The sequence below is a fragment of the Pezoporus flaviventris genome, unplaced genomic scaffold (assembly GCF_033815535.1).
Source record: "Pezoporus flaviventris isolate CSIRO_AGI_PZ_B2104156 unplaced genomic scaffold, CSIRO_AGI_Pfla_v1 ptg000008l, whole genome shotgun sequence".
Taxonomy (NCBI): domain Eukaryota; kingdom Metazoa; phylum Chordata; class Aves; order Psittaciformes; family Psittacidae; genus Pezoporus; species Pezoporus flaviventris.
The window spans coordinates 1970036-2026142 of record NW_026892556.1 but is presented as its reverse complement, the minus strand read 5'-3'; the positions used below and the strand labels follow the sequence as shown (position 1 = coordinate 2026142).

Here is a 56107-nt window from a genome sequence, read left to right as displayed (position 1 = left end):
CTTTGTACGGAGTTTTGTAGGCCTTTTATTGCCATCTGTAAGTATTGCAAGTGAATTATTGATGACGAAAGGCAAAGATTTACAAAGGGAATGGATGCTGGGGGAGATGCTCACAGCACGGCTGGAAAACTGTTGGAGTCAGATCCTCTAATTAGCCTGCTCTGAGAGGATGAGGAGCTAAATGATGGTTGAGAGAAAGGCTTTAAGTGTTGGCACAGGCGTCTTGGTTCCCTCCTGGTCAGGCAGAGCAGCGTGACCATAGGCACTGGTGACAGCCGTGCACGAGCTCTCTCCTTCCTTCCCCCTCTGCACTTTAAGCAACGCTCCCCAGTGTCACTTGGTTGGTTTTACAGCAGAAATAACTCCTCTTTAGGTTTGCCCCTTGCCCTGTCTGGTTGGTCGCTCTCCATCCCACTGTTCCATACCCAGAAGAGTAACAATGGAGAGCCGAAACCTTCATTTGGTAGAGATGCCAGATCCCAAGGATCAAGTGCAATTTGTATGCCCTTTATGTTTACATTTTATCGATAGAGGAAGTCTATTCTAGTTCTCTAGGCAGGGAGCTGAACCAACTTGATTCTGGATCCTCACCCCCATTTCCCTGCTCTGGTCCTGTCCATTGGGATCTCTACCCTGGGCTGGGATGCAGGGAGCCGTGCTGGGAGGTCACTGCTGGATAGGCTTGCGCCATGAAAGCTCCATGCAGCTGCCTTCAGGAAGGTGCCCGGCACCCCATGGCTTTGTGACAAGGTGATGGAGTGCTCAGGGTCTGGGAAATGAACATATCCAGACTCATGGCTCTGAGTCCCTTGGGAAGCTGCTGTGGCCATGCAGGCGGGGGTCCCTGCTCTCCCAGGGGAGATGGGCTCTGCATGGGGCTGGCAGCCCCACAGTTTCCCTTGTGTGGAATCATGGAATAGTTTGGGTTGGAAAGGACCTCGAGATCATCCCATTCCAACCCCCCCTGTGTGGTTGGACAGTGCTAGAATAGCACAAGTAAAACTGAGACCATCTTTCAATCATTTCTATAGCGTTTCCCCCACTGAATCAGCCTCCCTCCTTTCCCCAGCATAATCAGACCTGAAGGTGTTAATTTCTTTGTCTGTGTCTCTCTGGCTCTTCTCAAAAGGCATTCAGTGTTTAATTACTTCTCTGACTTATTCTGCTGGGAGCCTTGGATGTGGTCTGTGGATGGAGGTGTGCTCTAAATCAGCAGAAACCAGAGGTGTTTGCTTCGCTGACCTCTCCTTCAAGAAAGAAAAGGAAAAGCACCTGATGGAAGCCTGCTTTCTAGCCTAGCTTGTAGCAATAAACACTTCTAATTGAGCTCCTCATCGACACTGGAGGTAATAAAATGAGCAGATTAAGCTGGAGATTGTTGTTATGATTTTAGAATTAACTTGCAGCCTCCCAGCACCTCTCTTTGGGGAAGCATTCAATGCCTTATAATTAAATTAATTAGCAGCACTGTTTTGAAGCTGCTTGACCGAGGGAAATGCCTCACAATGAGTTTGGTCTCTTTGGCCATCCAGCCTCTGAGATGGCACAAGGCTCCTTCCTCCTCCCCTTGGTGTGGGGAAGCCCTCATCACATCGGTGCTAGTAAGGGCTCAGGGCAGGCTGACCGCACTCTACCAGTGCAGCAGCATTAGTGTTAATGGGCTTGTTCAGAGAAGAGAGCAACGAGTGTTCTGTAGTCTGTGGGCTTTGCTGGAGCTGATAAATGCAGTTACATGAGGATATGGTTTTAGATGCTCAGGCAGAGCGGAGGCCAGGTGTGAATCAGAGGAGCAGAGCAAACATTGTGTCTCGGCTCGTGTGTAGCCAGGACCATTGGCTGTCCTTGCACAGTGGGTATGCACTGGAAAGCAATCCTGATCCCAACAATGTCCAACAAAGGCTGTTGGTGCCTTGGGTTGCAAAGCAGGATGCAGTTCCCATCATTGGAAGAGCAGCGCAGCAGCATTGCTGTCAGCAGCCAAAAAGCTGGGGGCTTTTGGAGGGGCAGTGACATGGGCAAGGGGAATGGCTTTAACCTGCCCAAGGGGAGACTGAGCTGAGCTCTTAGGCAGAAGCTCTTCCCTGTGAGGGTGCTGAGGCGCTGGCACAGGGTGCCCAGAGAAGCTGTGGCTGCCCCATCCCTGGCAGTGTTCAAGGCCAGTTTGGACATAGGGGCTTGGAGCATCACCGGAACCCTGCAACACCCCCCTTGCATGAAAGCAAAACTGGAATCAAGTTGGTTCATCTCCAGATGCTTTTTGATATTCATTAAGCACGTGTTATATACTGTAAATACATACTTGAGAAGGCAATATCTATTTTTCTAAGCTTGAAACAAATGTAATATAATATCATAAGGGACACTGTGTGCATTTCATGTTTGAGCTATAGTCAGACATCTCCAGGGAATCACAGTTGGTTTTGAGTAATAATAATAGTAATAATAATAAATGGTGATAAAGATCTATAGACAATTTTTGTTAATTTTGTATTTATTGAACTATGGTTGAAGTTTGCAATAACGAAATATCCAAATACCTAAGTAAAGCCAACCACTCATTCTGCCCCGGCTTGTCTGTGTGGGTCCTTTCAGGTGTTCTGATGCAAAGTTCCACTGTAACAAGGGGGTAAGGGTCAGGTAAGGAACAGTTTTAGGAGCAGCAAGGTGTGAAAGGATGCACTGTTTCATTGTCTAGCCCATGTGCTAAGATGGGAACTGACTGCTCCTGCTGTGGAGGTGGAGCTCAGGATGGTGGCTTCTTGCTGTTAACACTTTGTTGGGGGGGGAAACCATTGTTTAACTAGTACAGCATGTGTGTTTTGTGGACATAAAGGTCCATTGGTTGGCCTGATGCTTTTGGCACAGGCAGGAATCCCTGCCATCACCCGGAGGACCAGATAACCTTGGAAGTGCTCCCAGCATGGAGCTGTCAATACCAGCGCAGTTGTCACTCTAACAGACGTGTTGCAGTGTTTAGCGCAGGGATGCTGCTGAGCAGAGGGAAAACACCGCAGAGGTCCTGTGCTCGAGGCATGCCACTGATTGCCTGAGTAAATGGAAGCAGGGTATGGCCAGCATGTGAAATGCAAACAGTGCACAAGCAATACTGAGCAACAGTTCAATGCAACGCCCAGGACTTCACAGTTCTTCTCTTTTCCTCCGGGTGCTTGACGCCAAAGTACAGGTACAAAGGTCTCGGTTTGGGAGGCTGACAACAGTGACAGCTGCTGGGGAAAGGGAACTGAATGGGTGCTTAAAATGGGTGCAGCCTATTTGCCTTCTGTCGATCAATTAATTCAGCCAGCTTGCACTAGGAGCCTGGCCAGGGCTCTATTGGCACTAGGAAGAAATAATGAGAGCTCTGAAGCAGGGTTATGAATAGTGGATTGCGACTCGCAGCCAAGCAGATGGATTCTGTGCCCTGATTTATCTGTGCTCGTGGGTGATGGTTTCACCTCCCTTCTCTGACCTTCCTGGGGGCGGTGGGACACCTCCTTTCGTGGCTGTAATGGGGGGTGCTGGGGACGCCCAGCATAGGTTGTAGTGGAGGACATGGGGGTCTCCAGCTGCAGACATCGCCTGTCTTGAGGGCTGGTGGGCAGGCAGGAGTGATGGCATCACCACCGCCCTGTTGTGGTGATGCATTGCACAGGCTGACCTTGAAGCTGCTGGTGCCGTGGAACAGGATATGTCCTGCAGGATGGACCAGGGAGAACTTCTCTGCATGGAATTCTACTTCCCTGATCTGAAGTGGCCAAGGCCAGGTTGGACACAGGGGCTTGGAGCAAGCTGCTCCAGTGGAAGGTGGCCCTGCCCGTGGCAGGGGTTGGAGCTGGAGGAGCTTTAAGGACCCTTCAATACAAACCAGGCTGGGATTTGATGAACATTACAGCTTGGTCTGGAACTGTGCACGTGTCTTCTGTACCCAGCAATGGACTTCCCAGCTTCTGACACATGCGGTGCCTTTGAAGAACAAATCTAGCTCTGGAAAATGTCTGGGAAATCATAGCAAACAGCGTGGTTATCACCCTGTGCATGGCCAGCCCACGGCTCAGAGGTGCTGGTGCCAGCTCCTGCCCCTGGAGAGCTTCCCACCACCAGCCCTGCATCCCTGGGCTGATGGAGAGCACACTGTAGGGCAGGGTGTTGCTCTCTGGTACCAAAGGAGGAACCAAGAAGCAGTAAAACACAGGATGCAGCAGGCATCAGTCATGGAAGGGCTCAGGTGCTGCCTCATATGGAGGGTGTTTTACGTAGACCATTTATTGCATGGTGCTCATGCAGGCAGCTGGGACCACATCTGGCCAATCCCTATGGCAGGTCCATGTCTCAGGGAGAGCAAAGGAAGAACCAGGTCTCCTCCTCTCGCCCCTCGCTCCCACTTAGCGGCCTCGGATATGAGATCCATCACCTTCCCCCTTCCTCTTTTGGGCATTTACTGCAGAGGTGCTGCTTGGTCTCATCCGCTGTGATGGCTGATGAGGACAGGGCAAGCCACTGCTCCTGTGACAGCGATGTGGTGGGGTCAGAGCAGCCCGGCCTCGCTGGCACTTGTCCCCCATCATCCCCGGGCAGGATGGAGCCAGGCAGGAGGAGAGGATGCTCGGGGAATGCTAAAAAGAGCCTGGCTCTGGAGGAAGAGCAGCGTTTAAATATGAACAATTGCTAATTATCAGGAAGAGCTGGAGCCATCTATCATCATCACCTGCGATCAGCTCAAGTGTCACCGGGACGGATGCATCTTTCCTCCTTGTGTTAATCTCCCAGCATCTTGGTGCATGAGAAGAGCACTGCACAGGCTGGGGCATGGCCAGAACCACGCAGCTCCTCCTGCCCCTGCCCAGCACCAGCCTCCCAGCAGGACTTTGCTGGGAAGGATGGGTCCCCTCCCAGTCTCCCCGTTGGGCTGGTCAGTGCCATGCGCTACCCAGCTTGGTGCATGAATGTGCTGCCATCCTGCAGACACAGCCGTGCAGCAGCAGAGCTGCCCTGCAGAGACCCAGCATGCTGCAGAGCAAGGGACAAGGCATCCAAACGCATCCACTGGGAAATACAGAGGCTGCACCATGGCTGGAAGCAGATCCCACAGCTGCCCGTGTCACCCCAGCAGAGCCGGGTGTCCCTGTGCCTGCCTGCATCCTGCCAGCTCTTGTGATGTCTCTTAGGGACTGATCCTGATCTGCTGCCTCAATCCTGTTCCTCTGCTTTTGTTTGTGCCCTTTCGGATGTGGCCGCTGCCCAGGCAGGCAGCCGCTGTGCAGGGAGATAACAGCTTCCCTTTGTCTGATGCTGAAGGCGCTCGTCAGACTTGGCAAGATAAAAAGGCCAAAGACATACATAATTGTGTAATCAAATGGCTCCTTCCAGGCATCCCTTGCTGCAGGGCAGATGGGTCTGTTGTCAGCAGGCAATGGAGCAAAGGCAGTGCAAAGGCAGCTAAGGTTACCCAGGGTAGGGGGTGCTGTATGGGGGCAAGTGCTGGGATTTGTGGCACATCCTGGTTTATGTGGCCTTGGCACCTCTCAGGAGGTGTGCTCAGTGCTCTGTGTTGGAGCTGAGTGATGAGCACTCCAGTGCCAGCCCCCTGAGGGTCCTGTGGATACCCTGAGCTGCGAAAGGGCAATGATGCAGAGGTGCCTGTTGCACCTAATGGAACTTCCATTAGAGGAGGGAAAAGCCCATGATGTGCTCGTGATTGGCATCAGCTGAGCAAACGCATCCCTTAGAGATGCAGCCGCACCAGGCCTGGATGTTCTTTAAATCTCACTTTACCAATGGGTAATGAAATATTCACCCTCAAACATCACTGAGCACCGACTAAAACCATCAGTGTGTTATCAGTGTTGTTCCCAGACTAAAGTCAAACCCACAGCACTGCACCAGCTACTAAGAAGGAATAAAAATGACTGCTATAGCTGAACCCAGGACAGTTCATTACAGTGGTTCCTGTGTGGAACAGCAACAGCATCATTCCCCCTCCACCGGTTCATCACCGGGAATCCCAAGGGAGCTATTTTATCCTCATGCTGCCTGCGTACATGTGTGTGTGTATGAGGTTGTCTCAGAGATGTGCCCAAGTCCTTTCCATCTAAAGCACTGGCAACCAAAGTGCTTGTGTTAGTGGGGCATCTGGTTGTGTTGCTGCTGTTTGCAGTCAGCTCTGCAACACCTTTGATTCCCTAATCGTGATTAAGTGCATAGTAGGGTCTACGGTACCTGCAGCTGGGGCAGGTTCTGCTTTCCACTTTCATAAGGAAGCTCTGTTATGACTGTAACACTTGCCACAAAAGGAGAAGAGTTTCCCCGAGTTAAAATTGTTGTTAACAGGATATTGTCTTGCCTGGTAAGAGCAGGGTGGCTCTGAGGAGCCGTCTCACAGCACAGAGCAAAGCAATGTATAAATCACTGCTTCCACTGGTGGGGAAAGGCAGCGTGTCAGGTATCGCATCGCACTGCATCCAAATGTGATGTGGCAATAATGAATCCAGCTTCCACAAATACAGCTTTCTTCCAGGAATAAACTTGTCACTGTCAACTTCAATTCTTGCCAAAGAATCATGATTTGAGGTGAGTTGCTTTTGGCAGCAATTTACAAAAGCGAGTGGGTTTCAGCGCTATTTATAACACCAGTAAGAGTCTAAAGACTAAATATGTGTGCGTGGTACAACAGAAAACCCACATCCTAAAGGGAGCTCCAATATAGAAGAGCTTCAGAGAGCGAAAGTGAAGCACAAACCACTTCTATGCTTGTGGACAGGGGGTGCAGCTCACCTGGGTGGATAATAGAGGCTGATGGAGACCGGGTTGAGAGCAGCCCTGAGAAGGAGGACTTGGGGATGTCGGTGGATGAGAAGCTCCCCATGACCTGGCTTCAGTGTGCGCTTCCCCCCCTATAGAATTCACTTCCATGAAGTGAAGCAGGATTTATAGGAAGTACATTGGGGTGAAGCTTTGAGCCGTTCCCTGCGTGCACCCTGCACTGGGAAGGGGCATTTCCCCACCTTACAGCTCTGGTTTCCACAGCCTTGACTGCGGATGAGCACAGGGAGGCTCAGCCATTCCCACCTGGTGCTCCATGGGAAAACCATCGGGCAGGAGAGGGAATGGGCCTGGCACCCGCTGCTTGTGCAGGGAGGAGGGTGCCCTGATGCAGGGCTGGAGTCTCTGCGCTCCCGTTGGAACCAGCATCAAGAGAGGGGAAAAGATACCGAGATGCATGGGCTGCGATCAGAACTTCGTCAGACTTCCCGTGTCAGCAAGGAGCTGGGAATAAAAGGAGATGTGTGAAGGAGAGAGTCTGAGGACCTGAAACACAAGACACAGCGAGGAGCCATGGTTATTGATGGTGAAACCTCTGAAACTCGGCTGCCATGCATCAACGTCTCACTTGCCCCGTGTGCTCCTCTGATTTAGTCTTTAAAGCAGGGGAGAGCTGATTAAAATTCAGCAGCCTGAGGTGCTTTAAGTGCTTCTTTAGAGACAGGAACCTCCAGACCTCGGCGAGGAGGGAAGGGGACCTGCTCTAGCAACAGGCTGAGGGCAGTGGCTGTTTCCCAACCTCGGGATAGGGGTTTGTCCTCCCACCACCCTCCTGGGAGCACGGACACGGTGCAGGGGAGGTGGAGGTCTGTGGGGGGGAGCAGCGGTGTCTCAGGCTCCCTTATTGATCTGAGGGATGTTTCAAGCACATCATTTATTTCCATTAGAGCTCTGCCGATGTCTTCATCTCGGTGTCCCCGGTGCAGGTCGACATCTGTCCTCAGGAATGCTTTAATTGCGTTTCCTCCGCTCTCCGCTAATGCATTCTGGCTTCATTAGATTAGACACCTATTGTCCTGAGGATGTTGTCATGTTTTCAAATGGCTTCCATCAGCACCTCCCAGGCACCAGCTATTTCGGGATGTAATAAAACTGAAACCTCATTCAGGCTGGATGAGTAATGGAGGTGCAGTTCCCACCCCGCTCCCGCCTGCCTTCAAATCCGACCTGCCCCTGGATGCTGGCAGAACACAATTAAGGCTCTTGTCTCGCAGGCATCACGCGCGTGGTTGCGCACTGCTCGGGAGGAAGGGCTCTGCAACAGGAGCTGGGTTTCTAATGATCTTGTCATCGCCAGCAGCACAGAGAGATTAAATGGAAGACGCGGGGAGCAGTCAAGATCAAACCGCAGATTTCCAGCTGTCCGGAGCACGGGCAGGATCCGGCTCGTGGGGCTCGGGGTAGGTGCACGTGTGCGCTTGGCCTCTGAGGGCAAGAGAGTGAAACACGGAGGGATGCAGAACGAAAGGGCCAGGACACAGCACCAGAGCCCATCCATCACCGCCAGCTCCGGGGGTTTCTTTCCTTGGCAGCTCCAAGCAAAGCCCATTCTTAGACCTTGGGAGTCCTGGGATCCTTTCCCAGCACTTGCAGAAGCTCCTGGCCCCACTGCACAGCGGCAAAACAGCCACAGCCTTAAGGAATGAACTGAGGAAGGAAGGGACTGAAGGGACCCTGGGGCAGGAGGCCTGTTCCGTGCTCAGCCCTGTTCCATGCTCAGCCCTGTTCCGTGCTCAGCCCTGTTCCGTGCTCAGCCCTGTTCCACGCTCAGCCCTGTTCCGTGCTCAGCCCTGTTCCACGCTCAGCCCTGTTCCGTGCTCAGCCCTGTTCCCTGCTCAGCCCTGTTCCGTGCTCAGCCCTGTTCCACGCTCAGCCCTGTTCCTGCTCAGCCCTGTTCCACACTCAGCCCTGTTCAGTGCTCAGCCCTGTTCCGTGCTCAGCCCTGTTCCGTGCTCAGCCCTGTTCCCTGCTCAGCCCTGTTCCGTGCTCAGCCCTGTTCCCTGCTCAGCCCTGTTCCACGCTCAGCCCTGTTCCACGCTCAGCCCTGTTCCCTGCTCAGCCCTGTTCCGTGCTCAGCCCTGTTCCCTGCTCATCCCTGTTCCGTGCTCAGCCCTGTTCCGTGCTCAGCCCTGTTCCACGCTCAGCCCTGTTCCCTGCTCATCCCTGTTCCGTGCTCAGCCCTGTTCCGTGCTCAGCCCTGTTCCATGCTCAGCCCTGTTCCCTGCTCAGCCCTGTTCCTGCTCAGCCCTGTTCCGTGCTCAGCCCTGTTCCACGCTCAGCCCTGTTCCGTGCTCAGCCCTGTTCCGTGCTCAGCCCTGTTCCGTGCTCAGCCCTGTTCTCTGATCCCCCATCAAGGGTGACAGCTCCAGGATCAGTTTAACACCCAGGTACCCAGCCAAGGGCTCTCCTTCCTCCAGCAGAAGGATTGTCTCAGCCCTGTCTTCTTATCACGAGCTGCCGCAATCCCTGCATCCATCCTTCTCGCCCCACGGGCGGTATTTTGACTCCTGGAATTCATCTTACCTAGCAAGGGGACTCTAAATATATCCCAGCCAATTTCCCCTCCTCATTTTTAATCATCTCTTTCAGCGTTAAGTAGGTTCTGGAAAATATGTATTGGGCTGATGGGCTTTTCATCACGGCCGATAGGCAGCGTTCATCACACCCGTGCCCTAATCCCCACAGCACATGCACATTCACTGCAGTGTCCATGCTTTGATTCTAACAGCACTGAATTCATTGCAGCTCCATTACTGCCTGCGCGTGCACCCCACAACAACAGTGATGTGTCAGCTGGGTCCCTGTGAACGGCTCCGGTCCCATTCCCATGGGATGGGATGGAACACTCGGAGTGCTATGGGTACCTGTCCCCCACACATGGAGAGGGCTTGGTCTGGAAACCTCATGGAAGTGACAGGAGGAAAAGCAGAGGTAAAAGTGTCCTTTTCCTGGGCAGGATCCTTTTCTCTGCTCACTGTGGGATGTGAGCCCTCATGAGGCTGGACCCGAGTGGTGGAGACAGCCCCACACAGGACTGGTGCTGCCTCTCTGTGCCCTCAGCTTGGCTGGGGACCCCAAATCCCACTGGAATATTGCAGCAGTGGCTCCTCTAGAACAGCTGCTGTGGCTCTTCACAAGGGAATCTGGAGACAGGCCAAGGGGAACGGCTTTAACCTGCCCCAGGGGAGGCTGAGATGAGCTCTTAGGCAGAAGCTCTTCCCTGTGAGGGTGCTGAGGCGCTGGCACAGGGTGCCCAGAGAAGCTGTGGCTGCCCCATCCCTGGCAGTGTTCAAGGCCAGGTTGGACACAGGGGCTTGGAGCAAGCTGCTCCAGTGGAAGGTGTCCCTGCCCGTGGCAGGGGTTGGAGCTGGAGGAGCTTTAAGGTCCCTTCAACCCAAACCATTCCTTGATTCCATGTGAATCCCAGTTTTGCAAGAAACCTCCCTGTGAAGCAGGCCCTCGGTCGCAGGGCAGGTGAGGAGCCACGATGCCTGCTTAGGGCCAGAGCCGAGGGCAAGAAGAGGAAGCGACACGACCTGGAGACGGGGCACAAAGAGGAAAACTCACTGAAGCCTGAGATGCTCAGCAAGCGCATCCCGAAGAGCGCTGCAGAGGTGGTGACGCTGCAGCATCTGCCGTGTCCTGGGAGCGTGCAATTGCCTACGCTGCAAAACCTCCATCTCTTTGGGCTGGCTCTGCAAGAGCAAGGACACGGTGCCCCGGTGCCATGCCGGCTGCCTCATTGCGCGCTGCCATCAGCCAGTGAGCAGAGAGGAGCGAGGGCAAGATTTACGCTGCTCAGCCCGCGTGCCGGGGGGTTTATGGGCGCTGTGAGATGGCTCAGCTCTGAACAAACACATGGAGCAGCTCTGCACGGCCTCCAAAGCTGCTTTACGACTCCCTTTTAATGTGACTGATTCCCTTTCACTGCATTTAAAGTATCGCAGGGATGGGGCCAAGTCCCTGTTGCTTGGGGCACGGTGGTGCCAGGGTTCCATCCCTGAGTGGGAGAGGTGGGATGAGGAGCAGGGCCCCCATCTTCTCCATTTACACCGTGGGCAGCCAGTCTTGCAGGCAGGAATGAGCCTGGAATCAATTAGACCCGCTCCATCAGGAAAGGAAATACCCTGCGATGCTGCTGGTCCCACACATGTGGCCAGAAAGGCAGTGCCGTGGAATACCCACAGAGAAAGGCTCATCAGTAATCTTGGGAGCCAAAAGGCAATTACGGCTGTAGCAAATAATGTCAGCCTCCAAAGAGGTTGGGGATATTGTGAGCTCGAGGAGAGCTTGGGAAGCAGGAAAAGCAGCGAGGTGGCTCTGTATTGAAAGCAGCATTTGTGCTTCTCATCGAAAGCAAAGTGTTCTTAGGGACATTAATGGCTGCAAAGAGCAGAGGTGGTCTGAATGCAGTTAGGGTTAGACAAGAAAAGGAATGTAGTGGCAGGTCTTTAGCAGATGGAGATAGAGGGGAAAAGCTGAACAGGGACCTTCCTTACAGCCTGCAAGCCCCTGCCTGGGTCAGTCAATGATGATCCCCACCTCATTCTGGCAATGGCCCTGGTGTACAGGGCAGAGGTGCTGGGGGTATGAGGGACCACTGGGAGTGCCCAGCCTCCAAACCCACTTGTGTTGTGCTGCCTGCAAGTGGGGCTCCAGCTCTCTGCACGGAGAAGCTTCCTACAGCAAAGCTTAGCTAAGGCTGGGAGTGCTGTGGGGAGCAGATGGCAAGTGCCAGATGGAGACGGTGTCTGAGGAGGGAGATGTTATTATGTGGAGTGAGCCATAGGCTCCCACGATCCCGCTCCCAACAATCGGCAATTAACTCAGGCTGTTAGCATCAAACTCGGTCTCCGAAGCTCCCTCCTCCTCCCTTTGCCATTGGGCCTCCTTGTTTCGAGGTGAGCTGGGTGTTGGACGAGAGAATGAACCTGTAATTCATTGGCAGCGAGGATAAAAGCCCATCAGAGGGGTTATTTGCCAGGGGTTATCCCTGGCCCAGAGGGAAAGGGGAGCTGGTTCTCTCTCACATGGCCTCTTGGTTATAGGGAGCAAGTGATGCTGACTTGTCTTGTGCTGCATCCTTCCAAGGGCTACCTGCAGACAGCACCTTGGATGCTCCCCAGGGGACTCAGGCATCCAGTGATGAAGCATTCAAGTGGGAGCTATTTGGGTGCTTCTGTCTGAACTATCCTGGCATTCATGGATGAACGAACCCACAGCATCTCTGTGCTTTACCTGCAAGAGCTGCTTCGAGCTGGCAGCCCTTGGCAAGCGGTTCCCCTGTCCAGCAGGGTCCTGTGGAGCTGCATCTCCGGTGTCTCCTCTTTGTGTGCAGTAATTGAGCAACAGAAAGGGAAAGCAGGAGCCTTTGTGAGCAGGCACGCTCCAGACTGGATTTGCACTTCCCATCCGGCGCTGGTTACTGGCCAGTTCCTTGTGCCCTCATTTGCAGTCAGCAGAGGCAGGCTGACTGACACTGAAGAACAACAACTCCTGACATCCCATCAATCAAATGCCATCAGGATGCAGCTTCCCAGGCTCCCGGGTCACCCTCGGTGGTAGATCAGAGCCCTCCTCATACTCCTCTCCCACTGCAGCACACAGCAGGCAGGGAGACAGATCCTCAAGCTGCCATTTCTCACTGTCCCCTCCATCCTGGCACCAGGTGAGGAACCTGGATTGATCTGGATCCAGCCTTTGCTGTTTGTGTGGATGAGCCCAAGTGGGGAGAAGCACAAACAGGGTGGCCCAGGGCAGCTCTTTCCTCCTCACTTGCACCGCCTGAGCTGAGCGAGATCCACCTCCATCACTAATGCATGCTGCAGCAATGGGAGAAAATCCACTTGCTGCTCACAGAAGGTATCATTTGCAGATGCTCATCACTCCACATTACTCTGTAATTAGTGCTCTTCATGAAGGTGAACTGAGGCCCTTTGCAGAAGGGAAGGTTTGGGAAGAGAGAAGAGCAGATGTGCTTCTTAAAGGAGACCAAGGGGTTGGGTTTTATTGCTGTAACGGTGAATGCACAGAGGAGCAGACAGGCTCTGCTGTCACTGCTCGCTGGGAGCCAGCCCTGAGCACCAGGGTATCAACAGGACGGTGGGTGCAAGTGATGTGCTGGGCTCCGGTGGTGCAAGCAGGGACAAGCAGAAGGACAGAACCCAGCTCATGGTGCCTGCTCACCTGCAGGACCCACAGGTCTCTGCTCTGTGGAGTGCTCCTGCTCCCTGGATGAGCAGTGCTGAGGGATGGGCTTGCCCTTAGATCCAGCGCCTCTTCCCAGTGATAAGGGTCCTACAGTGCCAGGTTCTGCAAGCTCAAAGCTGGCCAGGAGAGGCTGCAATTAATGCTCAACCCCCCCAGTGCTAGTTTTGAGTTTGATGCATGACAAGGATAAATTGTCCTTTCCCACTGCCTTTGTGCTCCAGCACTAAGGATCAAGTCACTTCCCCAAGCCCCTTGATTTGGGGGCTTGAGCCAGGTCCCAGCATCACTCAGGGAGGGTGCTCGACAAGATCTCATTAAATGTCTGGTTGCAAATGGATTCATTTCAACTGCTGTATGGAAACACGATGGCTTCCCTGCTGTGTGTAGCCCTGAACTGTGCAAACTCAGCAGGGTTTGTGCTTGATGAGGAAGATTGACCCATAACCAGTAACTATTGATTTTTTTCCCTTGAAAGCTGCTCTCAGGCAGTTGCTGCAGGGCTGCACAGCACCAGCAGAGCAGACAGACCCCAGTAGGGCATGGGATTACACTCCAGCACCACGAGCTGCTGCTCCAGAGGTGCTGGGAGCAGAGCCTGCATCCTTTCATGCCTCCTGTTCCACCCTCTTCTGCAGCATCGCAGTGAGCATCTCCAGGGCTATGTCCTTCACTGGTGCTCCCAGGCAGAAGCCTGAGCTCAAGGGCATCCATCCATGGGAGGGAAGAGGGATTCTCCAGTGTGATTTCTGGCTCCAGGGGGATATTTCCTGGTTCCTTTGGAGGCACAGACAGCACCTGGCCCCAGTGTGAGGGGCTGTGCTGGGCACATGGGCACGGTCCTGTCCATGCTCTGGTGGCACAGCTAGGCTTAGAGACAGCAACAGGAGCTGAAGCCATGACTTTCCTGTTAACTGTCTCACCCTTATTAAGGGAAATTAGATTAATTACATTGTAGCAGGCAATAAATCTCTCCCTGGAGAGACAGGGAGGGGGGCCTGGTCTTGGTGTGCAATGTTAGAATGAGCGGCTCTGTCTAATCCCATTTCTCAGTGTGCGAAGGCTTTGGGCAGGAGCAGGGTAAAGCTCTGTGGTTTATGGGCACTAATTTCTGAGGGAAATAGAGGATTTCTTCCCCACTCTCATCAGAGCCAAGGATGAAATTGCTCTGAAGCCTGCACCCTGTAAGCTCTGCTTCCCATTGCTGTATTTTAAGAGGACGTTTATGCTTTCCCCAGCTCTGATGTGACAGCGGAGCAGCAGCGCCTGCAATTCCACAGTGAGGTCCAGTCACATCACCTTTCATATTATCATGCTGTAAATGACATTCACTGGACAACATCAAACTGATTTGCAGCACAGCTGTGAAAGAAAGCCTGCTACCATCTATGAATAAATTGGATATACTTATTTTGGCCTCCTGAAAGGCTTAAAGTTTCAGGTGTGAGGCTGTGAAAGCCTCACAAGACCCAGCCTGCCTCATGGGCACCTCTTATGGAGGGTGACAGAAGCCTTGGATTGAAGGGACCTTAAAGCTCATCCAGTCCCAGCCCTCTGCCATGGGCAGGGTCACCTTCCACTACAGCAGGCCCTCAGTGATAAGGTTTAGTGGTGGCCTTGGTAGCCCTGCGGTAACGGTTGGACTTGATGATCTTAAAGATCTTTTCCAACCTGGTTCATTCTATGATTCTATGACCTGCAGTCCTTCAGTGCAGAGACAACTTACCTGTGCACAACACTGTGTGGCTCCAATGGACTCATCTCCCTGATGGAGGTTATCTTTTTGCCTCATTAAAAACTGCACATTGCTCAGCTGAGAGCTGCTGGAAGGGAGATGGAAGTTAGAGCAGAGCCACTGTGATGCCCCAGATGCCATCAGGTGACATGGAAACACAGGCTGGGATAGGAGTGGAGAGAGCATCCTGTCCCCACTGAGGAAGGCCCCCCAAAGCTGAGCCCTTACAAAGGGAATAGCATCATGCATCACAGACACTAGGAGCTTGACGCTCTCACTGGTCCCCAGAGAGCCCTCACCGACTCACTTGGAGAGGACACTCATGTAGAAGAGTCAGTTTTTCAGCACAATTCATCCTATTGATTAAGCAAATAACGTCTGGTTTTGAAAATACCTTTTTCTTGTCATTTCCCTCACCCCTGAGGGTTATCCTTGTTTTCAAATGGACTCACAAGTCCCCATGGGTGAGTTCTGGGTGTGCAGAGTACCTTTACAGCTACCTGCAGTCACTGCAATGGAACATTTGGAGATGCAGCCTGTTCAACTAAACTCACCCAAACACCAGATACACATTTCACCTTTGAATTTGCAGTTCTCCCACTCACTTACCTGGAGAGAAGTGAGAACTGATCTGCTCAATGCCTCTTCAAGCGATGCTAAGGAATATTCCCCCTTCTTACGCCTTCAGCTGACCCAGGAGACATGGATTTCTGGTGGAATTCTACAGGTCCGCTGGAGGAGTTGCATGTGCTGTCCTGCACCTTCAAATCCAAAACTGCGTGCAAGAATTGCCTAGAGACAGCTGTAATTTGCTCTAAACTATCATCCCTTCTATCGGCAAGCAGGGAATTGGTATCTGGTCCTTCCTTCCAATGTCACCGAATCAGTGACCACCTGCAAGGTGTCCACGATGATAAACGCTTGCTTTGTATACGGAGCTATTTCTGACAATGCTTGATAGTGCACATCTATCAAATTGCCTGCAAGAGCCACCTATTAGGATCATTATCTAACACAGTCCCTTTGTGGGAGTTCAATGTCAGCACATCCTGGGGACGGTACCTCGCTGGGTACCTTTTGTGCTCATTCTTTCTCTCGATTAAGAGCTGCACATTCCCATTCTCAATTTGGGCTGAACTTTGGGGGCTTCTCACACCCCAGAGCAAAGCTGTGGCACAGACACCCCTGAGCATAGATCAGTGCACAATGTATGGCTGTATCTGCTTGCAACAGGAGCAGATTCAGGGCTGGCTCTATGCAGGAATGCATTTTTCCCTGCAAGACTGTAGTTATCCAGCACAATAAAAGCCCTGTCCTGCTACTACCACCCACTTCCTGCTGGGTCTTATGTTGCTGGAAGTACCACCAGCTCTTCCTTCCGCAGTTTGCTCTTTCCCAAGGGAAACTTACATTGGAAGAGCTCTGGTTCAGACGAGGAGTTCTGATCTTAAGTCAGTGCTCAGCAATGTTTTAACAAACAATGGCCATTACTCCCCAGACCACCCTTCTTACAAGAAAGCCACAGTTGTCAGCCCTGAGCAGAACGCATCGTGGGTGAAATGGCAACCAGGAAAACCACTTTTTCTCTTGGAATCAACCACAAAACACAGGGGCCTTAATTCCTCCTGCAGAGCCTCAATCTACGAACACAAAACACAGACCCTTGAAGGTCAGGTAGTTCAATTCTTGGGAAGAACATAGGCAGAAATGGTATTTCAGGAAGGCACCTCAGTGCCCTCTAGCCCACCCCAAGACCGGCTCTGCTTAGGTCAGTCCCCAAAGCCATGCCCACAGCATCTCAGGTGGCACAAGCCAACATCAGTCTCTTTCTGTAGGCAGAACTGCTCCAGCCAGCAATGGGCACAGCCTCTTCCAACCTGACAGAGCAGTTATTTCTCTCCATTGCTCTTTATTTCCCATCACTCAGTTTAAAGAGCAGTTCAGACTACAGCCAGGCTAGCATACAGGTAACACTAAACCTCCCCCAAATCCACAAAACCAGACAGCTTCCCTGCATTGCCCCCATAATCCTTGAACTGGAGAAGTAGGTTCCACGTTAAACAAAGTGCAACTGCCAAGGCCCAGAAGTGATGGCAACAATTTACACGAGCAATAAAACTGCATAAACCTAAAATACAGCTTACCCCCGTTGCAGAGGAGCACATGCTGCAGACAGCATGCAAAATGGATTTAGGTGATGAATCTGTTTAGCTATTAGCTGCCAGACAGCTTTAATTCATGTCAGATACAATTAACTCAGTCTGACAATGGGAAAAGGAAGCTTGAATATTAACAGCCCTGTTGTTTGCATTGTGCTGGGAATGCCATGTGCTGGCAGTACTGCCTCTGGGAATCACAGAATCATTATAGAATGGTTTGGAAGGGACCTTAAAGCTCATCAAGTTCCAACCCCCTGCCACAGGCAGGGACACCTTCCACCAGAGCAGCTTGCTCCAAGCCCCTGTGTCCAACCTGGCCTTGAACACTGCCACGGATGGGGTAAAAAGGAACCTTGACCTATGCCACCTCCATGCTCTACAGAGCAAAGTCAGCTTGCCAACAACCCCAACAAGTACCAACTGAGATGCAGCCATAACCCTCCAAGTTCTGCAGATTCATCTTCTCCCAAACTTCCAGGTGTTAAACACTTATTTTTCAAGGATTTTTTTTTTTTGCTGTATGTATAAGTAATATCTTAATTCCGTAAGAACATTGGTTAACAGAATTCGTAGTTTACAATATTGCCACCTGCAGTTAGGACTTAGAATTGATGCATCCAATTCCAATGACAAGTTCCCAAGGGGCTACATTTAAAAGTGAATTTTCATGACTCTGAAGCAGGGCAAGATTTCTCTTTCCTGTAAGCAATGGGGAAAAGCCCCACATTAATGACTGAGGAAGTTAAAACAGCATTTACTCAATATGTCTGTTTGTCAAAGAGATGCACTGAACGAACTCGATTTAGATGAGAAGAAAGGGCAAAACAATGTTTTGACTAGGTCAAGCTTTCCTCTTCCCTGTCTATACTTGGTTCCAGGAGCATTGCTTCTCCTAAAGGTTTCAAAGGGGGTGTAGGAAGAGCAAAGTTCTCTCACATTAGTGATATTCCAGTAGCTCGAAGGTTACCCTCAGTAATCTGGTTGAGCCACAGCACAGCTGATTCTATTGAGTTTCAGCAACTCCAATTCTTTATTTCTTTTAAAACAATAAAATGCACAAGTTCTTTATACAAACCTCAAAGCCAGTTAAAATGCAACGGCTACTATAAGAATAAAAGCATTGAGATTCATGGCAGCATCATGAACTACAAGAATCTTTCCATTTAGCCCCAGGCACCAGCAATTTGCCTTTTGCCTCAGTTTGTAAGCTCATCTGCAGAGAAAGGACATGCCTGGAAGGAAGCGCTTCAAATCTGAACCATTGCTTTCTTTCCCCAGTCACTTGTGTCCACTGCTTAAGTCTTCTGTGAGATACCAGAATAGCTTTTCTGCCTAGGCTGTTGGTCTGCAAGCCCATGATAACTGTATCTTGGTCTCAAACCTTAAAGGAAATAGGGAACAGAGTACCTGCCCCCCCTGGCCCTGAAAAACAAGAATGAAATCTATTCTAATCCCATTACATACTACAGGTAGAAAAATTAGTTAACCTCCCTTTTCTAAGTTAATGGAAGACACAATTAGGACAAGAACTAAAGGTAGCAGTCCTAAAGGTTACATTCTGTATTTACAGAGGGATGTCAATATCCACTGAGTTTCATCTGTGGGTTTTTGTAGCACTGCAGGCTTGTGCGAGACGACCCTAGAAAGAAAGGGAAATGAGTCAGTGCTCTAAGACACCAATATCCCACAGCCATTTACAACTTCTACTTGAAGGAGAAGACACCTTCAGTTTTGATTCAGCTTTCCAAGAGCATTGACAATAGTTCTTTTTCAAGAAGCACATGGTTTATTTACAGTTTGTATTAAGCTAGATGTGATGTAAAGCTACTCTGTCTCCTCCCCTTCTCAGTTCATGCTTCTTGACCACTGATATGAGCCAAAATACAAGGCAGGGCAGGGAAAAATAAGGAGCTCCTATTATAGTTCAGGAGTTCAGTGACTAATACCAGAATGACAACACTGCCTTGTGACTTCAGGCTACGACTGACAAAAATACATAGACTTACTGATAGCTTCTGCATAAATCCTTGGGCCTCTGCATTCAGATGAAGAAGATTATTCTTGGTCACATCACTTGCTGCTAAACGAATGCACTGTGGAAAACAACAGCCAGATCTTAGCTTTTCTGTCCTTAGAAAGCTGCAGTAGTCAGAAGCAGCAAATAAATTCAATTAGAAAATAAAAGCAAATAAACCCCAAGCATACCAGGAGACTGTGTACAGGCAGAGACTATGTTAAGCTTGACCAGAAGCTCATCTCATACCTTCCTTGCAGTGCATTAACACATGACTGCCAGCAGAAGCTACTTTAAATGCAACTTAAACACAGAGCAGCCATCATTCTACATTCTGTTTTGACCAGCTTGAAGAGCTCACACTTCTTAAAAGTCTTTGAAGGTTCTTTTTATGTTAAATCTATCCATCCCTTGATAAACTGCAGTGGCACAACTAAACAAACAAGAGTGGATGAACTGAAACTAGTAAGGCCCCTTCCCACCCCTCTAAAAAGAAGTTGCAAGCTATCTCTTCAGCACTGATTCAAGTGCAGATTCAAGTTTGTGATTTACCTCCCCTCCTCCCACAGGGACTGTGATGAAGATATCATTGATGTCAGCAAGGGGGCTGCCATTGGCAGAGACGGTGTAAACACGTTCGTGTGCTGCAGGTGCGCGCAACCCCGGTGTCTTGAAGATGCTGAAACAAAAGAGTTAGAGGTAAGAAAGGGCACTGCAGTTGCTCAAAGCACTTTGACTCAAAGTCTTTCATTTCAGGTTCAAGGAGCCACTAAGGATTACATTGCCAGAAGATGACAGCATAAGAGATTAACAGAAATTCATCAGAAGGCAAACCTGGGATCAAATCTGGGTGTGATCATGGAGGAACCTCCCGGAGCACAGAGATCAACGATTCTGCCAGTAGCTGGAGTGATAAAATTGGTTTTGCTTGATCTGTTAAAGGGGGAAAAAAACCAAACATTTGCTTGTAAGAATCCTTTTAACAACTGTGCAAGCGTTATCTTACCAAAGACTTGAATGAGGTTGTCACCACAGAAAACCAGAGGTTCTCGCTAATCAGAGTTAAACCCCAAAGCTAGGGGTAGCTGCTCACCACAGAATGGAAAGTTGCCCATCTTTCATTCACTGTTAAATCCCATTTTTTCCTATAGGATGGCACAACTACACCCACCAGCCTACTAAGCCAGTCCTTTTCAGGGTTGTGTTAGCTCTTTACACTTACTCTCCATTTCTGAAACCCAGCACAGAAGATATCCCCTATTACCTTTTGTTTGTGCGCTCCTCTCTTGCAGGAGCTCTTCTGCTCCTGGATGCTGGCACTTTTTTAGTGGATGCCTTCGCCTGAAACACACATTACGCAGCAAATCAGTCACCTCACTCTCGTGTGACAGCTGAGTCCACATCAGCAGAGGCTTCCATACAAACTGCTTGGCTCCACAGGCTCCTTTTCAGGCACAAGAGTCCACAAACAAACACCGAAGAAGCTTCCGTAACCTTCCCCTATTGCTACAACTTTCAAGGAAGTGATAGATGTTTTAAAGACCCCCAGAAGTGGGGATTCACCAACACTGGACACTGTTGAGTTCTGGCTGGACAGGGTGCTGGGACATCTAAGTCTAAGCCATGCTTTGCCTAGAAAGGTTGGACCACATTATCCTTGAGGTCCCTTCCAACCTGGGATTCTAGGATTCTACAGTTCAAGGTATCCCACCCAACTCTAGTGTCGTAAGCGTTGTCTCCATAAGTAATTCACACTTTGGGAATAAAGGCATCACAAAAACTAGCTATTTACCTTTCCAGTTGTTAGATTAATGCTTTTAGCTTCTGACTCTGGAAGACACTGGCTCTCATGTTTTGCCTTCTTTGTTGGAGGAAGCAAAGGAGACTCAGCTTCTTCTTGAATAGCTTCAATATGCTGTGGCAATTTTCCCCCTAGAAAGTGTTGCCCAAGTTGAAAATAAATAGTAACTTGCAATTATTAGTTAGCAGAGGAGGTAAATAGCAAACAACAAGCTTTTTGAGCAACAATTTGCTTGCAAAATCTAAATCCCAGTGTCATCCAGATGGTTGACAGAGCACTATTTGGAATGTTTTAATAGAATTAAGCAGAGCTCCTGCAGATAGCAGGGAGAAAACTAAGATTGTTTGCATGGTTTTAAATATATTGACGAACATAAGTAAGAACGGGGCTGTTACTCACAGTCTGTAAACCCTGCCATGCCTCCATCTCATGGCACTCACCACAATGTTTAGAACAAACTCACCTTGTTTGGTGACCTTGAAAGGAGTACGGCGAACTTCTGCTGCCAACTTGTTTATTTCTGGTATTTCCAAGTCTGCCTACAATTAAAACCAGTCACAAGACCATTAGGGCTCTCAGTAGGATATAGTTCTGACAGGCAGCAAGAATATCTTTGTGCTTTCTGTTGTGCTTTAAACTGGGATGTTCCCCAGTTATTCTGGAGGTGATAGTGACACTCATCTGCATGCCATGCAGGACTAATACACTTATGCTACAAGTGTGCTTCACCTGCGTGAAGGTGTGAACATAAGTGTGCTACAAGGGTGCACCCTGCTGCCCAACCAGCTTAGGAATGCTTTCATTGATTGAAAGGTGTGCGTGCTGTCAGGGATGGGAGAGAAATCAAGCAGATAAGGGAAGACGCACATGGAGCAGCAGGAGCATAAAAAACCCATACTCCATATAGCAGAGTGTTAGGTTTCACAGCAACACTGAGGGAAGTATTTGTGTATCCTCTGCTATAGCAACACCCCAACAGACTCAAGAAACCCTTCCCTGTCCACAGTGGTATGCCACAGTATCAGAAAAGCTAAAGATTTATGCTAGAAACCTACCACTGCTGTCAGTTCCAACAGCTTCTTGCATCCTGCTTTAGCTAAAAAGAAAAGATTTATTAGAAAAGCAAGACATATAAAAGCCATAGCCCCAAACAGCATACACAGATATACTTAGTAAGTTACCACTAGGGTGCAGAAAACCAGCAAAAACCAGTTTGGGGGCACCGAGGGAGCTGGGCAGTGCTGGAATCACAAAGCACATAGATTGGATATAAGGAAGATCAGATATAAAGAAGACATATTGGTATATATGGATATAATTTTAGACTGGATATAAGGCAGAAGTTCTTTCCTGTAAGGGTGCTGAGGCACTGGAATGGGTTGCCCAGGGAAGCTGTGAATGCTCCATCCCTGGCGGTGTTCAAGGCCAGGTTGGACAGAGCTTTGGCTGACATGGTTTAGTGTGGGGTGTCCCTGCCCATAGCAGGGGGGTTGGAACTGGATGATCTTAAGGTCCTTTCCAACCCTATTCTATGATTCTATAGATGAGACCTGTGGGGAAGTGGTGGGGAAGTGGTGGGCAGCGCTGGGGAGGGGTTGGACTGGGTGAGCTTAAAGCTCTTTTCCAACCCAACTGACCCCATGAGCGCAGTGCTCCCGCGGGCCTCTTGCTGGGTAGGGGTGAAGGGGCCGGAATGGATCCCGGCGGCTCCGTTATTGCCGTTGGTTTCAAGTACCGAAGGCAAACCGCGCCCCGCCAGCCCGGATCCCCGTACCGAAGAACTCCAGCCAGTTCATCTCGCGGAAGGCCACGGGCAGCCGCAGGATGTGCATGTCGTACATGTCCTCCGCCTCCTTCACCAGGCGCTCCCCGTTAGCTTCCAGCCGCGCCAGCCGGCTCTCCACTGCGGGGCGGGGGCACACACACGGCGTCAGCCCCGGGGCCCGCTGCCCCTCCCGGGCCACGCTCCCACCACCACCCCCGGTCCCGCGGCCTACCCTCACGGTCGAAATCCTTCAGGAATGCCTCCAGCTTCCTGCGGCGAGCGACCGCGCCGGGGTTCTTCCTGGCGGGGGCCATAGGAACGGGAACGAGACCGGGATCGGAACCGGGATCGGGATCAGGACCGGGACCGGGATCGGGATCGGGATCGGGATCAGGACCGGGATCGGAATCAGGCTCGGGACCGGGACCGGGACGCGGAGCACTGCCGCCAGCCGCGCGTTCAAATGCACCCAATCAGAGCTCAGCGCGGGGCGATGACGAACCGGTGCTTCCGGCCCGGCGCGTTGCCATGGCGCCGGGGCTGTCGGCGATGGCGGCGGCCTTAGGGCCCTGCGCGGCGGCCGTGGCCCGGCAGGACGCGGCCTGGCGGGAGGCCGTGGCCGGGTGCGCGCCGCCGCTGGGCTCGCTGGCCGGGCTGGCGCCGCAGATGCGGGCGGCAAAGCGGCTGCCGTGGGGCCTCTCCCCGCTCGGTGCCTTCGCGGACTTGCCGGAGCGGCTGTGGCGGAAGCAGCGCGGAGCGGCCGAGGCCCTGCTGGAGCAGCTCGGCAGCCGGCGGTGAGGCGGCGGGGCCGGGCCGGGCCGGGCCGGGCCGGGTGGGGAGTGCGGGGCTGCGGCTGAGCGCAGCCCGCTTTGCCGCGCAGGGCGGAGCTGCGGGCCGTGCGGGACGCGGTGGGGGCCGCTGTGGCCGCCGTGCTGCGGCTGTACGAGGAGCGGGCGGCGGAGCTGGGCCTGGACGTGGTCCTGCGGCGGGGGCCGCGCTGCCCATCGCTGGCCGACGCGCTGGAGGGGCTGCAGGACGTGGAGCGCCACTACCGGCACCTGTATCCTTCAGCGGTGGGGCTCCGTGGGCAGAGCTGGGGGGGGGTGGCTCTGTCCCTTTCCCATCCTTGTTGGGTTCCTCTGCCTCTTTGTTGTCCTTACCGGGGGTGAAGGTACCTGGAGATCCAGCTTTTCCTCCTCCGCATCAGCTGTGAGAGCCTGGCAGACATGGAGACCCTCCCGCAGTCCTGGGAGAAGATTCTGGAGCGCTACAAGGGAGACGTTGTTCAAGGTGGTTCCGCTTTCAGCAGCCGAAGGGAGCCTTCCTTGAGCTCCTTGGTGATGGCTCCGCACTGGAGGTCCCACGCAGGCCTTGCGCTGTGTGTTGGTCTTGGTCTGGGTGGCAGTGGGTGACCTGGCTTGGTTTGCAGTTGGGTGTTGTGACCATGAACAGCTTCAGTCGTAAATACCATCACACGCTGGCTCAACGGGAAGCAATGCCCTTCCTTGAAGTAAAACTAGGGGGTTGGAGAGCCATTGCACTTGGTCTGCTAAGTTGGTTGTCCTTAAACTTTTCTTTATTACTATTAGAAACAGGGTTGATTTTTGTGCGTACAGAATACAAAGTGCATTAAGCTAACGGGGTTGTTTTCTTCCTTCCACCTCAGATACTCTTCTGAAGATCTCTCTGTTTGTGGACAACCAGCGAGAGCTGTGCAGCTCAGCAGGCTCCTGACAGAGAACAGGAGGGGCTGATGCGGACCAGGTTCTGTGACAGTCTGGTGTGCTCCAAGATGGCCTCAAAGAGGAGGAGGATGAACTGAGGAAGCTTCACTGGTGCATTTTGGAGGCTGAATGAGCCGAGGACTTGGCCTGAGCAGGAGATGGTTGGGCTGTTCTGTTTTCAAGTGGAAATGGACTTGATATCTGCCAATAAATGGGTGTAATGTAATGTCCTGATACCATGTAAGAAAGATGTTTAGGTGCTGCCCTTACAGATAAATAAGATGTTAAATCAGGGCTTAAACTCAGTTTGCACCTTGTGCCTCTCAGCAGTGTGTTTGCTTTCATCCCACCTGCACATGGATTTGACAAGGAAGGAGTTTGAACGTTTGTAATGCTGGAGGTGCACAGACACCCGAGTTCTCAGAGAAGGCCAAATAAAGAATGGTGCTTGGACAGGGTGGAGCTGTGCTCTGCTCCCTGGTTTAGCGATGAAGTGGCTCTTGGAGCAGGGAATGTGACCACCTGAGGGCACTGCTCGACCTGCAGAGAGCAGCACTGGGGGCCCCGGTGGCTGTGCGGCGCTGGGGCTGGGTGTCCCCCCTCCTGCCAAAAGATCTTCTTGGGATGATGCTTTATACCCAGTTCCAATTGCAAAGGAAAATAACGTGAGCCATACACCACTGTTCTGAGCTGCTCACTTGGCCATCCCCTTCCCCGGGAAGTGAAACATGGAGTCCCCCTCTTGCTGCTTCAGCTTAAGATGAAGCAGATGATGCACTCGAGATACTGGTTTGGCAGATAGGCCAAGAATGCAGCTTTGTTTAGCAAATGGCTGTACAGCAGTCTCGCTGCAGACACTTCTGCATGCAAAGCACTTCCCCTCCTTCTTGAGTGCCTTTGTCTCACCGTGACTTGTCACTGACTCATGGTGTCAGCGCGCTGCTGATGCCCTGGGTTGCATCACAGCACTAGTTCAGCGTAAGGCATTTATTTTCCTGTCCACAGCAGAGTGAGCAGTTTCATCTAATTTCCTTTTCCAGGGCTTTGATTCCAGCTGTAAACTCCCAGCTCTAGGGATTCACATCCCGTGTTTCAGTTCCAGTCAATGAAGGAGCACAGGTAAACTTGCTTAGCCATTGCCTGCTGCTGGTGTTCAACCCCTGCACCTTCCCTAGGGATGTCACTGACTTCTGATGTTAACAAGGGGTCAATATATGCCTTGGATGACACAGGTCACAGTAGGTTTATGTAGGTGCCCTCCAGCTGAGGGCTGGTGGGTGGAGAGGCCACCAGGCTGAAATCCAGCTGACAGTGCCTGTACAGCCTTGTGTTCATGAAATGTGGCTTGAAGAGCACGGAGACAGAGCACAGCATCCCAGCCTGGTTTGGGTTGGAAGAGACCTTAAAGCTCTTCCAGCTCCAACCCCTGCCACGGGCAGGGACCCCTTCCACTGGAACAGCTTGCTCCAAGCCCCTGTGTCCAACCTGGCCTTGAACACTGCCAGGGATGGGGCAGCCACAGCTTCTCTGGGCACCCTGTGCCAGCGCCTCAGCACCCTCCCAGGGAAGAGCTTCTGCCTAAGAGCTCATCTCAGTCTCCCCTCGGGCAGGTTAAAGCCATTCCCCTTGGCCTGTCCCTACAGGCTATTGCCCAAAGCCCCTCTCCAGCTTTCTTGTAGCCCCTTTAGGCACTGGAGCTGCTCTAAAGTCTTTCCAGTGCCTTTTCCTTCTCCAGGATGACTGCAGGGTGAACCCTGCGGTGTCATCCTTCTCAGGCCTTGCCGAGTCAACATCATAAAGCAATAAATGGTGGTGTTCAAGGATGCAGAGTCATGTTTACATGTGCACACACTATACAGCCCTTCAACACCCCTCTCTTCTGTCAGTCGGTCTTCAGTACAGCTGCATAAAGAACAAATGGATTTCAATTTTGGAAGGTCTTCACAGGAGTTCAGTGGTGGCCCTTCTGCTTCTCCCAGATGTTTGTCCCACTGATGTCTGGCTGTGGGCTAACAACAGCCCTGCTAAAAGTGCTGAGAAGGGTTTCTGAATTAAAAGTGGCCATGACCTGACTGAGTGACTGAAATGGGTTGAAGGATGTGCTCACTGAAGTCTCGCTATGATTAATGGCTCTGCACTGTTTCTGGCTGGTGGGCCATGTCATCAGTTGCATTTGTCTGCAGTGTTCTGGAAGAGTACAACTGAACCTCAGCATCAGAGCACTCTAATTGGAGACAACTGTGGGTTTGTTCCACTTCAAGATCTGGATGTTACAGCTCAGGATGGCTGCCAAGGTCCCCAGTTGCTAACAAGAATGTGGTTCCTTGTGAGTGTGAGACTCCCCGCAGCTAGCATTCACCAGGGAATCTCTGTGGGGTCAAATGTTCCCTCCATGAAGGCTGCCAGGGTGGGCATTCAGTCTTGAAGCACTTAACTTGGGAGCACTCAAGTGGGAAGGCTGCTCCTCTTCCTGTGTTGCCTGTGAGTCTGCATGGCCAAGTTAGGTACCTGAATGGGATAGCACTGGGTGGTGCCATCCCAGCCTGCAGCCCCAAGTGATGGAGTCACCATCCCTGGAAGCATTCAAAACCCATGTAGACGAGGTCCTCAGTGCCATGGTTCAGTGGTGGCCTTGGCAGTGCTGGGGAAGGGTTGGGCTTGATGATCTCAAAGGTCTTTTCCAGCCTGGTTGATTCTATGATTCTGGGGAGCCAGGGCAGGCTGCCTGCTGTGGGCACTGCTCTTCCTCCCCACGTCTCTCCCTCATCCCAGAGGTCTCTGATTCACTCTCTGTTTCTGCAATTCAAGGCTAAGCTGTGTCATGGTTCACTATTAGCAAGCCATGTCTGCTGTCACCAGCAAAGGGTTTCAGTGCCTATGTGGGTACTGGAAGTGGAGGGAGGAGAGTGAAAAAGCAGCAGCATCCGCCTGGCAGGCAGCAGGGTGCCCTGGTAAAATACACCGAACCATAAGGATAAACCCAAGTGCCTTTCTTTGGGGAGCAGGGCTCTTAAAGTATTCTTGCCTGGAGATCTGTCTTTCAGGAGTGCAATAAACCCGAGTTAGCAGCTGGAGCTACCTTGTTAAAGTAAAATGGTCAGGAAACACAAAGCTCGCGCTTTGATTTCCAGCTTTGCCTCCTGCTAACTTAATTTGAACACAGTTATTCCTCACTTGTAGGGAAAGCGAAAACTGCAATCAGTTCCTGAATTTGAACACTCGCAAACATTTATAGAGAGCATCTGACTTCTATCTGCTTAGTTTGTTTTCTCATCTAGGGTGGAAGTCAGCTTCTGGTGCAGTGGTGTCTGCTCAGTTCCGCTTCAGGAATGAGGACTCCAGACTTCTGAAACCAAAAGCTTTGCTTCAGTACAAGCTCCTGGATCCCAAACTTGAATTTACTACAAGGGTCCAGTTAGGAAAAAAACACAAAGGATTTGGCACCTGAATTGAAGTGTAAAGTGAGTCAAAGGCAGAAATATGCGATAAAAAGCATCACGAGTCAGTCGGTTCCTAAACCAAGCGTGGGCTTCACAAGGCCCTGCGGTTTTCAGCCTTCCTCTTGGCCTGCAGCAGAACTCCTTTGTGATTTTGCAGGGCCCAAGAGGCTGCACGAGCACTTACCCGCTCCTAAAAGAAACCCAGCAGTCAGTACTTGGATGTGCAGCTCTGCTCCCAGTACTTGGATGTGCAGCTCTGCTCCCAGTACTTGGATGTGCAGCTCTGCTCCCAGTACTTGGATGTGCAGCTCTGCCCCCAGTACTTGGATGTGCAGCTCTGCTCCCAGTACTTGGATGTGCAGCTCTGCTCCCAGTACTTGGATGTGCAGCTCTGCTCCCAGTACTTGGATGTGCAGCTCTGCTCCTAGTGCCCGGCTGCCTACGCTCCAGTGTTTCTCCAGTGCTCTTGACTTCATCACAGCTCTTGCCCTGATGAGCACCAAGGGGGGCAAAATCTAACCCTGTGCATGTGTGTTGCATGGGGCACATCTGCCTGAGCAGCAGGGTTGTGCTTTCCCATATGCTCAGCATGGGAGCTGTTTGCCCTCACAAAGGTGGGCACAAGCAGTGCTCTGGCCGGCTCTTTGCCGCCGTGGTTTGTCCTTTGTTGCCACCCCAGCCCCTTCTATTGCAGCAGACCCTTTAGGGCTTCCTGCTCTGCACTTTGTGCTTCCACAGAGCAGAGCCTGTTCTCACCTCTCGCCCTATCAGCCGGTCCTGCGTAGGTTTCATTTCAATCCTCCCTTCCTGCTTTTCCCCCCAACCCTTTCCCTCCTCCTCCCTCCTTCCGTGGAAACAAGTCTACAGTAGGTGTCTCTTGAACCCGCCTGAACTCCTTGTCCCAGGCACCTTCCTGACTAATCCCTTCCAGATGTCCAGGAACTTTCATGTTTAGCAGTTTTGCCCGAGTTCCTATTCCTTCTCAGACAGAGCAAACATTCTATTTCCTAATCCCATTGGAAAAACACGACTGATCACGGCCTTCTGAGAAGTCCTTGCTGCCACAAAACACCACGTTTTAAGCATCACCGCAGCCTTCTACCCCTCACTGAGCACAAGACACTCGTAAATAGCACAGGAGCGTTGTTTTCCATAGCGGACTGTGCTCCATGGCTGTCTACGAAGGCATGAAAACATGTACCCAGCCAAGTGGCAGGGCTGTTGCCTTGGAATATCCCAGCTAGAGCAGCACGGAGAAATGAGATGTATCCGATGTTCCCCTGATGGTGACCCAGCAATGGAAGGCAAGTTTCGCTGCCCATCCTCTCATCTAGATTCCAGCATAACTTTGGTTTCGGGGAGGTGACTGTTACTTCAGGCAGGGGATATGGTCAGTGGCTCACTGAGTGACCTGAGCATCCTGTTTTGGTTGTGGAGTATGGCAAGCTGCATGCAGCCGCATGGTTTGTGCCTAAAGGCGGCACTCAGCGTGGGCCTCTGGGGAAAAGGCTTCTCTGTTGTCCCGAAGTCCAGTGGGATGATGAGATTTGGAAGACCGGAAGCAATGCCTGAGCCAGGCTGCAATCATCTGCCTCTCCAGCAGAGCCTCTGCTTGCGCTGAAGTCAGGGTTCTCCATGTGCATCCAGTGGCTCTTCATTCTTCCCCACTGCACTTGCCGTGCAGCAAGGCTTGTAGGGGTTTATGGCTATTGTAAAGAAGCTTTGGGTTCTTCAGTGAACTTGGGGAAATCCCTCTTTTTCCTTCCATTTTTCCTTGCCTCTGGATTCACCTACCTTATTCATGTTCATTGCCAAATGGCGCTGAGAGGAGGGAGACCTTCCCTAGGTTCAGATTCTTGGAACAGCTTTGTGCCCTTAGCAAAGCAAACCTCTCTGAGATTCCATGCTCCTCCATCCCCCAGCCGCAGCCACCTTCCTCACTGCAGGCTGATATGGGATGTGCTCCCTGCTCCTTCTTCTCCACAGTGCAGACACCCCCACCTGGGGCAGGCAGAATGCAGACCATCAAGCCGGTAAGCCTCCTCACCCTTCTGCTATGTGAGGAATGAGTCCAAGAGCCTTTGCACACCATTAATCTTTTCCAATTCTTAAGCAAGCAAATGATCTCCTCCCGCTCCCATAAATTCATCCTCTCTCTCCCTCTTCCCCCCCGCCTCCAGTGTTTGAACTGTTGGCCAAGAGCTTTATTAAAAACTACAAGATGCCGTTTTGTTCCTAACCGAATCCCAAACAACAGCGTTAGGTGGAGAAGAAACATTTGGTGCAGTCAGCTTTAGAGCATTTTTGTGTCTCGTCCATAGCCACTTGTCAGCCAGAGACCAGATTCAGCTCTGCACTAAGCATAATAGGACCTTTTCTCTTCTCTCCTGAGCTTAGGAGATGAATTCAAGCTGGTCCCACCTCATTTCGTAGAGCACCTGGCAGTGTTGGGGGGAACTCATAGGGCACAGCAGAAGGGATGCTCCCCCGGGGATGGCAGCGTGGTCCAGCCTCTGAGGGACCTGGCTTGCGGCTCAGCTTCAGCTTCAACGTGCCGCCAGCCCCAGGAACAAACTGTGCCGTGCCGCTGCCAGGGCCGGTTTTCCTGCCCTCAACAGGGAGGTTCCAGAGATGCCACGGACCTTGCCCCCTTGCCATGGCCCCAGCAGCATCCCCTCCACGGGAGGTGTGGAGCAGCCGGTATCATCCCCAGCTTCTGTGAGCAGAGAAGCTGCAGCCGGCGCTGGGAGGCCGAGGGTGGCTGCGGGCTGCTGGGGCAGTGAGGACAGCAGGGTCCTCACGGAGGGTGGCTCCGTGCTGCGGTGCTGGTGAGGTGCACACCAGGGTCCCCGCCAGCAGCCGTGCGTCACTGCCATTCCTTGGCACCGCGTGTGATGTGTCACAGCCTTCCCCCTTCCGTTTCCTAATGTTCCCTCGGCCTGAAACCCATCAGCCGGTGCTGAGGGAAAAACACGCCGAGGAAGCCAAAGCAGAAGTAAGCAAAGCTGTTCCTTTGGCTGCATTCCTTGTGTCTCGCTACTTCGTTTGAGCAAGAAGAGCCCACTCCTGCCTTGTGCACCTGAGCGGTGGGGACAGGACAGCAGCAACAGCATCCTTCTTGCTCGCGCTAGCAGAGAGCATCACATCCCTGTTTTGGGAATGAGCAGGAATGAATTGTGATTCTGGAATCAATTCTAAGGTTTTAGTTGCTTTTTGTGCCTGAGAAATCAAATAACCATCATTCATTGCCTTTCTTTGCATTTTACCCTCAAAAGTGGGCTCCGCCATCTGCCTCTCCTCGTGGAGGAACTGTAACGATGAAGAAGTTTAAACAGAGCTTGTCTTGAAAGCAGAATAGAAAACCAGGGGTTTACCCATCAGGAATTGTAAAGGTCTCCTTGATTTCCACAGGCTGCACTGGTTGTTAGATCAATGATGGATTAACTTTGTTCTGAGATCAATGGGTCCAAAAGACTGGGTTCCCTCCAGTCTGTTGCAATAACGGATTATCCCTGCCATTCAAAAACCAGGCCTAATTTGCCATCTATGATGATTTTCTTTTGCAATGAGTTGTACTTGGCTTTTCTGTGCTGTTTCATGCTCAAACGACCTTGGCATTTTCACTCATTCCTGGGCCTTAGAAATCAATCAATGGCTTCGCAGCCATTCCCAAAGGGCTGGGGAAGAGGAAGACAGGAGTTTCATTCACAGAAGCGTCTGACAGTGAGGTGTGTGGAGGATGAACCTGGGAATAGCGGGGCACAGGGGAGCAAGAACCTGGCAGTGTCTGGAAATCCCTGCTGATGGCAAGCTTGAGATGGGGGAAGATGCTGAAAGCGGTATCCTGAGTGGTCCAGGTCAGTTCTCTACAAAGAGCTTTCCTCCCTCGAGGAATCTCCACGTTGTGCAAAGAGAGGTGGTGGCTTTGCCAAGGAGAACTCTGTTTCATGGTATGGTTTTCATACCTATGCCCAAATGAGCTCCAGGGCTGAGAGTGAGAGCAGGAAGATGGGAGCTCTGGAGTGTGGCTTGCACAAGGAATGCTTTTAAAGGTAATAAATCTCCCAGTGAGTCAGATGTCAGGAGCAGGGCAGGGGAGAAACAAGGCATGGAAAAGTCCAGATAACCACACACAAGGAAAAGCCATCTGAAGCAGTTGTGGAGCCTGTGGCTGATGCGTCTGGAGCAGGGGCCTGGGTGGGGGGGGCACCTGAGGCAGCCAGAGAACAGTTCCTCTAATGAAGACCCTGCTGGTGAGCTCCTGCTGCCAGCTGTTAGCCACATCTGCAGGAGGCAGAGCTTCAGGTGGGCTGAGCCCTGCAGGACAGCAGGGTCCGGGCAGACCGGACCATCCCATCCCCATCCCACATCCCCTTCCTGAGGCTTGGGATGACATGGAAAAACCCCCGAGGCACCAGGGAATAATCCAGCCCAGCTTTCGCTGGACACGACTCCCCCAGTTCTAAAAAGGCTTTTTCTTTTGGGTCGAGTTTAATAAGATTAGTGTGTCGTCCCTGGAGCTGTCAGCTCGCTGGCAGGTCCGCGTTCAGTAGTTCCTCACGCGCCAGGGAACGCTGTTGCTCATTCCGTTGGCCTCGGTTTCCCTGGATCAGGCTCTCGCTTTGCTTTTCAATTAGCTGCATCTGCACAGCAGGAACCAAGTGGAGATGAGAAAGCCTGGAGAGGGGTGCAGGGAAGTTCACCCGTGTGGAAGGGAGCTCCCAATGCTCCCAGTGCTGGGAATGCTGGGGCTCTGCACCCAACCCGACCCCGCTTCCCACCAGTAGCCCCACTAGGATCCAGACTCCATGTACACCTTGTTTTGCTGCTGGAGACCGTGTGTTCCTTAACGCTCCGGTTTGGGTCTGTGCTGACATTATTGAAGCTACTGGTAATAAAACATGTCACTGCGGGGGCCAGGGCCACATCTGATCCTGTGAAGGGAAAGCAAAAAAACGCAAACAAACCCCAAAACTCCCAAAAGCAAACGAAAGCCAACCCATATTGACAGGAGGAATGGAATTCCAGGGATGCAGAACACTTGGTCCTGCTGCCCAGCCCTATGGAGGGGCAGCTCCCATGCGAAGGCACAGAGTGGCACAGGGCAGCCGCAGCATCCCGGTGCCATATCATCGTGCAAGTGTTGAACCCTGCAGTGCAATGGGAGGCAAAGAAACGCTGTTGATGCCTCTGCCATCCCGTCAGGGATTAGTACATGCTGGAGCAATTTGCATGGGGATGAAACTTGGAAGGAAGGGCAATGCTGAGCGAATACGGGATTATTTATTATTGCCAGTTGCAAGGGAACAGCAGCAGCCTCCAAGCTTGTATAACTCTGGAACAGGCCTATTATTAGAACGGAAAGTTAGCAAGCAATTAGCTAATTGCAATTCACATTGTCAGTTGGCAATTAGAAGGAGAACAGTTATAAACCCCAACAGATGGAGCTCAAATGGGGCAGTCTTTTATTTATTATGTAGTTTTTCCATCCCCAAAGGGCAGTTGCTAGGAACTAAACTACAGGTTGGGACCAGGGAGCAGGGAACAAAGCCAAGCCTGTGAAGGGGTCCCTGCAGACCACCTTGCTCAGCAGCAGCAGACCTGCCCCGTGCTTGCAGGCAGTGGTTTGGGGGAGCTTGTCCTGTCCAGGCGTTCCCAAACGGGCCCTCTTCAAGGCTGGAGGGTTCAATTGCTCTGTGGTTTCATTCATTTACTCTGCTTTGGGGGTGTTAGTGGCTAAAATACATATTTCTTCTTATCCATTTGTTTATGGCTCTCTGCAGCTTCAGATGAGGCCTTCTCTTCTTGACACAAATCAGTGGTGCCCTCCTGAACCTGATTTGAGGTCATTTGAGGGATCTTCAGTCCCTAGTGAGACTGAGTCAGAGAAGGGATCTCTGCAAAGATTAACAGGGGATGAGGCAGTGCTCTGCTTCCCCTTTCAAGCCACGGGAGACAGCAGCAGAGCAGTTCTCACGGGACAGAGATTATCTCATTGCTTGTGTTAGAAATACCTGAGTGATGGAGCACTGGAACGTGAGTGATGGTGTGAAACGTGAGGCTTGGCTTCCAGGGATCGCTCAGGGCATGCTTTATGTTTAAGCCAAACGCAGCTATGCTCAGTACCTGGGCCCTTTTGTTGTCTTCTGCATGCATTCTGTATTGAATGAGAAGAGTTTTCCAGTGAAGCTGTAGGTGGATGTCTACTGAATGGTTGGGAAACGGTCGTCTTCTGCTGACCGATGTCAAGATCCAAGTTGCACACATACAGAAGGCTGTGCTTAAGGTGGTCAGGTTTGACCTTAGAGATAAAGCACCCCAGGAGGTATTCCGAGGCAAACGTTGGGCTAAAGAAGCTCAAATCTACCTCAGACTTTCTGTGGTCATGGAAGGAGCCTTGCTTTTATCTCCTCTGAATGTCAGTGCCGCCGGTGACTCCAGCAAAGGAAGAGCATCCCTGCTCCAGGTCAAGCTGGCACAGAGACAGCTGTGGGATCTGAAACGGATTAAGCCCAGCAATATGAATTTCATACCGAGTAATACAAACCCACTGCACACCTTGGGCTGATATTAACCAGAGGATGAGTTGGGATTCATCTTAGAGCGAACGCACCGTAATGAAATGGAAACATCAGGTTTTACTTATAAACCCCAGGTTCCCCACAGGAGGCAGTTTATGGAGTGGCCATTTATTAAAGACAAATGCTATCATTTGAAACATATCTCACGTGGAGCAGGGGACTGGCTGATGCAGAGGAGCAGTAACTGGAGATGGAGCTTTGCACTTACAAGGCATTGTTTGAAACAGGCTCCTCATGCAGAGGAACGTGTGATGAGAGCTGCTGGCTGCCCCAGTGTCCACCCCAGCCCCTGCCTCCCACAGCGAGCACAGCCCCACGAGGTGCTGAGTGCTGTGACCCAGGCTAAACATGCTTAACCTCTCTATATATTTAACAGCAGGCAGGAAGATAATCCAGTTGTCTGGAGCCAGGCCAGTTGTGTGCAGGTATGGGAAGGGGACCTGAGCTGCAGAAAGGCTGCTCAGCCCTGGGGTGCTGAGCTCTGCTCCCTAAATCACCCACATGGGAGCAGAGCATCTACCAGGGGCGGAAAGGACCACGTCCAGAAGAGAGCAGGGTAAGTGGATTCCTGCCTTTGTCCATGGATGGAGGGTGATTTGTGATGCTCCTTCTCTAGGGCCTCTGATTTGGGGTCATGGAGGCCACAGAATCCCAGCCTGGTTTGGGTTGGAAGGGACCTTAAAGCTCCTCCAGCTCCAACCCCTGCCACGGGCAGGGACCCCTTCCACTGGAGCAGCTTGCTCCAAGCCCCTGTGTCCAACCTGGCCTTGAGCACTGCCAGGGATGGGGCAGCCACAGCTTCTCTGGGCACCCTGTGCCAGTGTTGCCAGATGTTCACAACTGCTGCTGCAGGTAATTCTGCTGCTCACCTGGGAAGGAACGCTTCATTCGATTCATTGAAGAAGCATTCGTTGCCTTTCTGAAATCCTTCTGGATAGATCCTGGCACCTCAGCAGGATGGTGCTGTTTGGTCTTAATATTCTAAGTCAGAAGTCTAGGACAAGAATGTCCTTCATAGGCAGTAGCAGGTGAAAAAGCATGCCTATTGCATGCTTTCTAGAGGTGTAAATCCCATTTGTTGCGTGTAGAAGAACTTCCTGTCTCAGTGACATTTGCAACCATTTAATTTGAACAAACCCCTTTGGATGCTCCATCCAGCTAAAGTCTATCAGCCAAACCAGGGACAGAATGTAAATCCTGGCTGTATTCCCCTTCCTGTGCTATCATCAGGGATCTAGCACGCTAAAGCCACTGTTCCTTTTGCTTTCAGAGCTCCCAGGGCTGAACAGTTCAGTTCCTGGAGCCCTGGAAGAAACCATGGGTTCCTTTTGGGTGGAAAATGGCTCTGGTTTGGGATCTCTCCATGTTCTCCATCCTGGATGCTGGTGGCAGGGAGGCAGACCCTGCTGAATCACATAGCAAAGAGGAAACATGGCCTGGAGCAGTCAGGATGCTGCTTGTGGAGCAAGGACACCCCAAGGCACGGAGAGCCCAAGGATGAGCTCTTGTAAGAGGGTTCCAAGAGCCTCGTGTGCCTCCCAAGCCCATCCTCTGCTGCCAACAAAGGCAAGGTTTTGCTGGGCTCCAGACCCAGGCTTGGCATCCATTAATGGGAAAATCAGTTCCCTTCCCAGAGAGCTTAGAGGTGACGTGGTCCTGGGAATGGTGTCCATCCATGTGGAGCCTGCCTGGCCCCTGCACACAGGGGAGTAAGCAGCAACCCCCCGAAAGGCAAATTGCATCAAGGGATCTCCTAACTGCTTTATCCTCACAGCTCCACATCTGGCAGGGAGAGCAATGGGGCAGGGGAAACGCATTGCCTGCCTGCCTATAGAGCTCAGACAGGCTGGTGACAGCTTGGCAATGTAAATGATGCATATTAGGCCCAAAATAAAGTGTGAGGAACATGTTTGGGATCAGTAAATCCATCCTGACACAAAGAAGCAAAGGAATGAAATCCCTTTTCCCAAACAGACTGGTAAATGGCCTAAATGGAATCTGGTCCCACTGAAAAATGGAGATTTATGGTTGTGGTCTCCCTGCTCCGTTGGGATGCAAGGGAGCTTGTATCAGGCAATAGGGGCAGGGAGCCCTTGGGGAGGGTGAGGCTTGGCTCAGGAATGGGGGTCACATTCCCCCCCCACCCACCCCGTAATGCTCAGGTTTCATCAAACCCACTTTGTCCACATACATTTACAGCCGAGTTCATCCCATTTCCTGTCGCATTCCCCCATCAGCCATTTATCATCCCCAAGGGGTGGCTGCAGCCAAATGTCCTCTGACTTTCAGCAGACTCCGTGGGCCTTTCTTCTCTGCATAAGTGGTAGACTTAAGATAAGCCCAGGGTCTCTTAAACATGGATAAACAGAGTGGGTGTGATGCGTTACAGGCTGTATTATGACAATCAGACAGCAGAGAAGGGGACTCTCTTTACAGCTCTGTTGATGCTGGAGAGTCCCTTGTCCTCAAAGGATGCCTGCTGGGGGCTCAAGCACTCTCACATCCTGGCTTTGGGAGGCAATAATCAAAGTACCTGAGCAGTCACATTGCAGGCAGCAGGGGAAGGAGGAGCCCAGGGGATGCTGCTGCCCAAGGCTGGGAATGAAGAGCTCTGGGTCTGCTCCCAGGGAACAGAGACAGCCCCGTGCTTAATGGAAAACGTGATCCAATCCAGCTTCTTCCCAGCAGGATTCCGTGCCTGCTCCCTCTGCCAAGCCACCTGCTCCAGCAGATCCACGTTTTCCAGGGAAAGCTTCCCAATCAAAGACAAGCACCTGCACAAGGCCTGCAGGAGGATGCTGTCCCAGGCTTGCCCTCCCATGCGCGAAGGCCAGCACTGGGCATGGCAGGCTGAGCATCACACCCCAGACCAGCGCATCCCTCCCTCTGCTAGAAACCATCGGATGCTCCTGGATCCCCCAGAACCAAAAAGTGAGGTCTCTGGTCCTGAAGAGCATCTGGGTGAGGAATCAGGAATGCTGCTAAGGCACAAGTCCCAGCAGAGGAGGTGCATGGAGCTCTGTGTGCCCTGTGCTGCCAGCCCTGCACACAGAGCTGCTTGTGGCTGCTCCCTGCAGGGCGCTGGGTGAGCCGCAGGGAATGGCTCTTTCTGGGCTCCATGAAGACTCTGGGTTTTTAACCCGTTTGCTTTAAGTTCTTTGCTGCCCTTTCCTTTGAACAGGGGCCAGAAAGGTGGGATCCAGACTGCGGGCGTTTTCCTGCTGCCTCTACCTGTCCGGAGGCTGCTGTTGCTGGTCTTTCAGGTGATCTCACATTCCCCAGGCACTGGGACGTGGTCTCCCTCCAGGCTGGGTCAGACCGTTGTCATCCCAGGACACAGGACCACGTTGCCAGCATGAGATGCAGGCTCAGGGCGCGGGAGGCTGCCAGGACACCTCACCAGATGCACAATGTCTCTTTGTTCCTCGGAAAACCACAAAAGAAGTTTCTCCCTTCACAGTTCAGCGATGCCCAGACAAAGATGACGTGAAATCTGTGGGAAGACTTCGTTTATTACAATATAGGAATTCACAGAACCAGATGTTTAAACTTAGCTGTTGCTCCTCCATACGAGCACCGGTGCCCCTGCTCCGTGGAGCTGTTTGCAAGAGTATTTACAATGCTTTAAATGTCTCCATTGCTGCTTGGGTCTCCAGGAGCTGCTTGGGGTCAGGGCCGATGCTGTAGGACCCCATTGAGAGAAGGTGGCGATGCCAGGGCCATGGGAAAGCAGCACAGTGCCCCTCAGTGACCCACAGGAGTGCAGCCATACATGGTTCCCAACCAGGAAGTCATCCTGCCCCGTGGGAAGTGTTTAATAAACCACGTTCCCTATGGAACGTCCTCCCTCCACGCTGGGACATGGTGTCTCCGCTCCCATGGGGTTCCAGGAACGGGCAGCATCCCCATAGTCCCCTAAGCCTCAAACCCTGGGCCTGGTTCTCTGGTTTTCTCACTGGGTTCAAAGTCCCCCGCTGGAGATGGTCTCTGGTGGGACCCACGCAGCCAGCAGCTGTTTTGCAGGAGCCTGGGATAGCCTTCCCAAACCCAGCCAGCAGCTATTAGTCAACCCAGGCGCAGCGTCTCCGGGTCCATAGGCTGGAAGAGGGGAGCGAGGCTGACACGCACGTCCAGGCTGGCAGCCTTCTTTGTTTCCCCAGCATCCAGAAGTTCATCTTTTCCACCTTCACGCTGCCAGCACAGTCCTTGTCCGCTGCCCTGACACCTCCAGGGTTTATTTCAGGCTGAACCACGCTGCCTCCGTATGCACTCCTGCCACTGGCTGCTGGCTATGAAAAGGCGATGCTGTTGTTGGTCCTCCTTGCCTCCGTTCAGAAGCTGGCAGTCTTTAGAAGCTCATTCATCTTAGAGAAGCCTAGTGGCAATTACAGCCTCCATCCCACAGGATCAGTTAACTCCTTCCCTCCCGTTAGCCCAAGGTGCAGGGATCAGCAATGATGCCTGGTTCTAATTTAGGTGATGCATGGAATCAAGGCACATTCCCTGCACCGATTGCAATAGAGAGAGGAAAAGCTGTGGAAATGCCCTGAAGCAGGAGATAAGGCAGAAGCTCTTCCCTGTGAGGGTGCTGAGGCGCTGGCACAGGGTGCCCAGGGAAGCTGTGGCTGCCCCATCCCTGGCAGTGTTCAAGGCCAGGTTGGACACAGGGGCTTGGAGCAAGCTGCTCCAGTGGAAGGGGTCCCTGCCCATGGAAGGGGTCCCTGCCCATGGCAGGGGTTGGAGCTGGATGAGCTTTATGGTCCCTTCAACTCAAACCAGGCTGGGATTCTATGTGCTAGATTATTGTGACCAAAAGTCAGAGCCTACATGGAGCTGCAGGCACTGCATCACCTCCTGGGGCAGGACACAGAAGGTAACAGGAATACAGGAGTGATGGAAAAGGGAAACAGCTTCCACAATGCAGCAAGGCACCAACCCTCAGGAGGCTTAGGCTGTGAATATGAAATAACAATTACCTACCTGGAAAAGTGCAATGTTCCTACTGGATTCCCCCATTCCCAGTGCTCAGGAGGGGCTGCTCCCTTGGACGTGACCACTGTTTAACAAATGACTCCAGCAAATTAAAGGCTCTCAATCAGCCCTGGATACAACCCCACCCCACACACATAAAAGCACTTAGGTTCTAATGAGCAGGAACGAGCAAGCAGAAGGTCTGAGGCCCCTCTGAGCAGTCCATTTGCTCCAGAGGATTCCTCAGGTCTACAAGCCATAGCAAATGCTACAAGAATGGGTTTGATGCTCTGGAGTGAAATCCAGAAACACACAAAGAAATCTCAGTGACCATCTGGCTCGAACATTCCCGATGCTCGGAGCCATTTATCTCTGTCCAAAAGCGTGCTTTAAAGATGCAACAGGAATAGTCCTTTGCAAGGAGAATCCTTGAGGGTGTTTGGCCTTCAGACACGCTCATCTGAACGCCAAAGCCTACAGGAGGTGCATAAACAGGAGAGAACAAACAAGCTCCTTCACACCTGAAACGCAGCTTGCTTTTGGATGCAGAAGGGTGTTTATTTTCTTGGAAAGAAACCGGCTTTGGCCTCTCAGCTGTTCCAGATTTTCCCAAGGGAATCATTCTCCTAGCAAACCTTGCTCCTTCTGTAATCCTCTGTAACGGCTCACCGGCTCGTGCTGCCCCAGCTTGAAAAGTGCCGTTTCAAAGCCCATTAGCAAATTCACAGGTTTTTTTTATACACTGGGAATTCAAGTGGAAACATAAGACCTAGCAAATTATTTTCGCTTTATATACAGCCTCCCTAGTAAACAAGTGTTGCAAGAGCCTGTGTGCTGTCGGCAGAGCACTGAGGGATGGAGAACAGAATGTGGTCACATGTGGTTTTAGTCAGTGAGTTATTTATATAATCTGAAGTATAGTAACAATGTCCTTGGATCCAGAGGCTCCCAGCTCCGCAGCCCCTGCAGATGCTGCTCCCTGGCTTTCCCACCGTGTCTGCATGGACACCACTGAGCTCCGAGTGCTTTGCTTCTGCACGTCGCTGCTCAGTCAGGATCCTTATTCCCAGGAGTGAGCTTGGACCCATAGAGCTCCCTGGTGCATTCCCAGAGCTGCATCCTGGTGCTCCCCTGGTGCAGCATCCCACATCCTGGTGCTCCCCGATGCAGTATCCTGCATCCTGGTGCTCCCCTGATGCAGCATCCTGCATCCTGGTGCTCCCCTGATGCAGCATCCTGCATCCTGATGCTCCCCTGGTGCAGCATCCTGCATCCTGCTGCTCCCCTTGTACAGCATCCTGCATCCCAGAGCTTCCCTGGCCCCATGGCTGTTCAGCATCACCTATGCCCAGCTCTGGGCAGGAGGGGGTTGTGACAATGTCTGAAGGACAGTGTGCCCTAGGAGCCAGTGTGACCCCATCCGCCCTGCTTCACACCTCCCTCTGCCTTCCCAAATACCTGATTTTACACCTAGAGATGTCCAAAAGCACCGTGACTCCATCTCCCCGCTTCCTCTGCATCCCATGACAGCCAGCATCTCCTCTGCTGCCCTCCCAAAGCATCCCACATGAATGATGTCCTTTGTTTCCCACACACCATCACCCCACGGGCCAGATCCGTCTGCACGGTGATGGGCACCACTGCACCCCATGCCAGCATCCTCTGGAACAACTGGGAAGCAGGAGCCGGCACCGCAGCACGTCTCCTTTCTCCAAGTGGGTGGTGAATAGCATTGACTGGAGACTGTGGTTCCACCAGAGCTCATCCCTGAGCAGCTCCATTGGGATTGAGCTCTTGCTGCTGGCAGGCGCAGCGTGTCAGGGTGGAGCGGAGCTGGGATAGCTTCTGCTCCGGGCACACTTCGAGTGCGTGACATGTGCTGGCTCATTTCTAAGTGAGTTTAAGGGAGGCTCCTGTGCCAGGGCTTGCTCTGCCTCCCATGGGAATCTGCTGGGAACATAACAAAGGAGGAAGGAGCAGATTCCGGGTGCAGGGGATGCGGGTGCAGGGCAGGATGAGCCAAGCAAGCAGCGGTGGCTGTTAGCATCCCATGGGGGTCCCACTGGCGTGGTGCGAGCTCTTCCTTTGCATCCGGAGGATCAACTAGGCAACATTGCAGACTAGTGGTATGACAGGAGAGCAGCTGGGGAGGTGCAGTGTGGGCTGAAGAAGGCCAGATGGGGTCTGAGCAAACCCATCACAAAATACCTGGTCCTCTCGCTCTAAAGAAATGCTTTTAATCTCGCTGCCATTAGAGGCTGCAGTCAGTCACTCTCCAGGCAGGTGAATGGAAGTCTTTATTGTGGCTGTTTGGTTCTATCTTGGATAGCAATGAGGATTATTCTCCAGATTTCTGCATCGCACTCGGAGCCCCCAGCATGTGTTTGTAATTTTCCTCCCCCTTTCAGGCAATGCCAGCAATCTCCTGAAGTTCTGAAGCTGAACCTGTGAAATTTAATGGCTGGGCAGTGTATCTGACATATCCTTCTAAAATACTGCTGCAAGTGAGCTTCTCGTGCTGATTTATGATCTTTTTCTCCAACAAAGTATCCCCTGTATTTTATCTCTAGCATTTCTCATGCCATTCTTTGTCAGAAAGGAAGATCGGGCCAATGATGCTTCTATGAATTTCCAACGAGGAGCAGTAGGTGGCTGGCTTGGATTTCTTTCGCCTGCCTTTGCTGGTTTAACCAAGCAAAGGCTTCCTTATGGCAGAGACTATTGGAGGCCCTGGTTCTGCCCCTTGACCCAAGTGCTGAAGCCCATGAGGCTGCAGACACACGAAGAGGAGCAGGTTGTGGTCCTGCACCATCCCCTGGCTCCCTGGCTCCAGGGAGACCCCATCCCACCGCTGGGTTTGGTGGTGCAGGGCCGGTGCTGTGCATTGGCTCCACATTCCAATGTGTGCGGCTGCTTCCCCACTCTTGGTTGCTTTTCTTTTATGAGCCGGTAGTTTAAAACCAAAATAAACAAGGATCACTGCCTGGTTTGAGGGGAGGATGCTGCTTCCCTTCCTGAGCCAAAGCAATGACGATTTGTGAGGACATAAAAACACCATGGGCTTCCCCTACATCCACACCGCTTCCTCACTGGGACCTACGATGCTCCAGCATCCCAGTACCAGATGCTGGGGAGCCTTTTGTGCCACATCATCACCTCGGGATGCTCCCAAAGCCAGTGGCATGGCAGGGCCAGCTCGGCTCTGGGGCAGTGCCTGCAGCGGGTTTACAGGCAGTGTTCGGTGGCAGGCGGGATGCTGAGCTTCATGAGGCTGTAATGGCAAATGCAGGGTTGTGGTAATGAGGGAATTCAATGAATCCACAGATTTCCTATCTCTGCTGACCCTCTGTGGCCCATAAATGGTCTGAATACTGATTCCTCTCATCTGTGGCCCAGAGGGAACAGTTAGTTCTTGTGTTTTTGAGCAAGGCAGCATCGTCTGGCAGTGGATTTGAGGCTCGATGGGGTTGGCATCATCTCTGTTTCTCAAAAGCTTTTTTCTCAAGCCTTTTCTTTCACTGAACCTTTAGTTGCTGCCCTCTCCCATCGCAGCCCTCCCCTGTGCTTGTTGCATCCCTGGCTGGCACATCCCTGTCTCATGTGCATCATGGGGCTGCTCCTCTGCCCCACAGCACACACAGTGAAGGGTTTAACCTAAACAGGCTCCACTTCCCACCCTTGGGCACTGCGCATGCAGATCCCAGCTCTCCTCCGTCCGGGAATCCAGGAGCAGGCAGGAGGAGGTGGCAATGTCGAGACAAGGAGCTGCACAAGGGGATGTGGGGAGCTCCTGCTGTGCCATCCCCACTGCCCTGTTCCTGCCCTGGCTCCCCGTGGCCTCTCCTCCATCCCAGTGACCACAGCAGAGGGGTGGCTGCTGCCTCTCTCCATCCACAGCTGCCCAGACTGGTGCCCCGTGCCCAACACCGTGGCCTTGAGCACCCCGAGCACCACCTCCGATCCCAGAACCAGCAGTCTGGGACAGGCAGGCTCTTTTCCAGCCAAGCAGAAATCCATGGCTTGGCTCCCTGCTTCCTCCCATCTGCCCAAGTTTATTTTCCTTGTTTTCTGTTTATGAGCTAGGCGAGTATTGAATTTCCCCAAGTCATTGCCATCCATTGCCACAGGTCTCGCACACAAAGACTCCCTCGGTGCCAGGATCCAAGTTTTGCAATTGGACCGGTTCCCTTTCCCTCCAACCATTGTGGAAACAGCCTTTGTTTTGCTTCTGGATCTTGTTCATCAGGCCCAAATCAAGGGCCACTGTCCAAAGCCTGGCTTGTTTGAAATCTGATTTCCCTGCTTTAATGAAAGCAGCACATTTCAGGGGACAGGGCTGAGGTCCTTCAACAGCAGGGTTTTCTCTGCAGGACTTGTGCATCTCTGCAGAGGCTGCGCTGTCCAGTCCTACGGGTTCCCTCTGAATAGCACAAACTGGAGGGATGGGGCACGAGCAATCCTAAGGGACTTGTTACGAGAGGAAGCTGGCCCCGACCCTCCATCCTGGCTGCAAACTGACAGCCGAGGCTGAGCACCGCGTGCCCTTGCAGGAGTCGGGATGCTCGGCTGCACCGCAGCTTCCCCACTGCTGTGTGCTCAGGGAGCGGGCTTGGGGTGATGCAGGCTCAGCTGTGGTTGAGCTGGAACCACTGCTGCCACCCCAGCTCCTCCAGGACCCGGTGCTCCAAGGAATGTGGCTCCTTTCACCCTGTCCTGGCAAGGGGCAGCTGCGCTCCTTGTCCCACATGAGTCGGTCGTACCGACCTCAGACTTTCCCCAATGAAAACTCCATTGATTCCGGGCCTGTAGGAGAGGAATCCCCTTAACTGCATGCTCAGGCATGTGCTGTGACTGCCCTCGTGTGTGTCAGAGCCAGGGAATGGTTCTGTAATCACCCATTTTTGTTTAATTGCAACGCCCCTGTCCCACTAACTGTTCCAGATGCTCTGATGGTTCCTAGCTCTGGGCTCTAAAACATGCTGTTCTTTTCACCCTGGTCCCCGCCCTTCAAGCACAAACAATGGTTTTGCTGGTTTTTGAGCCTTTTGTGTGCCAACGGGATGTGGGGAGAGAATCCCCTCCATGCCAAATGCAGTTGATAATAAAAAACAGGAAGGGAGCTGGATGCCAGCCTAGGAGCGGAGCGGCCCTGGTCTGCTCGCTGTGGTGTGGGAATGTCGCCATCGCCCAGCAGCAGGGTGGGATGTGGGGGGAGATGAGGGGACAGGGACAGGGACTGGGTGGAGGAGGATGAGGTTTCACAGAGGGGCTTCAGGCAAACCCTGCGCATCCACACGCACAAGCAGCAATATCCCTCACAGCCCCCAGTTGCGGTCACAGCACCCAGTGGGTGCTCCCAGTGAGCACCCAGGATGGCGCAGGGGTGAGGGGACCACCGAGGACCACGGCAGAGACCTGTGCCAGGCACTGCTTTTGTGCACTGGGGGCTGCGAGCATCCTGCATCCCAGCAGAGCCGCGAGCATCCCGTGCCATGGCGGATGCTGTGCTCCTGCTGCTGGCACCGCTGCCTTTCACAGCGCCTACTGGCCATGGGTGGGTGGGAAGGGTTGGTCCCATGGGACCCTTCATCTGGCCACGGCAGAAACCAGTGTAGGAAGACCCTTCGCTCTATTCTGCCCATTGCACGGCTGCCACGGGGCACTAACAGCCCTGGTTATCAACAGCCTCCTGTCACCTTTGCTGTCCCTTGGGGGATCAGTTATCCCCGTCTCCCTGCTGATGGTAGAGATGGGAGGAGCAGCCCTGTCTGCAGCCAGGAAACCGGTGTTATCAACGCTGCGGGCACATGGGGCTGGTGGCCGGAGGAAGAGGACCCTGGCTCCCAGGACTGATTGTTGCTACAGTCTCCGCAGGTTCCTGCATCTCCTCTTTTATCCCTTCTTTATATATATTTCAGAATGATATAAATTCTCCGCTCCGCGCCCTGCTGCGTGAGCACAAAAGAGGAGTTGCAGGCGGGCCCAAGAGAAAGGGAGGATAAAAAAAACCACAGGAGAAAATTAATAAAGCATTTGAGAAAGGGAGAGGGCTCCTCGCTGGGAAAGTGTGTAGCACACAGGGCTCCCCAAAGCACTTCAAAGCCTGACTCTGAAATTAGCCCAACTGTTGGGAATGTAAAGCAGGGGATTCTCCCACTGGGCTGTGGATTGAGAGTCCCCCCGCGGCCTGCGAGGCACTGACATTTGTATTTATCCAGGCTAGAAGCTCCATCATGGAGCTTTTCAAAGGGCACTGCTGGGACCCAGCAGGCCACCTCCCCAGCGTGGCAAACACTGCACTTTTAATTACTGCTCCGAGACGGCACATGTGCCCGACCCCCACGCTAATTCTTGTTGCAATTACAGCGATCTAATTGAGTTTATTCACTCGCCGCAGCTTTTGTGTCTTTCTTCCTTGCACTCCCTGCCGGTGAGAGCCGGGGCCTCCATTGATCCTCTAGGTAGTAATATGGGCACTGCCGGCGTGCCGCCCCTCGGGGTCCCGCCGGCCTCATTGTGTCCATTGAGATGCTGGGGAATGCCAAAGCCTTGCGGAGGCAGAGCCGTGCCCGGAGCGCGGTGACCCTTCCGCCGGCTCCTGCGCTGTGGATGTGCAGCGTGTGCTCGACGCTTTCTTTGGGAGAAGGAATTCTGCGTTTTGATAGGAAAATGATTCCTGAGGAGCAGAGAAATGATGCCGTGGAGGTCACAAACCTGCTGTCTGCACACAGCGACCATGAGCTGGCTGATGGGGACCATAAAGGTCTCCAGCCGCATCCATGCAGCCAGGGGAGAAGCTGGAGCCTTTTGGGCAGTCAGGGCATCCAAAACCCCTGTGTTCCCCCATTTGCTTTCTACAGGGAGGCTGAGACCTCAGGTTCCCAACTGGAAAATCCACCGGGGAGGAAAGGGCTTTTGGGAAGGGGGTCCCTGGGTGCTGCTGCTGTTTCCTGCTCTCCTGCATTGGCTGTGCCCAGCCAGTGCAATGCGCACGCTCCGCAGGGTCTCACCAGGAAAGGGCCTTAGCAGCAGCATGGTTATTACCAGGTACCCAGCACTCTGTGCCCAGCGGGTGCAATTACACATCTACATAACAGTAATAATCTCATTACAGCACTTTGCACCTGCAGCAGACTCCTGCAAGCACGAGGAGTGAGGACCTGGCTGTCATTTGCCCAGTGGGGCTGGGTGACGTTAGGGAGTCCCAGGCATGTCACTGGGAAGAGCCCCTGGATGCCATCCCCCCGGGGGCTGTTATTTTATATGCTGGCAAATGCAGGTGTCAGCTGCAGAAAGAGAAATCTGCCCCATCTGCAAGGTCCCATTGGGAATATTCTGAGTAGAAATCAAATCAACGTCATTTAGGTTTTTGATAAAATCCACTCGTTTTTTGGTCTCTTGCAGGTTGGATTTTGCCTTCTCTTTTCCATCACTCTCACCTCTTCTTTCTGTTTTTTCTCTTTCCCTTCTCACTGTCTCCCTGTATTACAGGGCAATGGGGGGATGCGAACCACGCTCCAAGCCTCAAGCTCTGCTCCCACCACTCACTGGAGTGGCCTCTTGCTTTCTCAAGCCTATTATGAACAATAACACAAATAAAGCATACTGGTGCTTGAAATCAAAGCTTTCTCGTGCTGGACCTTCTGCAGGGGCAACAGAACAGGGGACCCACCTGAGCTGGGGAGCGGAGCCAGGACTGAGCCCCTGTGGGGTGAATGGGACCCCAGAGCATCCTCCATCCCCAGAGGCCCCCATAGGAGAACCTCTTCTTGGAGAGCCCTGGTGGGAACATCTGCCCGTGGCTTCTGTGGATGCTCTCGAAGAGGGAGCTGAGCAGACACATGGTAACTGGCAAGCGGCCCAATGAGGGAGAAGGGGGAGGAATTAACTCTCATTTAAGTCCATTTTTGTTGTAAATAAACTATAATCACTTCAAACCTTTTGCTTAATCAGAAAAGGATGTCGACCATTAAGCAAACAGTCGGCAGGCTTGTCTTACTGCGGGATTAGAGATATTAAATGCCAGCGATACTTGGTTTTTTTAATCTGTCCTGCAGCTGCATTATTAAAACAAACACATTTGCAGACCTGCAAAAAAACCTAAATGAAAACAAAAGATGAGATTGAAGCTTTCCCAAGGGTGAGATCTGAAATCTGGACAATTTAAAACCCGGCATTTAGGCTTCATCTTTTGAACCCCGTAATGGAGGGAAATGACACATAATACAATTAACCACTGGAATTAGCAGCACATCCTCTAACGGGGCCAGGTTAAGATCCAGTAACCTCTCTGTGTGGAGACGGCATCTCCACAGCACTGCTCCCCATTGGCACGACCTGGTGCTCCTTCTGCGGTCCTGGCTTTCTGCTGGAGAGAGCAAACAGCCTTTGGTCTTCCAGCTTTCCACAGGAACGGGTGGTTTATTTCTTACAGCTCCAACTTCTGGCTTCCAGTGAATGTGCCCAGAGAGAGCCTCTTGCAGGAGCTCCTGAAACTCTCACCTTTACTTGCAGAAATGAAGGTTTCTGGCTTCTTTGGTGGCAGGGAAAAGCTTGGAGTTGAAGAGGAGCACGTACTCACCATGCATTAAAGATTCAAGCACTTGTGCTGACCAGGGAGCAGCAACCAGGTCCCAAGAGCTTTGAGAAGACATGAAGAGAGCTGAAGGGACCTGGGTGTGAAACTCCACCTAAAGCTGCCCCCCCACTAGGTAACAGTGGGGTGATGGCGACAGCCAGTGCATGGTGGGGTTGTCCCAGCTGAGGCATCACCCTGCGAGGACCAGGAGCAGGATCCTGCCCTTTGGAGCAGAGTGCAAGCAAACTCCTCCTCACCCAGCTGGGGTTATGCAGCCTCTGCCACCCTGCCCAGAGCTCTGGCATCCTTTGTTCCTCCCTCCAGCCCCGGGCACAACGAAACCAGATTTTAAAGGAACCAGAGGGAAATGCCAGCTCCATGGGGCTGGGTAGGCTGGGACATGCAGGATGGCAGAGTTAAAGCGGGTGTCCGTTGCTGACAGGGATGCCAGCCAGCAATTCATTTTCCACATTAATTTTGATTACGAGCTCTTCTATGGTTGCGGAGTCCAATTCTCACAAGGGAAATTTCACCCCTACACACACAGGACAGCAAACCAGATTGACCTAAAGTCGTTCTTTCCTAAATTTCTTGTGGAATCTTGGCTGGATACAAGTTGTCTCAAATGCAATTACACTGTCATAAATAATTTTCCACCTCTTTTTTCTGTCTCAGCCATCCCGCTCCCCTGCGGTCGGTGGAAATTTCCCCCTTTTATTAGGTTAGACTCGTTGGCACGGAGAAAAACTCTGTGCTCATGGCATCATTGTCTGCATGGAGCCAAATCCTCAGAGAGCTCCCTCCCGCTAGCACAAAGGCTGGGGCCGGAGCTGGAGAAGGAAGCCTGGAGCTGGATGACGAGCTGCCACCCCTTTCACGAGCCTGAGGTCTCCTTGCCCAGACATGGGAAACACCCACCCTGAGTGTCATTGACTGTGAGCACCCGCGTAGACCTTGGGGAGCTCAAGAGCCAGAGCATCAGCTCCCAGCTGGGGCGAGGAGGTCGCAGCTCGTGCTCCAAGTCAAATGCATGCTAGAAACGCTTTGCTGCAGTTCCGTGTGAGTGAAGGGTTATTACACACACATTTTTCAAGGTTTTGGCCAAAACACACCGTTTTCTAGCTCCTGTTCAGCTCCTCGTGGCAGAGGAGACTGGGAGTATGTGGCCAAGTCCTTCCAGACAAAGGGCTCAGCAATGTGACTAACATCTGCCACATGTGGACACGTCCTTCTGCTATTTAGGACTCCACTGTGCTCTTTTTTACTGTGCCTTTCATGCAAGCTGCATCCCCAAACCACTTCATAGAGCAGACTAATTAAAATCAAGGCTATGAAGCCATGCAGGGAGAAACAGCTCCATTCGGGGGGGGGGGGGGGGGGGCACGTTCAGCCCCCAGGCTGCTCTGCAGGGTGAGGGGCAGACCCATCCCTAGGCTCAGTCACACCCAGGCCATGTCTGGGCAGATTTCATTACTTCAGCCCCTTTGAGGGCTGGTAAATGATGTTTAAAGGTCATTAGAGGTGTTATTGGTCCTAAAAGCCCCATGTTCCTTATGGGGCCAGTGTGCTCCAGCTGCCAGCAGCACTGCCACGGTGGGGATGGCCATGGGGAGATGCACTTCTACATTTGCAGTGAAGCCTCAAACAGTTGGATGCATCTTCTGCAGCAAGGTAGTCGCTTCTCGACACTTCACTGCCCTCCCAGAGGTGGGACCGTCTCGGCTCCATCCTTAACATGGGTTCTGGTTTGCATCCGAAAGGAGGAGCGCTCATCCATCCTCCCCCTGTTCCCAGGGCTGCATGTTCTGAATTCAACCGTATCGGAGACGTTCAGGAGAGGCTGAAGTCATTTTCTATTTAGAGGATGAATAGAAAAACGCATGGAGGGGGGAATAAAACTCAAGCTGATTTGATGAAATTGCGCTGTCCGATATTAGCAGCTGATTAACAGGAGAATATAGGGGAGACTCCAACCGTGAGCTGTGCGCGAGCACTGCCAAGAGAGCGAGCCCCATCACTCAAGAAGTGGAAAGTCCAGGTAAAGCCCGTCCCCTGGCTACACATGTGGTAGTGATTTGGGCAGATCCTCTGTCAGAGGGGCTGACATCATGGCGAGAGGTATTTACAGCCGACAAGGAGAGCTCGGCGTGGACCTTGGCCTCCTTCTCCTTCTGCTTGATTCGGAGCTGTTATTATAAAGTATTATTTATGAAGTGGTGAGAGCATGAGCAGCGCAGCCCTGCCAAACTTAAAGCACTTTTCATTTAACAGAATGAAAATGATTTTAACATGAGTATCTGAAGGAAAGATCCGTGGATTCTGGACAGCTTTATAGGGGCAGGCTATAAATTCTGAGCTCGCAAACGTATTTTCTTCACCAATAGGCTTCTCCTCACCTCGGAAAGTTCATTCTCCATAAACACAAGCTGACTCTCTGGCAGTTTCCAGAGGAGGATGTTAGCACCTATTACTGTACCTAATCAACCACTGATGGGTCCAGAGAGACACTCAGAGACATGTTTGTGTGCGCTATTGCACAAGGCTCACCCCCAGCTGCCGAGGTCAGCGGGGAGCATCACTGCAGCCTCATCCGGTACAGACCTGCTGCAAGGCCACCGGAGGCAGTGGGATTGGCTCTGCTGACACCCCTCAGCTTCCCATTAGGCTGCCACAGGACAGGTCTCCCCTTGGTGCACCCGCTGGACTCCTCTGACAGAGGTCAAGCTCTGAGTCCATGGGAACGGAGCCCTCACCCAACCGTGAGCTCCAGCAGCTGCACCGGCCCCGCTGCTCACACCAGAGATTTGCTTCCCCTTGTCTGGGGGTTACTGCCTGTGCTCACACCGGTGCCAAGCATCCTTTGAGTGAGGCCGACACCAGCGGCCCACCTGCTTATTTAGGAAGATGTTCTCCTCTCTTCCAGGCTCCTTTGCTCGCACTCTATCCCTGCGAGTGCCAGGGATGCGCAGCAGCGAGGGGCAGCCCTGGTGATGGCCACATGCTGCTGGGAGAGCAGGGCGATGCTCAAGGCTGAGCCACAAGGACACAGTGAGCGGCTTCCAGTGCACAACCTGCATGAAGAAACCCTGTGGATGAAAAGCCACTCGAGCCCCCTCTGCTCCCACCCGCTGCAGCACAGTCCTTGCCATGACCCTAAGTCAGCGGTAACATAGGATGGGTTTCAAACATGCAATTAGGCGTTTTCCACTGGGAAAAGCCAGGGATCAGCACAGGGTGGTGGCCCTGGGTACATTTTGCATAGAGATGGAGCCCCAGGACCTCAGGTTTGTGGCACTTGGAGGTGACTTTGCTGCTGCTGGGGTGTTTGGCTTCGCTTCCTTGTCTGGACCAAACGCAGCCAGCGGGGTGTTTGTGTTTCTGTCTCCCATAGCTTAGAACGCCGGTTGCTGTCATGTTCTTCTTGTTTGGGATTTCATGTCAGTTCAGTATGCTACTGAAATGGATCCTCCCCGCAGACCAAGGCTGTTGGGAAACCACAAGCTTTGTGAAATTCAAAATTGGTAAGCAAGAAAATTCTGAAACCACAGGAAATGAAAGGAGCAATTCCTGCAATTCTTGCTCTTCCCCTCAACTCCTCCATCGCTCTTAGGAAAATGTGCATTAAAGAGGGCGTTAGCAAACGCTTCCTGTCCCCCAGTCAGATTCCTTGCTTTCAGAGTGCGGAGTGGGTGCTGAGAAGGATGGAGGGGAAGAGCCATAGAGGGTAACGCTGACTCATAACAACAGACACCGCAAAGCCGGGAGTGGAAAAGATACATCAGGATCAGTAGGAAGAGGATGACAGGAGACCCGCACGATGACAATAGGCAGTGACATCAGTGACCCACACACCGAGGGCAGCCCGGTGGCTCGGGGAGCATCAGCTCCCTCTTTGCTCCCCTCTGTGTTTTATGGGTTCGTACTTCAGCTCGCTGTTTGCACCACTGGGACGTCTCAGTGCTGCTGCCCTGCCTGTTATCACACATCAGACCAGGCTGCGGGGCTCCACAGAGGGGGTGTGTGATGCCAACTGTGTGCCTGGCACCGGGCAAGTCTCTTGACCTCTTGGTCAGATGGATTCTTGGTTCTTTCCAACTTCATGGAGAGAAAGGCACTCATTTGGGAGCATTGGCCCCCGCAATGTGACCCAGAACAGGCACAGCACAGCTCACAGCACATCTCCCGTTGAAGTGAGTCTTTCCCCTGATGTGGAGCTCCGGGATCCTTCATCCTCTCTCAGCTTTCTGTTGCAAGTGCATTACAGACGACGCAGCGAACCAGCCGATGTGATCCTGCCTACGGTCGCGCTTCTCCACTGCAATTTGGTTTGCATTTCGCTGTTGACATGTTTATGGGCTGATGATGCTGGGGCAGCAGCCCTGGTGGGGGAGTGAAACACATCAGCATTTGTTCCCCCATTTGAAGAACACACCAGTTGCATGGACAGCCAGCAGCTGGAAGCTGTGGTACAACTAAATCCAGGACTCCATGATGCTCCAAGGTACGTTTCGTGATGCTTCATGAGACAACCTTTTCTTCCCATCACCAAAGTGAGCTCCAGCCTGGCTCTGGAAAGGCCAATTCCTTGCAAGTGAGCCTAGCGGCAAGGTGTTCTTATAGTTCCTTTTGCTTCTGGAAAAGGGTGATGGTGGGGTCTGTGGTCTACAAACATCCACACATCTCCAGGGAAGAGGAGCTGAGATGGTGCCAGCATTCAAGCTGCAGCTTGTGATTCAGTGATTTATCCTCCCAGGGCAGACTTCCTGCACTGCTTGTTCACACTTTCAGTGCAGGATAGGTGTCAAGGTGCTTGCACAACGCAGAGGATGAGACAGGGTCCCCTCACACCAAAGCAGCATCTTTGGAGCGGGTAGAACAGCCCCACTGTGCTGTTTCGGTTGACACCATCTCTGTGGGAGGAAACGGGAGCAGCAGCAAGCCCTGCCCATGGATTCCTCCAAATCCTCTACCAAGTGGCTCAGCGAGGCCCAGCTGCCTTGAGGAATGCACTTTGCCATGCGAGAGATGATCCCAGCCCGCAGAGAGCAAAGCAGCAGTGCATTGGGAAGAGCGGCCGCCTCCGTGCGTGCTGGGATGTCCTGGTGCCTGGGATGAGCTGCGAGCCTCCAGGATTTCCCCAAGAAACGTCAAGGGATGGTGCAGAAAATGATGCTTTTCAATAACAAGGAAATATTCCATGAATGAAACCAGATCTGTTTATTTTGAGTTCGCTGTTGCAAATCATTGCAAAGAGAACCCAGTCCTACAGAATGGATCCAATGTGGATGGGAACCACATGAGGTGCAGGTTTGATCCAGCACAGAAACATTTTGAATTTGCTTTTTTTAATCTAATTTCTTATTGAAACAATGTGGTTTGCATTAAGGTTTTGATGTTTTGTTTTAAAACCACACATCTAATTTTAAATGTTTAAGGCTTATAAATAATACAGTAATTTTGATGCAGCCAAAGAAGATCTCATGCAAGAAACAGATAAATCAGTAAATCAGTACCTCATTTACATGTTTAACATGTGCCACATTTCATTCCCTCTCCTCCTTGGATGGGACTCAAAGGGACTCCAAAGAATTTGCCCCCACATCCCTGCTTCATCCTGAGATAGAAACAAATTCCAGTTTGGAAAAGGCAGCTTTTATCACAGATGTCAGCAATTAAATTGTCCATTAAATAAAACATTCGCTCACCTTATTTTTCCCCCTTTTCTCATTTGCTAAGATGAGAAATGTTTCCCTCCATAGCCACATTCCACCAGGAAAGCTTCCCAGCACATCCCTGGGCAGCTCTCGTGGAACGGGAGCTCTTGCAGGGGCACACAGAGCTGCTCAGTGTAGCTGGGGCTGCAGAATCCATCACCCCCATGTGGGATACATCCATGGTCCCAGCTGCAGCACCCATGCACTGCAGGAAGCGGGGCTGGGACCTGCCCTGGGGGTGAATGCCTTCTCCAGAGCTGCATTTGGCCACCTGGGGACCCCCTGGATAAAGGGCACAGCAGCAGTGAAAGCTATAGGGAAGTAAAGAGCAAGCCAGGATTGCTGGAAGGCACCCACCCATAGCTCTGCTCTCCATGCCTGCACCCATCTCCTCAGCAAGGGCACCCAAATCTGCTCATTTTCACCTGCTTTTACACCTGTAATCAGACATCCCATAATCACTCATTTCCTCCTTTCTTCCACCTGTGATAGCTGCTGCCTCCTGCAGAAGGCTTCAGCTCAGGCAATTAGTTCAGCTGTAAATGAAAGGAGCCCCAATTATCCTCTCTCCTGCTAGGGTGTCAGAGTGAAATCTCATTAGCACTTGCGTGTATCCGAGAACGCAGTAACGGGGGTGTTAGATGTGTTAATGGAAACCATTTTCCTTTATCCTTTGGCACTTCCAGCTGTTTCCATCAGGGAAGTGTGGGATTTGAGCTGGAAGAGTCTGCGTGGCCAGGCTTTGAGGGCGTGAGGTGTTAGAAAGAACAGAGCAGCAATCCCAGGCTCAACCAGCATCTCCTTGCTTCCCCGGTGTCTCTCCTAAGGGAAGACCTAAACTTTGAGCCATGTTATCTGCTGTGAGTCAATGTGTAGCTCTTGGCCTTATGAGGAGAGCCCCTGGAACTTGAGCTGGAGGGCTGGCTAATCCGAGAAGAGAAAAGGGATTATGATGGTGTTGGTAACTTCAGTATTTCACTGCAAAGTGGATGAGAAGAATGGGGAAAGCAAACCCTGAGTGTCTTTACATCCTGCTGAAGAGTTCCTGTCCCATCTTCTTTACATTTATATATGGAAATGATACTGCTCGGAAAGCTGGATGTGAATGTGATGCCGGCTCACCCAGCAGTGCTCTCCCCTGCTCTTGGTTCACACCCTATGGAAGGCAGAGGTTTCTCACTGAATGGAAGTTCCAGATTTCAGGACACAATTGCAGGTCATTGTAAGCTCAAAGCACGGTTTTCCTCGTGCCTTCTCCCCGTCCTGGCATCCTGGTACTCCAGGTCCCCCCAGACCCACAGTGACAGCAGAGATGTCCCTTCCCCCTGGGTTTGGGATTAAGGCTGAAGCTCCTCCAGAGAACGTAAGTGAACAGATGACAACTGGTCCCATCTGAAGCAATGGAGCTGTTTTCTGGCTGTGCTCTGCCTGCTCGGGAGCAGGACGATGCTGTGCAGGGCTGGGACTCCCATTAGCAGGGAGGGACTCTGCTCGCTCTGTGTGGGGAACGAGGCAGGGAAAACATCTTGGTGTTGCAAAAGGGCTTGATGAAAGCCAGGAGAATTAGCAGTAGACCTCAAGTCCCGCTGTGTGAGTGTCGGGGGTGCGCGTCCTGCTCCTCAAGGCTGTCGAAAGTCCCTGAGCCTGTTTTGGGGTATGCCTTTCCAGAGTTCTGGTAGATCTTTGTGCTCCATTCAAACTACAAAACGACACTGTGTGAAATCTCAGCATCTTCATGAAGTAAAGCTAATCTAAATTCCAGGGAGAACAAAGGAAACACCAGCTTTCACAGGGCTGTCCTGATTGCCACATCCCTGCCTGGTGGAAAGGGCAGCATAGGGAAAGCGTGGTGGGACCTCCTGGGGCTGCCGGGACACTGCTGCCTGCCAAGGCCTGCTGCAGGGTGGCCCTGGGGACATCCATGCTCATGAGGCAGCGCATGGCAAGGCTGCTGTGCACAGTGCCTGTCTCAAGACGTGCACACCGTGCTCCTGGGCATGCCTCCACCGGGCCTGTTTGAAAGGTTAAAAGCATTCTTGATCTGGCCCCAGTGCAGGTCTGAATTAGAAATAAATGAAAAAAGGAGAGAAGAGAAAACTATCGTTCGACTTTTATTAAAGTTTCAGGAGGGATACGGGCCAATATAACTCCTTTTTATTGATAAAAGCGCCATTAAACATTGCATTGCCCCATCCCTTTCCACTTCTCGCTGTCAGGTGGTGGCAGCGGATGGGCAGAGGAGCACAGGACGTTTGGGGCCAGGGTGCTCCGTACACCGGCCATAGGCACGGCACAGGGAGCATCAGCAGAGCAGGGAGTGATGGCAGCACAATGCCTCTTGGTGCTGATTTCCCGGGGATGCTGTAGCCCTGAGCTAAAAGATACTGTTTGTTTGGTTTGGCAAGGAAACCCACTTTCCTTTCACTGCGTTTATTGACATATGAATCAGAGCTGGCACCCAGAGCGAGGACTCAACAGTTGTGTACAAGCAAGAGAGCGTGTGTCAGTGGAAGTTGCAGTAATGACGCTATTAATCATGTCACTCCCAGGCAAGGGAAACCCCACAGTCCCCGGTGCGTGGGACACGGCTTGGCGAGAG

General features: G+C 52.2%; 2 protein-coding genes across 3 annotated transcripts; one reads left to right on the top strand and one right to left on the bottom strand.

Moving 5' to 3' along the window:
- Positions 1-18465: 18465 nt before the first annotated feature.
- CDCA8 (cell division cycle associated 8) lies at positions 18466-22872 on the bottom strand. The gene is made up of 10 exons (XM_061449843.1): positions 22733-22872; positions 22510-22638; positions 21791-21831; positions 21199-21274; positions 20727-20866; positions 20199-20275; positions 19769-19867; positions 19487-19613; positions 18927-19013; positions 18466-18559 (listed from the first exon to the last, which is right to left on the bottom strand). Exons 1-10 carry the CDS (start codon positions 22812-22814, stop codon positions 18515-18517), a joined length of 903 nt encoding a protein of 300 aa, XP_061305827.1. The 5' UTR covers positions 22815-22872; the 3' UTR covers positions 18466-18514.
- A 7-nt stretch (positions 22873-22879) lies between these two features.
- Positions 22880-24550, top strand: AIRIM (AFG2 interacting ribosome maturation factor). Of its 2 annotated transcripts, none has more exons than XM_061449844.1 (4): positions 22880-23294; positions 23381-23560; positions 23672-23790; positions 24167-24550. In XM_061449844.1, exons 1-4 carry the CDS (start codon positions 23029-23031, stop codon positions 24232-24234), a joined length of 633 nt encoding a protein of 210 aa, XP_061305828.1. In that variant the 5' UTR covers positions 22880-23028; the 3' UTR covers positions 24235-24550. The 2 variants fall into 2 exon arrangements, with proteins under 2 accessions (XP_061305828.1, XP_061305829.1); XM_061449845.1 differs by having other exon boundaries at positions 23050-23294; positions 24181-24550.
- The last annotated feature ends 31557 nt before the right edge of the window (positions 24551-56107 follow it).

Coding starts and splice junctions, on each gene's coding strand:
- CDCA8 (XM_061449843.1), bottom strand. CDS start 22,814: ATGGCCCCCGCCAGGAAGAACCCCGGCGCGGTCGCTCGCCGCAGGAAG. Junction 21,832..22,509: donor GAACTGGCTGGAGTTCTTCG/GTACGGGGATCC, acceptor TTTTCTTTTTAG/CTAAAGCAGGATGCAAGAAG. Junction 19,614..19,768: donor ACACCCAGATTTGATCCCAG/GTTTGCCTTCTG, acceptor CTTTTGTTTCAG/CATCTTCAAGACACCGGGGT.
- AIRIM (XM_061449844.1), top strand. CDS start 23,029: ATGGCGCCGGGGCTGTCGGCGATGGCGGCGGCCTTAGGGCCCTGCGCG. Junction 23,295..23,380: donor GAGCAGCTCGGCAGCCGGCG/GTGAGGCGGCGG, acceptor TTTGCCGCGCAG/GGCGGAGCTGCGGGCCGTGC. Junction 23,561..23,671: donor GAGCGCCACTACCGGCACCT/GTATCCTTCAGC, acceptor CCGGGGGTGAAG/GTACCTGGAGATCCAGCTTT.